At 45.5% G+C, this 70362-nt stretch overlaps 1 long non-coding RNA gene across 1 annotated transcript; it reads left to right on the top strand.

The window, feature by feature from the left end:
* The first annotated feature begins 17647 nt into the window (after nt 1–17647).
* LOC149852028 (uncharacterized) lies at nt 17648–42276 on the top strand. The gene is made up of 4 exons (XR_016439328.1): nt 17648–18861; nt 36457–36589; nt 38356–38551; nt 39675–42276. It is a non-coding gene; the product is annotated as an uncharacterized LOC149852028 (long non-coding RNA).
* The last annotated feature ends 28086 nt before the right edge of the window (nt 42277–70362 follow it).

The raw sequence follows: 70362 nt of genomic DNA, 5'->3' as shown, positions 1-70362 counted from the left end.
GCTGTCACAACTAGAGCAATGGACTGACATTCAGGAGACCTATGCTCTGTTTCCAGCTTTCTCTCTGGCCAGCTGGGTTACCTTAAGTCACTTTACCACTCTGTGCCTCAGTTTCCTCATCTGTCACATGGGAATACTGTCCTAAAGCTCTTGTTCCCTATGGAGCTCTGAGATCTAGAGACGAAAAGTGCAGTGCAAGAGCTGGTGTTATCATCAGGTCATTAGACACCTTTGTCTAGATGATGTACTCATAAGATATTTTATGCAATGAACTGAACCTCCTAAAATGAAGGAGAGCTAGGTGTACAGTTGGTGACCATGATTCTCTCAGTCTCCATTCTCAATGGCCATGCTTTGGCAGTTCCCATCTATTTAAATGGCAAGGAGAAGGGTCCTGATGTGCAACGTTTGAGCCCTTACCCACCCTTCAAGTGCTAAGTCCCCTCCAGTTTCTCCCTATATTGTGTTAGCTAAGCATATTTGCCAGTGGAGGGCCTGTATCTCAGATTTGCTCCTGGAAAAGAAGTAATTACAAGCAAGTGAAAAACTCAAGATAAAAATGTGAGGAAGATCAGACAATATTTTCCAACTATCATAGTAATTAACCTTTTCATTATGATGGGAAACAACTTGCTTCCTTTTAAAATAATTGCATCTCTCTCCTTTTCCATTTGATTAGATGCCCTTGTAATTATATCCGATGTGATCTGACCTAAATTAATAAGCCAGGGCTTCCTGTCTTGCCAATCGCTTTATATATCAACACCTTTGCCATACCATGAAATTGAAATTCAGATTAAGACCTTTTCTTAGGAATGTGTGCTATTGTGTTACCCCTTACCATTGTTCAAATGTTGCCCATACCCCCTCTGACTTGGTGTCTTGCCTCAGCATTCCCTAATCCAGCAACCGAGTTTTAGCCAATTATGTTTACACAGGCCTCCCATAGTGGGACCGGGGATTGTACGGCCTGAGATGCCTATTAAACTTACTTCTACTTAGAGGTGTGTGTGTGTTGGGGGAGAGTCCTTTATAAATCCAGATTAGAACTGGTCTGATAAATGCTGAGCTGGGTGTGGGGGTTGATTAGCACTTGGAGCACAGCTTCCCCATCGTGCCGTGCTCCCCTGCTTCCCCGATCCCAGAATTCACTGCAGTCTCTGCTTCAGGCTTTCTGTTCTCCATCTCTCATGTAAACGAATGGTCATCTGGTCCCATCTCGGATGCAAATGAGACCTAGGGCAGTTGTTGCACTCTTGTCACCCTTATCCGGAGGGTTTTAGGTGTCTCTCACTGCATCTTAATCAGTTTCTGTTTAGGTAAAGGGCGGGGGGGGATTCTCTGTGAGTCAGACAGTCTGTGTCCTGTGTCAGGGTTCCCCAAGAACATGGAGCTGAGAGGTAACATTGAACTGTGTGTTAACCATGGTAGTGTGATAGTCTGTTCTGTAGAAAGGTATTTTCCAGTCGCTGTTTTACAGAAATTATCAATAGAAACTGCAATGCGTTATCCGGTAAAAGAAGTTAGCGAAGACTCTTTGGATAATGTGCACAGAAACTTTATCAACAAATCATCAAGAGTATAGTCCCACTATCTTTAAAGTACAGAAAGGCAATTTCCAGTTATAACAGCTATGTCAATACAATAGCTATTGCTTATCTGTGAATGCCCTCAAACAAACCGAAAGAGATAATTAAAAATTATATGCACCATACAATGAGAAACCCATCACTTGTGTGGCTGTCAGCACTGCCTAATAAAAAACAAGTGATGACATTTGTTCCATGAATCCAGCCCAGGTTCCCCATCAGAGCCTGAATATGTCTGTACTTCCTCTTTGAGCAGCATGCCAACTGCTTTACACTGCTAAATAACACTTTCTGGTGTAACAACTCATTGGGCTGGTTATATACATGTCCTGCTGCCTCTTTCCTCTGCTGTTCAGTGTAGAAGTTCTCTCTTTGGTCGCACATTATAATCACTGCAAAATTACTGCAAGTGCCATGGTGTGCTGATGGATATCTCTTTCCAGCTTCTTCCATGTACATGCTCAGGATCCTGCCACAGTGAATCTAAGCAATTTCCTCTTCTTTGGGTTGGGGAATCCCAAATATCCAAATCCCTACCCCATGATTTCTGACATACTAGCTGTCTCAATCATGTGTACCTCACTGCTTTGTCCCCACACACTTCCATCCCAGCACTACCCACCATAGACTCCCTGCTTATAAACAGGTGCCCGAATTATTCAAGACCTACCCAACTTTTACAGAGCAAATACTGCTTTCTTCCCCTTCAGGGAGCAGTGAGTGTGTTCTGATGGCTTAGAAGTATAGGATTGGAGTAGTCTCACCACACACAAGGGTACAATTAAATCTCTCTCCTTGTATAAAGTAATATGTGTCCTGATGCTTATCCCAGAACAGATGAGTCCTGCTAGCCAGCTGTCTTGGTCTTCATCCATAGCAGAACTCCACCCAGGGACTGAAGGGTACTGGGAGGCAAGAAAAAAACAAAACTGCAAGCTTCTGGTCTTTCTGTCTTGCTCTTCATAGGTCTTGACTCATCACAGCTGCCTCCAACCCCTGCTGAACAGATTGCAAGAGAAATGGTTCTTGCCAAGTATGGACGGAGAATAACTTTTACCCTGCTTACAGGAGAGGAGTTCTCGCAAATGCTAAAGTAACAAATGGGGGTCTCCTCAGGGATTTATGAGTTGGACCTCTTCTCCCACAACTCGTTGGGCTCCTAGAAGGGCTTTCTATGCCATTCAGAGACTGTTGCTTTGTAGAGCTGTGCTGCTAATGGTGGACAATATAGCTGCAAGGCTGGGGTTCTGGGGCCACTTCTTATTACAGCAATCCTGCCTCGCTGTTCTATGCTGTCCCCTAATCTGTCTGAATCCTGTTGCCTCTTTTCTTGCACTGTCTATTTTATGGCTGTCTTCCACAACTGGGTCTGCATCTTGGTTATGGCTCTAACATGGTACTTGTTTAAATAGATAATAATTATCACTAAAAGTATGAAGATGAGACAGAACTGCAACCAGACCATCCTTGCAGAAGAGAATGCCCAGCTTGTTGCACTGATTCACTTACAAGGGAGTAAGTTCTTTCACTTGTACATGCATGGAGACATGACCACAAACTACTAACCATGGGATGTTTTGTAGGAAGGCTGGATTCAAAGGCCATTGAAAGTCAACTTTCAGTGCATCCTGCTGTGAGTTGAATTTTTACCATTGATTTTAGGGAAGTTAAATGCAGTGATCTGAGAGTCGACATTTAACTTTGTGGACCTCTCTCTCTCCTTCAGACAAACATGGCTACTTGCCTCTAGGTGTTATGTAGAGTGAGGCCATCTGCTGGCTAAACTTCATACCTCAGCTGGAGAAACCTCAAATTAGGGACAGAAATTACACACAAGCTGGTATAAATGATCAGAAACTGGTTCAAATCTGCAAAACGAGAAATTAGTGCACGTAAACCACTTTCAAAATGGCCAAAACTGGTTTAAGATAACCTGGATGGATGTAATATCACACTTAACTGATTTAGATTAAATCAGTGTATTGAACTTCTGTCTCAGAAACCCGCCAGATTCAAGTCAACTCAGAGTCCCCTAGCATTCCAGGCTACTTTGCATCTCCCTTATAACCCCCCCGCCCAACAAAGGGTGGGTGGGCTAGTTTTGGCCCAAGCTGTCTGTTCCAGCCCAGTAGGGAGGTATGCTCTAGGGCCCCTTGGCTTCTGGCCTTGGCTACTGCAGGCACGTGGTTGCATTTCTGGAGTCAAAAGTGAATGTCTGTTTATTTGCTTATTGGTTCAATCTACACAGCTTAAATGAACCTGTGAAGATTGAACTGACTCATCCTTGGGTGTTTTGACTATCTGTACTTAGCCAAGGAGTTTAGTTACCAGAGCTCTTAATTTCTCAGCTTGGTATGTCGTAATTTTCATAGATACTGCTCACTAAAGGAAGTTCAGCGTTTTGGCAGACATGCAGGCATCTAAAATGAGAACTGCAAAGGAAAAAAAAAAGACAGGTTTCAATCCCAAAAAAGCACATGCTTAGTTGCTTAATTGTAACATTAAACATGTGAATGGTAGTGGCTGACATCAGTTGACCTGTTAATACTAGTACAGGTTAAAATAGTTTGAGGACTGGGGCCTTAATTAGAAAAACAGCACTGAATGAAATAGTCCTGGCAAGACTGTAAAAGGACTAGGACCCACTGCTTGCTAGGAGTGAAAACATGTGCCTTAGACAATGTATGCTGCTCACCTGGTATTTCATGTGGTCAATTCTTTCCCTTTGCAGCACTTGCTGTTTTGGAAGCAACTTTCAGTTTCTGAAAAACATCATAATTCCTTGAGTGGATGAGGCAGGACAAGGAGCAGACCTTTTCCCCTTCCTGCAAACCATCATTGAGCTCGGCTGTGAAGATTCTGCATTTGCTGGATGCCTTGGGGAAACATTAGCCTTTGTGCAGAGGACATTCACTTGAAGGCAAAAGACCAGGGCCAAGAGGGGTATCTTGAACCCGGCAGCTGCAGTTCTGAAATCTGTAAGCGATTTCTCTTAATGACTCTGTTCAGTATTTCTGAAGCTATAATGGCTCCCTCTGGTGGCTAATTTAATGAGAGAAAATTAAGTTAAAAGTTACTGTTGCCTGGTAGAACAAACTTAGACTAAATCATAATGTGTACTTATAATGCACAGTGTATATTTATACACTATCTTTCATCCCAGACACGTTTAAAGTGCATTGAAACTACATACAAATGGTGTACAGAGCCAGTGAAATGCAGCCAGCTCTTGAGTGGAAGGCTATGCTCAACCTGCTCCCAACTTATTGCAAAACAGGGGAGAGAGAAGGAACTTGAGCCAAAGACATTGGGACAAAGATCCTATTGATACTATTATTAGTAATAATTAATAATTTGTGTATTTTGTACCATCCCATCAAGTACTCTGTCCAAAGCATTGACAAACCCAAATATTGGTCTACATCAAAAACCAAATCTATATTCATAGTATGTCTTTATAGGACCTGCCTTGTATCAAACACTTTGTGTGCAAATACACAGGTGCTGAGGTAGCAGGTGGGGAGTCACCAGGGACATAGAGTACACTTCATGGGAGGTTGTCTCATTCTGGTTGTATTCCATAGTGTCCTCCTGCCCTACCGCAGTGCAGCTGTTGATAGGGAAAACCAGGAGCTGCAGCAGCGCCAGATTTAGGCACGGGCTAAGCAAACTATAGCTTAGGGCCTTATATTACGAGGGACCTCTAAGCATTGGCTGCCAGACCAGAAGTGATTGCGGACCAGCAAACCGCAGTCCTGCACAGCTGGGCAGAGAGGCCGCAACTCTTCCCACAAGGCCCACGGTTGCGGTTTAGCCTACCCCCTGCCCAGGGGTGGAAGTACCTTTACCTGTGTTCTGGCCAGAAATTCCAGCCACGGGGCTCTGCGCGGTAGTCCATAATTTGCCAGGCTGCAGCTGCGGCTGCTTCCAGTCCACAGTTTGCTGGGCTGAGGCATGGGAAGGTTGGAAGCCCCTAGTTCAGGGCCGCATCCTGTTATAATCTGGCCCTGAGCTGCAGCTTGGCCAGTTTACTAAGACATCCCTGTGCAATTCCGCAGTGCCCCTGCCCTTGCTTCAGCGAGAGCTCTTAGAGTTGTGAGCACTGGCTGTGTTACCTAATAAGTCGCCCATCTGCTGGCTGTAGGGTATTCTCCACTTTTCTTGACTTTCCCAGGTCTCTGAATCAGGAAGAATGTGGTATATGACAATATCAAGGTTTTACTGGCACTTGTGAGTGACTTGGATAAGCCACTCACAAGTGATTTATTATTAGTGACCTGCTGGAAGCCACAACCACAACCAGGAGGAGACAGGTAGGGGATGAATCATTCTGTGTAAATGTTTTCCACCTTTAGCAGCCACTCTACCACTGAGAAGATACCAAGCCAAATGGGCCTGTGGTCTGACCCAGTGTGGCACCTCTTACGTTCCTACTCCAGCAGTGCCAGGGTCAAACCCTAACCCAGTGGTTCTCAACCTTTTTAAGTCTCAAGCCACCCCTTCATAATTTTTTTTTCCGAATTTAGAGGCACCCTTGCTGAAAACCACTGAGCCAGACTGTAGCTTGTTTTAGGCAAGGTGGGGGTTGAGGCAGGCCTTCAACCCACTATGCCTTGCTGTTTCCACCATCTGCCTCCTCCCAGCCTATACCTGTACCTGTACCTGAGGGGGCACACAGTGGTGTTTCACTGGGGACTTGAATGCTGACAACCAGAGCCATGTATACCCATGGCCCCTCCTGCTAGCCCCAGGAGCATGAGAGGAGGGGAGGAGGAATGGGGGATGGTATGGGCTGAAAGTGCAGTCCTCCTGTCCCATAAGAGCATAGGAAAGCAGGGCTGGAAGAGACCTAATAAGGTCATCTAGTCCAGCCCCCTGCTTAAGGCAGGATCATCTGTGACTGAACCACCCCAGGCACGTGGCTTTCTAACCTGCTTTTGAAGGTTTCCAAGCATGGAGAATCCACAGCTTCCAGTGCCTGAGCACTCTCACAGTCAAAGTTCCTCCTAATCTCCAGCCTAAACTTCCCCTGATGCAGCTTGAGGCCATTGCTCCTATTCCCTTGGCTACCTATTTGCTCATGCATGCGTGCATGCACAGCACAGAACACTGCTGGGAGCACTGGGGCTGGCATGAGAGCTGCCAGGGGGTAGGGAGAAGCCACAGGCACTGCTTGTCTGTGGGATGCCGGGTTGCCCAGCACTGGGAGAGAAGAGGAGTGATTGCTTGCCTCCTGGCACTGGGGCTGGCATCGCAACATCTTTGGAAGGATCCTGTGTCGCCCCAGGATCGCTGCCCTAAAAGTTTGTTGTAATGTGGCTGCCCCAAACCTCATTTAACTGTGGCTGTCCAAGACAGGTTGCTCCATTTTCATCTGTGTTGCTCAAAATTCTCTTGACATGTCCTTATCTCTGGATGTTGTCACTTGGCTTCTCCTGTAGAAGCCCCACTTTTTAAAATAAAGAGACTAGATGTTTATGTTACCACCAGGGAGCTGTCATTTTCCCCCTACTGTTTCATCTTGGAAAAATTTTATTAGCAGCAATTTTGGGAAGAAAAAAAAGTGCCAGAACCATGTCCAGGCTATAAATCCTCTTCATGTAAGTTCTTTTATTGGTGAGTTACAAGCAAGTAAAATATTTAGCCAGTGGAATCTCTCCAAAACCGCCCTGTGACTGCAATAAAATATATGCTGGAAGGTAGATTATATGATTGGTTTCCTGCAGGGTATTGTGAAGTTGGGGATTGGTTTCCATTGTAGGCTAGTCCAGGAGCTGCCTGTCTGTCACTCAGGCAGGATATGTGCACCTTGCAGTCATTTAAAAATCTAGGTGCTGCTGGGTACAGCCATACCAAGGCGACTGCTGTACGTGCATGTCTGCAAGTAAGCGTGTGCTGCTGCCTGAAGCCACTGAGCTCTCCTTGGCTTGTTCACTGCTGTTCTTTTTCTTAGTACCTTTTGTTGTAAATGTTTGGTCTTCAGCCAGGCACCTAGAGTTGGAGGCACCCAAATTACTGCCTGTTGTATTACTTGGGGCCTTTACTATTCAGTGACTGGGTAGAACCAAGCGTTGCTTATGACCTCCAGTTCTAATCATTAGCCAGCATTTCTGTAACGGAGTGGTCTGTCCCCTTAAGGAGCAGCCAGCCATGGGTCTTCTGAAAAACTGGGAGAAGACACTCCCTCATTAAAGACCTCAGAGGAAAAGGCTGAGGAAGAAGACTGTGAAGGGGCAGGTTGAGAGGAGGAAGCAAGCAGTGACTATAGCTGCATGTTAAACAAGTGGCCTGGGTTGTTGCGCTAGGAGCCTCAAGTGCCCAGGATAAGGCAGAAGGGTTTGGTTTTGTTGGCTTATTCCTTTATTTGCTTATTACCCAAGGACTATGTCACTTATGAGGACTGGCTGAGGGACTCATAAGGGAGGACAGTTGCCTGCTGAAGCTAGCAGGCTAGGAAACCCATGTACAATTCCCCTCCTGAATCATGGTACCAGCACTAACCACTAAGTCACACTCCCCCCTTAACCTCACTGGGACCTTTTCTGTCTCTGCAATTTCCTTCTGATTAAGCAGCCCCAAGAATAGCATCCAAGCCTTCCAAATGTGTGGCCTCAGCCTCTGCTTTGAGATGCTTCCAAAAACCCCACTTGTAATTACGCCTTTGAACAAGAGCAAGAGACCAAGAGCACTGCTGTAATTGTATCCCGAGTACCATTTGTGTGTGTGTCACAAAATTACCACTGTTGCATCACGCTTTCTCTTCTGGGAGGTTTTTCACCTAGAGCTCAGCTGTGCCTGTTTCCTGGATCTGCCTGTAAGCAAAAAAACAGACATTCTGGAAGCAATTTGCATGATGATGTCTTGTTTCAGGATAAATTGCGTTGCTTTGACTTGAAGCCCTTGGAGGAGTATAGGTGTTAATTTAGAGAAGATGTTCTGAATCATTAGTTGTGGCTGAGTACTTTCTGATAGAAGAAATGGGTGTTTTGTAAATGTGAGAGATGCATTTTACTGCCTATAAAGGGAAGTGTGGAGGGAAGAATCCAAAAACCCTTGTGAGAGTTCATTCCTATGTAAAGGCTTGTACAGACCCTATTGCTCAAATGATGCATGGCAGATTCACATACCAGGTACTGATTCCTTTAGATCAAGAAGTAACAGTAGCTTTGAACTCTTGCCATTTGAGGCTGACTTGAATTTTGGATGATACCCCCTTAAGTAATGAGCTGTGATGACCCATTCATCTGAGCTGATTATAGCTGCCTGAGAATAAATGAAGTTGGTTACTTCTTGTGTATGAATTGAGATCCCAAAGGTGAGGAAGAAATCCATAGCTGTAAAGCTCAGTTTGTGCTCATTTGGAAAGTCCTAAACCATCATGAAAGCTAATGGTCAGATAATAATTTAAACCCATCCACAACTTCAAGTATCTTTACTGTATCTCCACCACACCTTTTTTTAAGCTAAAAGGCTTAGGGACAGTCACATGAATTCAAAGTCAGATCTGTCCATCTTGGAGAGCTGGACTGTAATGATTGGGGTAAGATGCTGGCCAATTTGCTGAGTATGTCATAGAGTCACAGAATCACTGAGTCGGGAGGGACCTAGACAGATCATCGAGTCTGACCCCTCACCATGGGCAGGAAGGAGCACTGGGGGTGGAGGGGTCATAAGACCCCAGCCAGGTGCCTGTCCAGTCTCCTCTTGAAGATCCCCAGGGAAGGTGAGAGCACCACCTCTCTGGGAAGCCTGTTCCAGGCTCTGGCCACCCTGACAGTGAAGTCGTTCTTCCTAATATCTAACCTAAACCTCGCCTCCCTCAGCTTGTGGCCATTGTTCCTGGTGACTCCAAGGGGGGCCCTGGGGAACAGACTTTCCCCGAGTCCCTGCTGGTCCCTGATAAGGTTGTAGGCAGCCATAAGATCCCCCTCAGTCTCCTCTTGCAGAGACTAAGGAGATTCAGGTCTCTCAGCCTCTCCTCATAGGGCTGGCCACGGAGGCCCTCAACCATGTGGGTGTCCTCCTCTGGACCCTCTCCAGGTTCCCCACATCCCTCTTGAAGTGCGGCGCCCAGAACTGGACACAGGACTCCAGCCGCGGCCTGACCAGCACCGCACAGAGGGGCAGCAAGACCTCTCTGGACCTGTCAGTGATGCCCCTGTTGATGCAGGACAGGCTGCGGTTGGCTCTGCCTATTGCTTCATCGCATTGGCGACTCATATTCATCCTGGAGTCAATCCTGACTCCCAGATCCCTCTCTGCCTCTGTGCTGCCGAGAGGGGCAGCCCCTAACCTATAACCATAGTGCTGGTTCCCTCTCCCCAGGTGCAGCACCCTGCACTTTGTCCTTGTTGAACTGCATCCTGTTCAGATCCGCCCACTTCTCCAACCTATCCAGGTCTGCCTGGATGTGGTCCCTGCCTGCCAGTGTAGTCACTTTACCCTACAGCTTGGTGTCATCAGCGAACTTGAACAGGGTGCTGTGAACTTGAACAGGGTGCTCTCCACACCCTCGTCCAGGTCTCTAATGAAGATGTTGAACGGCACCGGCCCAAGGACTGAGCCCTGGGGGACTCCGCTGCCCACACCCCCCCAGGTCGACATCCATGCTGGTTACCCCTCAACATCCCTTCCCCTGCAGGGCTCTCACAAATGTGGCCCTTGATAATTTTTTCAAAGACCTTCCCCAGGATAGAAGTGAGGCTGACTGGCCTGTAGTTGCCAGGCTCTTCCTTCTTCCCCTTCTTGAAAATAGGGACCACCTTGGCCCTTTCCCAGTCCTCAGGGACTTGGCCCAAGCACCAGGAGTCCTCGAACAGCCGTGCCAACGGCTCCGCAATGACACCAGCCAGTTCCCTCAGCACCCGTGGATGAAGGTCATCTGGGCCCGCCGACTTGGACACATCTAAGCCCTCCAGGTAATCCTTAACTAGGTCTGAACCAACAGTCGGGGGATTCGCATCCTTCCCAGGCCTCTCTACACTGTCACCCGAGAGCGCCCCATTGCCAGTGGACAGGAACACGAAGGCAAAGAACTTGTTGAAGAGTTCTGCCTTCTCTCGCGCCTCCGTCACCTGCTGCCCTGCCCTGCGTCGTAGGGGTCCAACGTTACCCCGAGACTTCTTCTTGCTCCCTATATACTTGAACAAGGACATTTTGTTATCCTTAATCCCAGAAGCTAATCTAAGCTCTAGTGCTGCTTTCGCCTTCCTCACCAAATCCCTACAAGCTCGGGTCAGGGAGGTGTACTCCTCCTTTGTCCCTGCCCCCTGCTTCCACCACCAGTACGCTTTTTTTCTTTGCCCTCAGGCCAGCCTGGATATCTGCGCTCAGCCATGAAGGTTTCTTGGACCCTTTTCCTGCCTTCCTGCACAGAGGAATTGCATCCTGCTGTGCCCCAAGGATAGCCTCCTTGAGGAGGGACCACCTTTCCTGGACCCCCAGACTAGCTACCCCTTGGGCTCCAAGTGCTTCCTTGACTGCTGCCCTGAGCACATCGAAGTTGGCTTTCCTAAAGTCAAGCATTTGCGCTGTGCTTGTTACCCTCCCCACCTTTCTCTGAATAGCAAACTGGATCATTTCATGATCACTGTCCCCCAGCCTCCCTTGTACTAGCACCTCCCCCACCAGGTCGTCCCCAGAGGCTAACACCAGATCCGGTATGGCGTTTTCCCTAGTGGGGACGAGTACCTCCTGCGTGAGGTGTAGGTCCTGGATGCACGTCAGGAAACTTCGTGAGTGGCTAGACCTGGCCAACTGCTCCTCCCAGTTCATGTCAGGGTAATTCATATCACCCATGACCACAGCATCCCTTGCACGCCCGGCCTACCCCAGCTGCCTGGAAAAATCCAGATCTAGCTCTTCCTCCTGATGTGGTGGCCTGTAGTAAACCCCTACCGCCAGATCCCTCTCCCCCAGCCCTCCTTGAAGTTTGACCTGCAGGGTCTCAGTTAAGCCTTCCTCTGGTCCCCTCTGGAAGGTAGAACTGGTATACTGCTCCCTAACATAGAGCGCAACCCCCCACCTTTTTTCACCTTCCTATTTCTTCTAAACAACCTATAGCCCTCTATGTCTACTGCCCAGTCAAAAGTTTCATCTCACCCTGTCTCCACTAGGCCAACCAGGTCGATTTTACTACTTGCAAGCAGGAGAGCAAGCTCCTCCTGCTTGTTCCCCATGCTTCTTGCATTAGTGAAGAGACACCTTAATCCCCCCGAGAGAGCCCTGGGCACCCCCCCTTCCTGAGAAACAGCTGGTCCCTTGGTATATACCTGAGCTCTTACCTGGGCAGGTCCTACACCTGTCAGCTGTTCTTTCTGCTTACCTTTTGTTACATTGAACATTCAAGGGCTGCATTTTCAAAGAGGCTCCTAAATTGTACTGGCACAACAACAAGCTTTCCTGCATTCAGAGAGGGATATGATTTTCTTGTGACTTCAGTGGTGGGGCTCCCTATGTCTTTTAGTATTTTGCATGGCGGCACTGATATTTTTAAGTGGCACAAGTCTGTTATGGGGTTCTGAAAATCGCACAGTTGCAAATTGTATAGCACATGCTATCTAGGGGCAAGTAATAAACATACTAAAAGCTTGTATCTAAAAATCTAATTTGACTTACCTTCCTGCAGAAGGTTTAACACTAGGGCTTGCCCTGCATTTGACATGAACATTGAAAAGCTGCTGCAGCAGCCCACAGCTGACTGGAATGCACTTCTGTTGAGACCTAATTCCATCCTCTGCCATCATCTGTTTGTAATCATAGAGGATTAGTTTCTAAAGCCTGGAAATAAGAGAAGATGAAGTGTCTTGATGGCTACAAAATACAGAGAATGGCTTTGGATGTTTTCCCATTGCTAATTATAAGTGTGATAAAAAGAGCCCTGCTAGGAAGATTTGCTTGGGTGTGCCAAGGCTCCCTCCCTAACAGCAGCAACTGTAATGAATAGAATTATATCCTAATCATGAATAGTATAGTACAGGCAGTCCTCGCACTTACGGCGGGTTATGTTCCTAGAAAAGGCGCTGTGAGTTGAAACGATGCAAGTTGAATCTGATTGTGCCATAGAAAAAATATTGTAATAGGGCATTGAATTCCTGACCAATGGCCTGATGCCCAACTTTTTATAGAAATTACCATAATCATGGTATTTAAATCAACTAGTTAATCTGCTATAAATGATATACACTGTACAGTACAAAGCTTTCTAAAGTGTGCTGTATATAAATCGATTAAGCAGGGCAATACAGTAACTAATCACATAAAATTGTATTTAATCAGAAGGTGAAGGAACACATTCATTAGGGTCATGGAATTCAGAAGGGCTCCTTTGGGGAGACTTAGGGCCACTTGATGGCTTTTTGAGAAACTGATCCAGGGTTGTTTGCTGCCCTCTTTTTCTCATTGTAAATTTCCCTGTAGTGCCGTAAGTGCGAGGATCCAGCACCATAAGTAATACCATGGGTGTAAATGGCAGAGAGCAGCAAGTGCAAATTGCTGTAAGTCGAAATGCCATAAGTTGAGGACTACCTGTATTAATTCCTGGAGGCCTGTGAACATCATATAGAAAACGACCTATATAAGAAAACAAGGACAGTGATTTATAATTGGTATAAGACACCTGGCATTGACAGAACTGACTCCTGTCACCCATATAAAATACAGATTCTTCAGTGAAGAATCTTTACTGTACCATAAAGTTAATCAAAACTGCGGAGTTTGTGCTGGTGGCAGGAATGTTTAAAGGGCCATTTCAAAATACATAAGCAGGCAAGGTTCTTTGGGTAGATGTGATATCTTGTATTAGACCAACTAAATAGTTGGGAAAAGGTTCTTTGTAAGCTTTTGGGCACAAACACCCTTCTTTAGGCACTGGGAAACTCTGCTGCTGTTATGAGTTTTCCAAGGTAGAAAAGAAGCTGGAGTAAACAAGAGGTCTGAAGATGCAGTGAGTGGAAATTTGGAAGACAAAGAGTAGCAATGGGGGGCAGGAGGGAAAAGTGTGAAGGAGTGCCAGTGGTAAGCTTAAGGCAGGTACTTGGTGTGTCAGATGTCAGGCAAGTTGTAATGTATCCTAAATCCATTGTCTATGTTGAGTTCATTATTTTTGTATCCAGTAGATTTATGACGTAAAGTTCATAGGCTCACCTACGAAAGGTGTTTTGTAAGTTCCCTGTGAGGATTAGAACAGAGATCGGAGAGGGAGTGATTGTCTTATGAGAAGTGTGCACCCACAGGTAATTGGATATTTTTGTCTTTGATGGATTTTCAGTGTGCGTGCATTCTGGTATGCAGTTGTTGTTTGGTTTCTCCTATTTCAAAGTACATCACACTTGACAACTTATGTGCTGTGTCCTGTTCTCATCTGCCATGTAGGATGACATGCAACCCTCCTACATGGAAGTAACGGCAACAGTCAGAAACTGCGCTGGGAAGTTCAGTGAGCAGGGCAGATATACTTTAAGGATTAAAGACGATGAGCTCAATCCTACTCCTTTTAAAGTTGCTTTCAGGTTCCCTGGATTGGGAGCAATGCTAGGTCCATACAGACTGGTCGATTTTATTCCATTAAGAGGTAATACTGGATCATGTCAAAAACAGTGGACTGGGAATTGGGAGACCTGGCTTCCAACCCCGAGTCTGCTTTCTCATTGTCAGACCTCTGTAGTTATTAACTTCTCATTCTCTAGAGCACTTTGAGAAACTCAGGTCAATGATGCTACCCTGCATACCATTAAGTGGGAAGTATTTTTATTTAATTTGCTAATCTTTAGTAGTTTGCCAACAGAGACCTACAGCCAAACATGTCTTGCCTTCTTCATTAGCAATCTGCATTGTTTTGGGAGAAAACCAGCAGAATTAATTTTTGGAAGCAAAGATCTTTAGCCATCCTAGGGGAGATGTCAGTGGGAGAGGAGACTGTTTTATCCTTGACAGCAGAAGGCAGCTCCAATATGCTAATTCTTTTCAGTGTTTAAGATCTGAAAGTGGAGATGGGACTTCAAAGCTGCATGTCTGCATATTAGGCAAGTTATTGAACTGCACAGAGAAAGTAGAAGTGAATAGTCTTTTTACCTATTCTTTCACAGAGAGGGTGTATCTACATGTTCATTAATGCACTGTAATTATGGCGCATAAAGTTTAGTACCTGTAATAACAGATACTATATTTAATGTGCTGTAATTGGTGCTACTGTGCATTAGCACAGATGAATGCTTTTTAGGTGACGTCAATGTGCATTAGATTAAATCTATTGTGCATTAGCACAGTTTTTGCCAGCCATGCCAATGCACAGTAGAATTAGTCTTCTGTGCATTAAGCATCTTGTGTAGACATACCCAGTGTGAATGTTACATGGCAGATTGACTAGTTGGATGGTTTTGTAACTAATCTGAAAAAATGCAGTTGGTTTCATATTGATTTGATGCTAAATTTCATAGATATGGACTTGAATTACAGGCCACTTCCATTAGTGATGTCTTGAACAACCTATAGGACCCAATTCTGCAAGGTATTTAAGAACATGCTTTATTTTCAGTACACGCTTTTGTTCATTTTTGGATGTACTTAATTCCCACTACAAACCATAATTATTTCCAAGTCAGTGGAACTTAGCTATATGCCTAAAGTTAAGCATGAACTTCAGTGTTTTGCTTGATTGGAGTCCTAATTGCTGTTTTAGGGGCTGATCCAAAACTCACCCAGCTCAGCAAAATGTCTGTAGCAAACTGAATTTTGGTTTGGATTCAGTCCTTAGAGACCTGCCATTTAATGTCTTGAAGGGTTAAAACTTCTTAATTCTCTTTTCTATTTGTAAGGCAGCGAAAGCAAGAAATAATGGAAATAACTCACTGAAATGTTGGTGCGAATTGGAGAAAGCACTCATTAAAATACAACAGATCTGAGCTGAAATTATAAATTTCAGAAAAGCATGAAGAGTGGTAATTAGAGCTGTTATAAAATTCCTGTCCTAAGTTCCTCCAGATGTTTGCACTGAGAAGATTATGCTGTGCAACTTGTAGTGTGTATTGATCTCTTGAATATCCATGGGTGCAGTTCATATCTTCTCCTCTTTCTTCACAGCTACCTTGGGGATTTCTTTACAGTATTATTTCTTATGGAATCACACTCATAAATCTTTCCATGTTTGATTTCTAGAGGTGTTGAACATGAGAAATGACTAGTAAAAACTTCTTGTAAGTTCTGTTTTCCTAGCATACCTCTGAACAGAGTTGAAGAATTACAACGGTTTTGTGTTCTGTGGCTCAGAATCCCCTTTTATGGCCTGGGCCTAATATAACTTTTATGTGCGTTCACATCAGCAATGGGAAATGTTACATCACCCCCAATTCCTAAGGTTGGAGGCAAATAGGTAAAGCGGAATTGCCGTCTGTTTCCCTGTGTATTACAAGTATTCTTTGACTGTTTTAATAGACTGAGGGCATTAGATTGCTGGCTCTCTATAAATTATTTTTAGGGCATGGACAGATGTGTCTCTTCCCCAGTGCAATTGCCATTGATTTCATGCATGGATGTAAAGTGCACTGGGATTAGGAGTTACAGATGTGCAGCTATCCAGAGGTAGCTCATGCAGTTGTTGGTATCTATAGCACTGACCAGTACGAGATGGGGGATCAGATTGTGACAGCTGAAAATTATGTCTGTGTGATAAAGGTGCTTGTTGAAGGCTCTATGAAGATTAGACCAAGTGTTTTTCTGTAATTTGTTCAGATATTAAGCTATATGTTGTTGCTAAGAGCCTAATTAAAGTCAAAGATATAGTAAGGCCTAGGTAATTTAGCAAAGCCTTATAGAAGTGATGGTAGTCCCTGTGGCATAGTTAAAATTAACCTTATCAGAAGAATGCAAGGCTTGTACTGTTATTGGTCAGTCTAAGAACAGTTGAAGTAAAAAGAATCTGAATGGCTGTAAATTATCAGCATAGCTCAGAAGTTATAAATTGGTGGGCACATCCAGAAATCATTTAGAAGGAAAATGCAGCTTTGTGAAAGGGACCAATTAGCTGTTGACCTGAATCAGTGGGCCTGCGGGTCTCGAGGAGCCCAAGGACTGAATACCAGGGTCCTTCCCGGTATCTCTTGGACAGCGCTGATCAGGGGTGCCTGACTTCGCTGAGCTTTGCAGAAGAGAAACTTGTTGTACATCAGGCATCAAGATGGGACTGCCAATTAAGTTGCCAACACAGATTATCATTATCTGTCTTAGCATAATACATGTAGTTGTGTTTTTGTTAAGTCAATAAACCTTTCTTACCTTTGTACCCCCGGTCATACTTTAGATCCTGAACCCTCCACTGGCAGCTGGGACAATTGCTTTTAGTAACCAGCTCTCCTGGAGCTGGAGATAGAACAGCACTAACTAAAATGGTGTAACTCACACTAATTAAGTTTTACATCCAATTCTTTCAGGTTTTTTGCGTTAACTCCTTTAGATTGGGATAATAGTGGTTGCTTGGGTGTAAATGTTGCATCTGTCCATGCTCTCCCTTTCTTATTTAGGCAGTTTACCCATAGTTTAACCTGAAATTAAACAACACTAAGCCTGCAGGTTTCTCACAAAAAAAAAAATTCAATCCAATGCACTGAGCTTTGACCATTTTCGAGGTGTGGAGCCCACTATGTTTTGTGCAACTGCTTTCCTTGTATTCTCTTGTTCCTTTTCTGTAAAATGGAGATAAAAATATAGTGCTCTCTGCTTCAAAAAAGGAGTTGTGAGGCTTAAGTGTTTGGTGCTTACACGGAGACAAAAATGCTTTACAGTGTGTTATTTGAGGCAGGGGCCCTCCTTTAATTCTGTGTTTGTACAGCTCCAAGCAAAATGCAAGGGGCTTATCCATAATTTTGAAGCTTTAGGGTATTATTGCAATAAAAATCAATATTTCTCCTACTACTTACAACAATGATAATGATATATGGAGCAATAGAAGATCAGTACCAAAATGGGAAATGCTCTTTATTTTCAAAGGTTTTGTAATCTATTGGTATGCACATGTGTACACACACACACACGATTGTATGCATGCGCATACATGCACAATCAAAACCTGTAACCTGTAAAATTAAACTCATCTAATGACTAGGATTGCTATGCAACAGGTCTCCAAGCTGGTTACCTGGGTTTGTGATATGAATTTAGCTCTATTTAGGTCAGTGAGGATTTGGGGCATTATGAAACTAATGTTTTCTCTCTCTCAGATCCAAAGGGACTTCGCATATTGCTTAATCCCTCCTCTTATAGTGGCTTTTCTTGGAACTGATGCTTCTGAAGAGCAGCTGGCCTTAGTGGACGTTATGTTTATGACAGAGCAACACAGCTGGAATGTGTGAGAGCGGATGAGTTTATATCACACGGAGAAAAAAGTATTGGTATGAAAAGACAACAGAGGCAGCTTGCACATTAAAAACCCAACCAGAAGCAGCCTCAACTTCCCCTTCTGAAAATGGGAACAAGGATACTTGAGCTCAAAGCACTTTGACATCTACTGATGAATGTGCAGTAGAAGATTTAAGTGCTATTGTAATTGATTGCTAGGCACATGAGGGCGGATCTAAAATTCATAAGAACCTGTGGGCTGTGGCTCAGGGAGTGGATCCTCTTACTGTGGTGTGAGCAGCTTAATTTGGTCTAGTTAAACCTGTTCCAAAATAACTACCTACAGCTCCTCGTAGTTGCCTCTAGTTCTGCTCTTAGCTCCTAGCCCTGCCCCTGCTCACCAGGCCGGTAGTGGCAAGTCACAGCTGTACAGGTTGGGGACAGTCAGAGAAGGTTTCTAGACTAAGGGTGTGACTGCTCCAAACTCCGGGCTAGCACTAACACTGATCAACATTTCTGTGGCTCACAGTGTAATGTGTAACAAGGCTCTTCTTTGCTAACATTAACCCCCGGCCCCTCCCCTCAAAACTCTCACTTCTTTTCCTGTACAAAAGGCCAAGAAGAATGTGAATTATAATGGTAGATGAAATACTCCAAATTAAATAAGCTGAACCAACTAGACATTTGAAAGAAAGATACATTCTTAACTAAACCTTTCAGCTATGCCAAAAACACAAATTCCAGAATATATTTGTAATAATAATAATGCTACAGGCCCCAAACATGCCAAATTTCCAGTCCTGTGGCTATAAACTGAATGCAGTGTGCATTTTTCTTTCAGGTTTCATCTCTCTTCTGAAGAGGATATATCGGTGAGGAATAGCCTGAAAGAAGAGATGAGGACCAGAAGGATTGATCAGGGATCATAATTGACATCCAAACAGTGAGTTGCGTTTAGGTTTCTTAACAGGCAGATTTTTAAGTGCGCATCATTTTTAAATTCTTTTTTTAAAGATAATTATATGAAACAAACAGTAGGATACAAGAGGTAATTAATTTAGCCTTTTCTATTGCCAGGAGGGAAAATATGACTAAAGGAAAGGATCTTTGTGGGCGATTTCTTTTACTGGATCGACTGCATGGTTTTGTCTTAAAAGGTTTTAAAGGAACATTTCTATAGCAAAATGAAGATTCCAGAACATAAGTAGTTTGACTGATAGACCAGGTTCAAAATAGAAAGATAATTGTAAGTTATCATTTTTGTGCGAAAATTGACTGCATTGATCATAAGCTATTTGAGCTTAATTTTAAATTTTGCTGATTGATGAATTTTGAGAGAGTAGTTGTTGAGAGAACCTGAGCGATTTCATTATTTTCATAGGATTTTTGTTCAGACGGTTCCCAAACTGATGACACAATGTCATGTCAAGACCAAGTTTCCACCTGTATCACCCCAGACATTTTATAATTTTGGGGAGGGGGCACAGAGTTACAGTCTTAGTGGAAGGCAAAATACAGGATATTAAAAAAATTGCTGAGTCAAGTGGGACTTCTCCAAGATGAGGAGGCTAGCTAAAGATGACCTCATTTGAACCTGATTGGACCAAGTTTCATTCCTCCATGACAGGCCTTGCACTTGTTTTGTCCAGAGGACTTGGAAGGTGGTCCTTCCTGGCAGAGTAAGCATAGTCTGCACAACATAATACCGGAAACAAGGCCAAGAAGCCTCACTTATGGTATTAAAAAGGCAGTTGAGAGAAGACTGGTGTTTTCAACCCCCAGGACTGATCATCTTGGGCAGAGGAAGCCACAGCATTCGTAGCTAAGTCCCTAGAACCAGTCTCTCAAGAAGCGTGCTTGCAAGAAGCACTGTGCCTGTCTCTGCCGGATGCTTTCACTGCAGTTCTCGCTTCTATTCTTTGAGAGACTGTCAGAGCTGAAGAGTTCACAAGCTTCCCGGGTATCTTAACTATCTAATTTTCCCTTTTTGTTTTGCTTTCATCTTTGGTTTTTGTTAGCTGGGAGTTGTCTTCAGTGGCTGAATAAACTAAGACAACTGAAAGAGAATTTACCTGTGTTTAAACAGCCCTAAGTACTGTTTCATGCAACTCCTCACTGGGGTGTGTTCTGAGTCCTAAGTTTACAATGCCCTAAGAAATTTGAGATAAGAACCTGGAATACCTGGCAAATTTCAGTTTATAGAGAGTTTTGCTCAAGTCTGAGGAAGGTGGAAGAAAAGGTTACACACCACACAAAAAACAGATTGAAAGAGGAAACCCTGCAATTGTCTCTGGGGCTGTGGCTCAGACATGAGAGAGAACTTTGATTTCAGTATTAAAATATTTAGTCAGTTCCAAGTTATACATTTGGTTGTCTTGAGGGAAATTCTCTAGTTGGGACTTATAACCAAACAGCCACTTATACCTATTCTAAGGAAAGAATGTTTTTAGTATTACTCTGATTTAGTGCATTTGATGACTTAACACCAATCCCATATTAAGACTAGCATGTTGATTTGACCTGGATTTGATAGATGTGTTGCTTAATTTTTAGTTTATGTTAGTATTACTGGAGTTAATTGCTATGAATTCAATAAAAGGAGTAATTAAGCCTTCCTATGTGGTAGAGACAGTTTCAGACAATGATGGGGCTTCCTAAGGCATGTGCCAGGTCAAGGAGATTCCCTAACTGTAAATGCAGGAGCTATCCTGCTTGGCTTTGCTGCCTGTGAGCATCAGAGGCAGAAAGCTCAGCAAAGCTGCTCTGAGATGCTAAGAGGACACACAGCTGAGCTATTTGGACACAGAGCTTCCTGGAATGGAAGACGTGGGGATCTCTGAACCAGGAAACTATCTGGTGTTGTTTGTTTCAATTGCACTTAAGGGAACGGGACTTTCTGATCATTTGGAAAGGACTAAAGTTGCATCAGAGACTCGCACCATTGATATTTCCTATCCAAATGGAAGCAACCTTTTGAGGCCCCGAAGAAGAGTTAAACACCAGGCCAAATGAGCAACACTACTGCATAACCTCATGGTGGCGGGTGTTGTGAAGCTAAATTCATCAATGTTTCTGAAGCACATACTACAGTGAGGAGTGACCCATGAGGAAATTAATCATTCTGTATTCAGTGCGGGGATTAAATTATGTACAGTAAATCAGACCAAAGGCCACATAGTGACTTATGAGGACAATAAGAAAAAATCAAATAGCTGCTCATTAAGGTCTGTCCATCCTGCACATCAAATGAAAGTAGGGACTTTGGCAGAAACTGTTTTATAATCATGCACTCAAAAGCTCAGGAGAGGCTGAATTACTGTTGTACAGACACTTAATTCAGGGATGTCCTAACTTGCCAGTGCAGGTTATAGTCTTAACTTAAGTGCTTTACTCTCTTTTGTTTTTACTTTTTAATGTAAATAAGTAGTTAAATTACCTAAAAGTGTCTGGTACTTTAAGATATGCTTTTGCGAATACAGTTCCTTGTCTTAGACGCAAAGGCAGCTCTTTAGTTTGAGCAGGAAAAGACACCTTGTACCTTAAAACAATCATCTTACTCCTTGCAGGGAAAAGCTCATAGTTAACATCTTCCTTCAACTCTGCTCATAAAACTCTGGCCATCAGTCAAAGACCAACAAATCTCCTAAAATGAACAGGCGCCCCAAAGAAAACTGAATATCCTCCAAAGCAATTGTATCTATGGAGTGACATCACTACCCAAACATCTTAATCTTGGCTTTTCCAACAACCTTCAGTCAGTTATTAGCAGTAGAGCCAGTACTTGCAAACTTTTTATTATTGCTCCCTTGTGAACATGCTTTTTTAAAACACATACTTAAAGTGGGTAGGTTGAAAAATGAAGTGACTTGGACATATGTCCCACATGGGAGGGCTTTCTTTCGGGTCCTTGCTGTGTCTTTGTCCTTCAGCCAGCTCTGCTGTGCTGCTTAACAGACGGATAAAGAGGAGGCCTGTGGCAAGAAAAGTCTGCCACTCTGGAGCTGCTGGCTTGATGCCTGTGAAGACAGCTTGGTCCACTGGTTCTCTTTCTGGCTCTGCTATTCAGCTTGCTCTGAAATGATGGGCACCTTGGTGCCTCAGTCTCCCTATCTGTAACCCAGGAGTGATAAGAGGGATCTCCATTGGAAGGTACTTTAAGGTCTGCTGATGAACAGTGAGATTCAGAAGCAAAATATTATTAGCATTCTCTATTGGCACTTATACTCTTCTTGGGTGCCTGTATACACCCTGAGTTTTAATCCTCATTAAATTTTAAATAGGTTTATAAACTTTAAACTTGTTAATTTTGGAGCGCTGCATTTGTGTTTACATGCACTAGGGGCCTTTGTACACACCACAAAATTGACCTTTAAAGTGGCTTAAATGCCCTTTTGCACCATTTTAATGGCATTACTGTTTGCAAGTTCAGCAGCGTATTCCACTTTAATGGCATTGCTGTTTGCATGCTCAGTGGTGTGTTCCACTTGAAATGGCTTTGGTATGTAGCAAGATAAAACACCTTTTGAGGATGGGTTTCAATATGGACAAGTGCAAGGTGTTGCACCTGGGGAGGAAGAACCAGCAGCATACCTATGGGCTGGGGACCTTCCTTCTCATCAGCACAGAGGAAGAGAAGGATCTTGGAATCACTATGGATTCCAAGATGAACATGGGCCACCAACGTGGGGATGTGCTCAGGAAGGCTAACCGTACTTTGTCTTGCAGCCATAGATGCATGACAAGCAGGTCAAGGAGGTGATCCTCCCTCTCTGTGACACATTGGTCAGGCCACAGTTGGAGTACTGCATCCAGTTCTGGGTGCCACACTTCAGGAGGGATGTGGACAACATGGAGAGGGTCCAGAGGAGGGCCACCCGCATGATTAGGGGGCAGCAGGGTAGGCCCTATGAGGAGAGGCTATGGGACCTGAACCTGTTCAGCCTCCACAAAAGAAGGCTGAGAGGGGATCTGGTGGCCGCCTATAAACTTGTTAAGGGGGACCAGCAGGCAATGGGAGAGTCCCTGATCGCCCCGAGCACTACCGGGGGTAACCAGGAACAATGGCCATAAGTTGACTGAGAGTAGATTCAGGCTAGATATCAGGAGGTGCTACTTCACTGTCAGGGTGGCCAGGAGCTGGAACCAACTTCCAAGGGAAGTGACATTCACCCCTACTCCGGGGGTCTTCAAAAGGAGGTTAGACAGCCACCTAGCTGGGGTCATTTGACCCCAGCATCCTTTCCTGCCCATGGTAGGGGGTTGGACTAGATGCTCTGCTTAGGTCCCCTTCTGACCCTACCAACTATGAAACTATGAAAGTGCAACGGTGCACAGGGTGCTGGAAGCCAATGTGCTTGGGGCTTGGTAAGCCCTGCACAGCCCAGGGACTGTGGGACCTGGTAGCAGCCTGTACAGGCAGGTTCACTAAAAAAAAAAAAAAAAAAAAGAAAAAAAGTGTTGAGCCAGATCTTTTTTTTCCTCCCCGGAGCCTGCCTGCCTGAGCTGTGTGGGTGCTTCCCTCCATGACTGCGGCATGCCCCTGGGACTGCCTGGGTCAGGTACCAGCAGGTGGGTGCTACCTGGGGAGCCACTGTGCAGCTCAGGGAACACTCATTCCACCAGCGGCTTGCTCCTCCCTGCCACCAAGGAGGTAGGTAAGGATCGAGCCCCCACCCTTGGGTACATGCCATAGGGCTTTAATTCAGTTTAATTCTGCCTAAATTGAAGTGGTGTTTTTAAAAACCCACCATTTCAATTTAGGGAGAACTAAACCAATTTAAACTCCCATGGTGTGTACAAGCAGCCTACGTTTTCAAATGAATTAAGACTTGGAGCGTTGCATCTGTGTTTATACACATTAGATTTTCAAATGAATGAAGCTGGGCCCTGGCCAGCGCCACAGGAGAGTGGGATGGTCCAGCACTACCCACCTGGCTCGGGGGCCCCCCCAATCACCCTGTGCCTTGCCACACAGCTGTGGAAGCAGGAAAAAAACAGAAAAAGCCACATGAGGAAGGAAAAAAGTGGAAGCAATTTGGAAGTGAAAGCGATTTGAAGATGTTGAACTACTAAAAGGTGCAGTGCCATCTGGTGGACAAAGAGGCTCATTACATGTCTTTGAGTGCCTTTGTGTTTGCACACAACGAATTCGTGGATGTGACACTTTAATTTCTGGCAAGTCAAACTAAACTACTCCAAGGAGTTTTAGTTTAATGGACAAGAAAGACCTTTAAATCATCGGGAAATCCTGCTCATGCAAACAGACATGCAGCTGCAGCCCATGAAAGGGCAATAATCGTGGTGTGTACATGAGCCCCTCATGATTCTGGTATATTAGCACCTGATAAGTCTGTAAGTATATGAATTCTCATAGCACCCAATTTCCAGATAAGAAATCTGGGGCATAGGCATAAGGAGTTAATGCAGCTGAGATGGGATTAGAACTTGTGCTCCAGATATTATGTATGGGAATCTTACAACTCTCCCTTCCTGGGTGGTGTTTCTTGAAGGTAGAAGTCTTCTTTGTACATCTCTGCATTACAGTTATATTTTGAATCTGCCATCTCCCTTTCTGAAGTGGTTTTCATTTCACTGCTTTCATTAGAGAACTTTAACCTTTTGAATGATCATGTTCAGCTACATATAGTTTCAAATCCCTACAAAAACAAATGCCCTTGCATTTATACAGTGTAGCAAAATGTACCTTTAAGAAAACTTCACTGTGCCTATTCAACTTTATTGGCTATTAGAAGCCTTATAGTGTGTGGCTTGCATTTTAGAACTCTGATTGCAAGCTTAATGTGGTCAGGAAATATAAAAATACATTTATTTATGTCATCTACTAAAAATCTCAGCCTATTTTACAACTAGTCTAATGCAATCTGTGTTTATGTTGGAGATGAATGATCAGTCTGTAGGTGTCTGTATTTCTAGCCAGGCTGAATGGAATGATTCTGCAGCAGTACTGGGTTTTTTGTTTTTTTTTAAATTTTATTTACTGCATGTGGCAGCTATTTCCTTCCTCCCAGAACCCACTGCATAGCTCCCAAGGGCATTAGCTGTTGGACTGCCATATGATTTTTTTAAACTTTGCATGGTCAATACCTATACCTGATTACAGTTGCAAACTTGGCCTAGCTTAATTTCTCAGACTCATTAAAGGCACTGCCAGCTGACACTTGTGCACACTTTGTTTGGGCTTAGCCTTTTGTATATAATGACTAGTAAAATCATTTCTCCTTGTGCACTTGGGGCAGCAAGAGCATAAGACAGGATGTGAGATACAGTTCTGCCTTTAGCAGCCACTGGCCAAATTGACACTGAATTAAGAAAGAGAAAGGTCAGAGCTGAGACGTTTTCCAGGCAGGCACAGACTTTTAAGGTCCTTATTTTCAAAGGTGCTAGGCAGTCCCGGTTCCTCCCTGAAATCACCTTACGCTCATGTGCTTTGCACCTTTGAAAGAGACTCCCTATGCCTGAAGAAGGGTGACTGTGCCCGCAAGCTTGCCAAGAACTTTTTTCCAACTGCTCCGTTGGTCTAATAAAAGATATCACATCTACTCAAAAAACCTTGCCTGCCTATGTCCTTAGACCAACACGGCTGCAACCAAAAAACCCAGCTCTTAACTTTCACTCATTTTTGACTGCAGAAAAATACTAGAGCAATTCATCTGTTGCAGAGAATTCAGAAAGCCCACAACCGGTCAGAATATATTAGACAGTATGAATTCTGATTTGAAATCTCTGGATTTGTCCTGTGAGTCATGTGTATGTGTTTGAACACCTAACAGTGCTAGTATTGCATGGCACCCCACAGCATTTTAGGGTGAATCACTGCTCTACTGAATCTGCATTATCATCTTTCCAGGATACAACAAATGGGAAGAATAACATTCTTCTCTAGTCAACAGCAATAAAACAACTGAAATAATAAATAGGAGCTGACTAATAGGAATGTTGTATCATGTCTGCTCCTCTGTACAGATCTCAAGAGGGTTTGCTCTTGTTCCAGCCCTCTTTTAGCTCTCTATCTTTATATTGGTATAATCTGGCAACCACATCTCTGCTTTATTCCAAGCGTCTGATCCTAAGTCCACCAGAAGTATTTCCAGTGATTTCAAGAGGCTTTGGACCAGGCCTGTAGGCCACAGGACAATTCTGAAGAAGAAAGCTCTGACACCTTGCAGCGACAGGAAGTAGCTGGTTACTGACTGAAAGCCCTTCATATTAGCAGGTGATTTTCCTGTTGGAAAGTGGTAGGTCAAGGCAACTGGAGTCAAGTGACCCCAGAGAGGTGACTGTCCAGTCTCGTTCTGAAGATTTCCAGGGTAGGTGACTGCACCACCACTGGAGGGAATCTATTTCACAGTCTGGATACCCTGACTGTGAAGGAGTTTTGCCTGGAATTGAGCCCGAAGCGGCCTTCCAGGAGTTTGTATCCATTGGTCCTGGTCTTCCCCAGGGGTGCCCTGCTGAACAGCTGTTCACTGAGTTCTTGATGTACTCCCTGAAGTAGTGGTAAGCAGCTACCAAGTCCCCTCTCAGCCTTCTCTTCTGTAGGCTGAAGAGTCCAAGTCCCTCAGCCTCTCCTTGTATGGCTTGATCATACGGGTGGCTCTTCTCTGGACCCTCTCAAGCTTTTCCACGTCCTTGTTGAAGTGTGGTGCCCAGAACTGGGTGCAGTTCTCCAGCTGTGGTCTCACCAGTGCAGTGTACAGTGGGAATATCACTTCCTTAGTTTTGCATGAGATGCAACAGTTGATGCATACCAGCGTGTTGTTTGCCCTGCTGGCCACAGCATCGCACTGCCGGTTCACAATCATGCAATGGTCGATTGCTATCCCTATGTCCCTTTTGGTCGTGGTGCAAGTTATATTGTTGACACCGAGCCTGTAGGTATGTTGGGGATTGTTTGCCCCCAGATGGGGCACCTTACACTTCTGAGTGTTGAACTTGATCTGGTTCCGGTTCGCCCAGCTCTCCAGCCTGTCCAGCTTTCCCCTTATCTGCAACCTATCTTCTAGCATGGCCACGCTTCCCCATAACATGATGTCATCTGCAAACTTGGCCAGCGTGCTTTTCATCCCCACATCCAAATCATGGATATAGATGTTGAAAAGCACCAGTCCAAGCATGGACCCCTGAGGGACACCACTGTCCCATGGGGCCCCATATTTCCATTTGTTTTCCTTCTGCTCCCTACATACCTAAAGAAGAACTTCTTATTGTCCTTGACTCCCTTGGCTAACTTAAACTCAGTTGCTGCCTCAGCTTTTCTAATCATTTCCCTACAGGTGCGGACCACTGTTGTATAGTCCTCCTTGAGCACTGTCCTTAGCTTCCACTGTGCATACACCTTTTGTTTTCTTTTTCAAGAGGACTGCAATGTCCCTTTTGAGCTGGGGGGTTTGCCAGCCCTTCTGCTACCTTTCCTCTTCATGGGAACGGTCTTCCTTCATGCTTCAAGGATCATGCCCTTGAGGAACAACCACTCTTTGTGCACAGCATTCACCTTCCAACTCTGGTTCCACATTGCCTCCCTTACTAACGCCCTGTGCCTGTTGACATCTGCATTTTTGAAGCCCAGGGCTTCATTTCTGCTACTTAATTTGTCAACCTTGTGGCAGACAATGAACCTGGTGAGCTCATGGTTGCTCAGGCTACCCTCAATGTTCAAGCCAAACACCAGATCATCTCTTTTGGCTAAGACCAAGTCTTGGAGAGCGGTACCTCTGGTTGACCCTTGCACTTCCTGCATCAGAAGGAGCTTCTCGATTTTACTGTTAAGAAGCTACATGACCGAGCTGACCTAGCCTAGTGTTCCTCCCAAGCTATGTCCAGGTAATTAAAGTTGCCCTTGACAACCAAGTCCCTTGCATGCACAGCCTCTGTCAATTCGTGAGAGAACTCCAGATCAAGCTCCTCCCCTTGGTTCGGTGGCCTGTAGTAAACGCTCACAGTTAGGTCCCTCCCACCTGAGTTATGTTGACTCAGGGCTGCAGAGGGAATATTTCTAGAAAGAAGACTCAGAGGAAGACCTGATTGTTTTTGGGAGGGGCTCTGGGAAGAGGCTTGTGTTTAAATTTGTGCTGTTTTATTCTGAGGTTCTTTTCCTAAACAAAATCAACCATTTGGATGAAAAGTAAGTCTTAAACTTCTACAGCTTGTATGGATTTTGCATAGCGCAGGTCAGGGGAGCCAACTACTTCCATCTGGCGGGGCATGCATATAAGTATATTTCTAAAATATATGCCAGTTTACATAATCATCTGTATTATAGCTAATTCATAGTCTGAGACCACTGACCTCCTTGTGCACAAGAATGAGGGCATCTCTTAACCAAAAAGTTAAGAAATACTTTTTAAGTAATTCTTCCTCTTTCTTCTCCCACAGGAGTCCTGCCTGAACTCTATTCAGTTCCATTCTTTTGGTTCAAACCAAAATGTTGCCCACCTTTCCACTGGAGATGAGTTAACTGGTTAAGTTGAAAAGTCTAAGGTGGCCAGTACTTTCAGCTACAGCTCCCATATACCCAGAGGGAATTTTCTTGAGCTTGATTTTTCTAGTAAACAATTAGCCTTCTCACCTGCCCCTGAGTTTCTGTTTCCAGCTGGCATGAGAAGCAGACTAGCCCAACCCGGTGCAATTCTGGTGTGAATCTGCAGTTGCAGGTGGTGGTTAGACTATGTCACACACCTTTTGATAATCTGTATCACAGTGGGAAGAGTACCCACTTTCTAAAAACCAACCCTGCAGTTGGCATAAATTCATGCGTTTGGGGGTTAGAAGAGACTCCCGTGGTCATCTAGTCAGACCTCTTGCCAAGCACAGGTGTGGGACTTCATCTAGTGAGTCTTGAGTAGAGGGGTTGATGGTTTTTTGTCCCTGTTTAATTAATGTGGCAAAGCCCAGTTCCTCATAGGTGAATTGGAGCATGTACTAGAAAGCTGTTCAGATTCAGTGGCATTCACCTTCCTGGCAGACTCACCACAGATGCGGACAGGGGCCATGGAAGCTGATATACCCTTTCATCCTTAGTGCCACTTTTCTCAAGCACATTGGCAACTCAGTCTGGGGGAAGCCTGCACACACAGTTGTCTGTGTTTTTCCTCCATTGTGGATTAAGAGCTTAAGCTTGTTCCCAAGGCCATTGTGGTCAATGGGAATCTTTTCACAAACTTGGGAAAGACAGCGGACTTCAGTCTGAAGGGTGCCCCTTTTCCCAGTGCTGAATTAAACACCCTGATCAATAAGCACCATATATTTTTATTTCTGTGGGCATGAAGGACTCTTGCATACCTTGCCTGGCAAGTGATAGACACTTTGCTATATGGCATTTCTCTGCTTAACTAAAGTGACACATTTGAATACAGCTAACTTTTTGCAGCCCCACTGCTCTTTCAGTATCCATTCACTCATGCTTTCATTTTGCCTATGGTATCCTTGGTCTGTTTTGGGATGAAAACTGAGCTTCTTTAACTAGATAAAACAGGTGTAATTCCCTAAAGCTTGCAGAATGCTGTGGGCTTCTACACCCCCCACCTTTAATTTCCTGGAATGGGTACTGTTGAGAAAATCCAAGAGACACTTTCATTGCTGAGGTGGTCTCAGCAACGAGCCAAGCCCTTTTGGCACAAACACACTTAACCTTCGTTGCTGCTTATTTCACATCCTGTGTAGGTGGACAACAAATACTAATGTAATGCAAATTATTTCCTTTCAGAGTGAAGGAGCCATGATTAAAAACATACCGTCCACAAACTTAGGGGCTGGTCGAACCCCCCCCTGAACTCGGTGCCAGTATGGGTGTTGAGTTTAAGGGCAGTAAGATCACACTCTTATTTCCAAAAAGGCTTTCACAAGCAGCTGGAAGGCTTTTTAAAAGGACAAGGGCTGGTTATAAAATCAGCAGTGGAGGTATGTATCATGCTGTACAGAACGACTGTGATGCTTCCTCCAGGAAAACAGTCACCGAGAAGGGGAAATGCGCACTATACATCTCTGAATAGGAGAATACATTAGGGAGTTAGAAATGTGTCAGAAGAAGGGAGGAGTGGGCCCAGGGGAATCCTACCCTGTCAGTTGAGTTGTTTTTCCTGTGGGTGCATCTTTTACTTCTGCGAGCAATGAAAGTGAATACAGTTAGTATCTGTGATGTGAGCACAGCTCAGCTAGAGATGTGGTATGGGGCAGTGGGTCGTGCATTGTGTAGGGAGGCCATGAAATCTGGGTTTTTGTCCCAGTTTTGTGACCGATGTTGGACAGTTCACTTAGTCTCCCTTGTCCCTTTAGAATAGATGATCCAAACTAAAGGTCATCAACATATGGCCCGTAGAGCTGGGGAGTTGGTAGCATTTCAGTAGGGGGGGGACGAGAGGGGGACTTCAGCAGCTTTCTGACACTGGGGCAATTCACCCAGGCTGCAGGAGGTGCCAGGGTGGTTGCATGGACCAGGTCGGAAGTGCTGGCCTGGCTCTGACCCAAACCAGGCGCTTTTTTCCTGTGTGTTTTGTACAATAATAGGAATCTTTCTTAGTCTGTATGGCATTTTCTACTAACATGTAATATTAGTTTTATGGTTTAGATAGGCCTTAAATCACAAGAAAGGATCATGCTTGGAAGCCCTGCAGTGAGGGAGATGCATAAAATGGCTTGCTGAGTAAAGGCTTTGTCAAAGGACATGCTCTAGATACCATGCCATCATGATTTACTTCTCTGTGTGAATAATCCTCACTAGATGGCAGTACTACATTCTTCTTATTTTTAGACAATATAGAAATACTAGTTTCTGAAATGAAAATCCCATGTGCTATTGAAGTACTGTTTTTTCACTGAGTAATCATATGACAACACTATGTAATAATGTGTATTCACCAACAAATTGTGTCTTAGGAAAAACTCAATCAGTCAGTCACACATCAGCCTTCCTAAATGATCCCCCTGCCACTACAAGCTAAAACTGACAGCTGTAGTGTCTTTTGCTGGGAAAGCAAAAACCTATTGCTAATATAGTGTAGGATATAGTCCTTGGCAATAAGGTACTTTAAAATGTTTCAGAAAAGGACCTAGACATAAGGCTCAGTGTCTTTCCAAATGTGGGTTTTGTCTCAATAGAAGGGCAGGGAAACCAGTTTATTAGTCTATGGGAGATTGTCTGGTTGTGGAAACAGGGATCCTTAATCAGACAAGATTTTAAACTTCTAGAGTGCTGTCTTGTTTATGGGTATTGCAACAGTACTCAGAAGTAGGGCTGTGCAAAGTGGGCCTTATTTGATTCAGATTTGAACTCGGCCTGAATCAGGGACAGTGATTTGATTAGTTGATTTGGATCACTGTCCCTGATTCGATCAGCTGAATCCAAATCTGAAGATTCGATGGTGATTCCGACATAGCTTTAAAAAAAATTTTCTACATACCTTGAGGTAGCAGGCACGGCTTGTGATAGCTGCAATGCTGGGGTGCATGGAGCATCCCACAGGAGTGTTGGGGGGGCCCTCCACATGCTCAGCAGTGAACCTGGAAGTGGACTGGAAGTACATACCTCCAATCTACTTCTGGGTCTGCCAGGGAGCACACTGGGGGCCCCCTTGCGCCTCCCCGACTCAGCAGTCAGCCGCGGGGGGCAGACCTGGAAGAGGGCTGAAAGTGCTTCTGGTTCACTTCCGCGTCTGCTGCCGAGGGTGCTGGGGAGCCCCACGTGCTTCTGTGGGACACTCCATGCGCCCCAGCATTGCAGCATTCACGAGCCCCTGCTAACTAGAGGTATGTAGAAAAAACATTTAAAGCCATGTCTATGCCTGAATCTTTCCAAATCTCTCTGAATTGATTTGGAGGGTTCCAATTCGATTTGGAGAGATTAAAGGGTCCTCTGATTCTATTTGGATTCGGAGATTCGGCCACTGAATTGAGCTGAATCTCTGCCGAATCAAATCAGGGACCGAAGCTTCACACAGCCCTATTTAAGAGCCCTCACAAGGAATCAAGGCTGTATTTTAATACTTGCTGTGCAATTATAGTATGACATGGTATAACTGAACCATGTTCCAGGGATGGTCATGACCCTGGCGGGCCCATAACTCATGCCCCACTCTGCCTCTAAGGTACTCTCTTCTCCGTCTCGCTCACCAGACCTTGATGTAATTATTGGATTGAAGGGGAGGCTGTTTTGAGAGTCCTAGAGCGAGCCTTTCTCTGTCCACTAGCCAATAGGTCCCTCCTGAACACTGTTGGTCTTGCTCTTGCCCTTGAGCTACATGGGTACTCTCCACCTGTCGTTGCCTCAGGGCACTGATAAGCGTTAAGTGCTAGTTATGTGGCTCCATCCACCTCTACACCACGTCCCATGCCTCGCAGGTGTCACTGTACCGTCATTCTCCTGTTGGGGCTTTGGCCTTCTCAGCCTCCACCCCATTTCTGTAGCTGGGCCTTTTAGCCCAGGCCCACTGTATTGGACCTGGCTTCTAGGCACCAGCTCTAGTCTCTGTCCCTCTCAGGCTCTGGGCTCTGCAGCCCTACACCAGGAGGGCTCAAGGCAACCACATCTCACTAGGGCAACAATGGGAACTCCTAAGACTATCCCTCACAGTCCCAACATAAACTGCTGCTCTGAACTATAACCAAGGGATAAGCCCCATAACTATAACACAGACTCTCCCTCCTGCCTCCCCACCCCCTGCCCCAATCAAAGAAGGGGAGACAGCACACTGCCACTTTAAAATGGAGAGCCTTCCTCCACCTCAGGGTAGGCAAACAAACACTCATGGCAGTGCTCACTGGGTACATACATAAACCCCAGCTCTGAGTTATATACCCTATTAGCTCCCCGGGTCTCGCTAGTAATCCCAAGGCAGCTCAGCAGTCCACCAGACACTCCCTTGCAGCTTTCCTAGTCAGGGGCTCCTCCCCTTACAGCTTGCAAGGCTAGACTCCCTGCCCTACCTCTGGCTTGTATTTCTCCCAGGCCCTGCCCCTTTCCAGTCGGGTGACTCTACAGTGTTGGCTGCAGGTGCCCTCAATTTAGAGTCACTGCCTAGTCTTTACTGCAGCCCACCGGGAGCAGTGCCTACTGTCCCCTGCACAGCTCCAGCCCACAGTCCTACTGCGGAGCAGCTAGCACTGCAATAGTTTTCCTACCACGAATGTCCTATTTCGCATCTGCAAAGCACGTAACTCTGCAGTAAGCAGAGCAATTGTAAGCAATGGTTGGTGTTTTCCTGGGCCAGCTCTCCTTCACCTTTCTCCCTTGCAATTTATCCCTGCTTGGGGCTCTCCCTTAACATACCAGAGAGTCCCAGGCTCTCTGTTACACAAGGCTTTCTTAATCATGCATAAACCTGCCTTTCCTTTCTCTGAACCCTTGTGAGAATTCATGGCCTCAAATTATGCCAGCCAATAGGTGGTTTTAATGGTTTTTAAGGCAAGGTACATCTGGATATGCACTACTTGAATTAGCTGTGGCTGGTTAACAGATTATCTATTTGACACATAGAAAATGGAGTTATTTACTTCCTAATGCACCCACAGATATTATGGTTATTTATTCTGAGTTCTGCTGCTGAAGTTCTTATAGTTCTTTATTGTTAATGAAGTCAAGTATGTGGTGGGAGCCACTTTTCCTGATATGGCTGCCTCTTAGTATTTGGATCTGTTGAAGTCAGCACTAAATAAATCATTATGCATGTGTCTTCTTTCAGAAGCACAGGCATTTAGTCAGTCATTCCATTAGAGAGGTTTATTTACACGTGTCATCTCTTAGGACAGGCATTGAAGTCTTGGCTGATGGCAGTTGTCAAGATGATAGTCTGAACATCAATCCCATATCCTAAGGGATGATCCCTGGAAGAGAAATAAAGCTTTATATAACAGGAGGGAGGACAGTCTAACTGGCCCTGACATGAACAGTGCATTCATCTGGGGCTGGTTATAGTGTAGGCCAAGGTAGGAGTCAGTCAAAGAACAGACTGCAATTAACTGTCTATAAGACTAAGATGAAAACCAGGCTCCATAAAAGTCAGCAAGTGTCTTTGAGAGGGGCAGCAGGGATTGTTGTGTGAGGGAGAACAGGGGTTGCTTTGCAAAAGAGGGCTATATCTCTGGGCCTCTGGAAAGCAAATGCTGTCATGTATTTGCCGAGGTTTTCAGGGTCCAGTCTTCTGAAATTCAAACATGTACAGTCTGACTAAATCAATGGGACTTCTTTCCAAGGACTATGGGGTGGCATTTTTCAAAGACATTTAAATGTCTGAAGATGCAGTTGGCCCCTTCCATTATTTGGTTGATTAAACCAATGGGAATTATATCCCATTAAACTAATGAGAATAACCTATGTACCTAGCCTGCTTAGGAACTTCAGAAAATCTCACTGTGAGCCTATCTGCATCTTTAGGCACATGAATGCCCAGGAAAATCTGGTTCTCTGAGCCTAATGTACTGAAATAATGAAAAGCCCTATTTGCATCCCTGAGTAAGGATTTCATGACTATTAGGCCCCCTCTACACATTATATTTATGCCACAATTTGCATGATGTATACTACAGAACATATAACGTTTACATAACATGGAAAGTATAATGTAGATAATTTTTATAGTTCATCTGTATGGTACCTTAAATCGAAGGTCCAGAGCTGTACCACCTGACTGCCAGCCCCAGCCCTGGCCCTATACCTATGGGTACCCAGCTTTCCACTTGCTGATACAGGGGGAGCTTTGGATTGTGATCCTGGACTCCCCAGGAACTTGCAAGTAGAAAAAGTGTGATTGGGATCTGATCCCCAATCCCAAAATTGATTGGGATGCGATTGCTGGGATCAGGGGATCAGATTTCATGATGACTTTAAATGAACGCGTGCCAAGGGCCTCAGAAACAATGTTCATAAAAACTAAAGGGACAAATATAATACTTCATATAATTAAGCTTTGCAAAATACATTTCAGAAATGTAGAAATGCTTAATTATTTTTGCCAATGATATCTCATTCTAAATAAATACTACTTTCGATCAGAAAAGTATCGCACAGTCCTAAGCATCAGATTATTGAGTTCTGTTAAGATAGTGTACTTCTAGAATCACTGGGGATTTTTTTTCCTTTTAAAAAGCATTATATACTACTAGGGTGTAGGTTATATACTACTAAGAATTTGGGGGCTGGACTAGATGACCTCTGGAGGTCCCTTCCAACTCTAATTTTCTATTTTTTATGATTCTAAGATGGTGGTAAGAATATTTCATAGATTTCATAGACATTAGGTTTGGAAGGGACCGGAAGATCGTCGAGTCCAGCCCCCTGCCCAAAGGGCAGGAAGTCAGCTGGGGTCATAGGATCCCAGCAAGATAAGCATCCAATTTTACTCTTGAAGGTGTTCAATGTAGGTGCTTGAACCACCTCTGATGGCAGGCTGTTCCAGACCTTGGGGGCTCGGACAGTAAAGAAATTCTTCCTTACGTCCAGCCTGAAACAGTCTTGCAATAGTTTATGACCGTTTGACCTTGTCATCCCTTGGGGCGCTCTGGTGAACAGATGTTCCCCCAGATCCTGGTGATCACACCTGATAAACTTATAGGTGGCCATCAGATCACCCCTGAGCCTACGCTTTTTCAGGTTAAAAAGCCCCATGGCTCTCAGCCTGTTGTCGTAAGGTCTGTTTTCCTGACCTCTGATCATGCGTGTGGCTCTTCTCTGGACTCTCTCAAGCTTCTCCACATCATTTTTGAATCGTGAAGCCCAAAACTGGGCGTAGTATTCCAGCTGCGGCCTCACCAAGGCTGAGCACAAGGGGTGAATGATGTCCTGGGATTTGCTTGAGAAACATCTATGGATGCAAGCCAGTGTTTGGTCGCTTTACTAGCTGCAACATCACATTGCAGGCTCATGTTCATCTCCTGCCCTTGATAATTATTAAGTACAATTAATATATTAATGAAACTTCCTTTAATTAAGGGGTTTTAACTAGTCCTGTCAACACTTATCTAGTCCCATTGTGATAACAGGATCATTAAAGTGTGTCATGATGCCCACATGTGCAAATGGTTACAAGAGTGGAGATTTAGATGTCTTCAGCAATCCCCCGCAGTTGAGGATGACTGTCTTCCATGATTGTCTTATATATGTCTCCAAATATGGCTGATGAGGCCTATCTGGAATCGACAGACTCTACTGCAACTTGGACATGTGGGGTTAGTGGGCTGGATTCTTGATTCTGTCTGCGATGTCCTGTTTCTCCCACTCCTGCTTTTCCATCTCCCATTGTTTTCTTGAGGTTTCAACTACTGAGATCCCTGCAACAGACTCTTCCTCCATGTGGGGCAGTACTGGGTGATAGTGTCCCATGAGTTGACATCAATGTTGCAATTTTTTAAGTTGGCCTTAAGGACGTCCCTGAAGTGCTTTTTCTGCCCCGCTTGAGCATATGCTTTGGCTGAGCCAGGAGAATAAAACTTGCTTTGGAAGTCTGAAATTGGACAACGAGATGACATGGACTGCCCAATGATGTTGATGTTGGATGATTATCACTTCTATACTCATGGTATTTGCTTGCAGGAGGACGCTAACATTGGTGCATCTCTCTTCCCACTGGATTTGGAGGATCTTCTGCAAGCAGTGTTGATGGTATTTCTCCAACAACTTCAGGTGTCTCCTGTAAGTTGTTCATGTCTCAGCTCTGTACAGCAAGGTGGGTATCATGACTGCTTGATAAACCATTAGGTTGGTTTCAGATCTGATGTCGCATTCTTTGAACACCCATTTCTTCAGGTGTCCAAAGTCTGCACTTGCACATTTAAGGCGATGTTAGATTTTTTTTGTTTATGTTAACCTTCGGTGAGAGATGGCTTCTGAGGTACAGAAAATACTCAGTGTTCTCCAGAGTCTTACCAAAGCTGGGGGTTGTTCATTAGGAACTTGTTGGTATTGGATCTTACTCTTGTTGGTAGAGGACCTCACTCTTCTGAATGAGAAGAGGGCCACTCGCATGATTAGTGGCCTCCATGGAAGACCCTACGACGGGAGGTTGAGAGATCTGAATCTGCAGCCTTTACAAAAGAGGGCTGGGGGGTGACTTTGTAGCCGCCTGTAAGTTTATCAGGGGAGGACAGCAGGAAATTGGTGATGCACTGTTTACCAGAGCACCCCAGGGCGTAACTAGGAATAATGTGTGCAAACTAGTGGGGAGTAGATTCAGGTTGAACATTAGGAAGAAATTTTTTACAGTAAGCATGGCCAGTCTGGAATGGGCTTCTGAAAGAGGTGGTACTATCACCTAACTTGGAGGTCTTCAAGAGGAGGCTTGACAATCACCTGGCTGGGGTCGTCTGACCTTGGTCCTTTTTCCAGCCAGGGACAGGGGGTTGGACATGATGATCCATTGGGTCCCTTCCAACTCTAATCTATGAATCTCTGTTAAGCGTCAGTCCCATTTTCTTGTCTGCCTCAGTAAAGACATTGACAATTGCCTGAAGGCCTGCTTCCAAGTGAGCACATGCTACAGCATCATCAGTGTACTGGTGCTCAGTGGTTGAGGTCAAGGTGGTCTTGGTTTTGGTTTGGAGTTGGCTGAGGTTAGACAGATGTAATAAGGAACTGGCTCACTTGTCACTGGCATGCAGCTAGCTCTGGGGGTGGTAGGGTCAGTCGTTTAGCAGCACCCGGCAGAACAAGACAACAGAGGTGCAGTCATACGTGTGTTTAGCTTCCCATTCCATCCTCCAAACATGAAAAGATGTCAGCCCAAATAATTCAAAACTGTTTGGATATTCCTGAAAACAAAACAGCCCATAATGCACATCCACCCAGAATTTTTGTTTAAGAAGGTAAATATAGTATAGGTAATACAGGGACCCAATGTTATAAAAATGGAGGCCTCATGCATTTTAACTCTGAATAAAAAGATCTCTCTGGACAATACATTTTTTTAAAAGTGTTTCTGTTTGCAAGGATTCCCATGCAGCTTGACTGAACAGTAACCCAGGTCTCTTTGGTTACTTTGCCTTGTCTTGCCACAGTAATGTTGCCTGAACTGCACTGGCTTGGGAAAGCGGCTATATGGGAGAGCGGGGGAACAAGGCTCCTTTTGTAACTAATAACTTCCTTTAATTGGTAATTTTGCTGCCTGCTACTTATAAATGTCAATAAAGGTCAAAATATTTAGAAGCAGAATCATTTTAGTGGTGTTCCCTGCCTCATTGCGCAAGCTGCTTTTATGGACCACACACGTGCATATGTAAAGATGGTTAAAGATTTCAGTGTCCTAATCTTCTCCCCAAATTCTTATATAAACTGGCCCACAAGGGGAGAGAGCGGCTTTAGTCAACAGTCGGAAGGATGTGAACCAATCCTACGGGGTGAGCATTCCACACAGTTTGCGAGACCACCATAGGCACGGGGGTCTAATTAGACAAGTGCCTGGCCAGATGGTGTGTTCATCTATTTTTTTTATTCAAGGAAACAGAGTCACACATCTGATCCACGTGCAAAATGACTCAAGGAGATGGAGAGAGAAACTGCTCGGTAACATTAAATACAAACCAAACTTTAATATGAGAGTGCAGTGTATTGGGCTAAGTTCTGCTTTGGTGTCACGCCTGAGTGTCTCCACGTGACAGATGAACAGATGGAGCGCTTTGTTTCGAGTCTTCAGGTAAAATTAATATGTGAAAATGATTTCTGAGCCGAGACCCATTTTTCATGAACTTTAATTGCCTCTCTCCTATGTATGGGTCAGGTTCTCCCCCATTGAGATGAATAGGGGTTGCAACATAGTGAGGAGAACAGAACAGGTTTAAAGAATGCAGTCAGTGTATTCTCAGGTAGGGTCTTGATCCTGCATCGGTATTTCACAGACGCACTCTTTGGAGTATATACCAAGGGCTCAGGTCTTTTGGGTTTTGTGGTTTAAAAACTCCAGAAATTAGATTTTTGCATTGCCCTTTTATACGGCAGCCTCTTGGGAGTATTTTTTTTTTCAGAAAGAAACACAGCCCTCCACCAACCCAAGGCAGAATAAAAGAATCTAGCATGTGTCTGCCAGATGGGAGGGGTAAAAGGCTCTGCATAGCCTTGTCCCCTCAGAAAGCAGTAAGGCCCAGATATTTTTGTGGAAGCAAGAGGCCCCCCAGCAGGTCCAGGAATCGGAGTCCATGGAGCTCTCTTCATTGCCTTGCTCTGGTCAGGGGAGGAGCCATCTGTGGAGTTTTGTCTGATCTTCTGCTTGGCCAGGTGAAGAGTGACCAGCTTGCCAGCCAGGTAGAGCAGGGAGTGGGAGAACAACTCTCCTCTTATCTTGCTTGGCCTAGGATGGAATCAGAGTCAGCAGGAAGGTTGCAGATGATATGCTACCACTTCCCGTCTCCAGCTGGTGTCACCAAACCAGGTGGCTTTGTGGATGAACAACCTGGCACCTGAAAACTGCCTAAAATGAACAACATAATGCTGACAAAATGTACCCACATTCATGCTGCTGCGTAGCTTTGCACTGGATCTGTCCACCCTGGGCAGGGATCACTAGTATTAGAAGTAAAAATTCCATATATTCTTGTGTGTAAATAGTGCCAGCCAAGTTAGGTCTCCTGTTCATAATATGCTTTTTCTGCATTTGCATGCTCCATTGCTTGATGTGTGCTATCAGTTAACATGCTGCTGGATTTAATTATATTTGTGTCATAAAAATATCAAAAAATGGAAATCACATGAGTCAGTCCTGCTAAACTGGAAGCTAGCTTTCTTGCTTGCTCTGTTTCTGACACCTTTTTTTTCCCCTACAGATTTTTGGAAGGGGCTGTGAACAGCAGTATTGCCAAACCCAACTGAAAATACTCAGAAATCAAGAGAGTCTGACTCCTCCCCACCTAGATCAAGAGTAGCTCAAATCTCAGGAGGCTTAAAAAAAAAGTTGGGTTGTATTTGCCTTTCTGTTGCACTTGCCTCAGGTTTTCAAACTTTTTTTTCTGCAACCACAAGGGCTGAAAACATATTTTTAAAAGTGAAATCTGAAATTCTTAGGTAATCACTGGATCTCAGATTCTGGGACTTTAAGAAAAACACCAAATACCACAGGATGCATCACTGCAGCACAATATCTTATGACTCTGGACAAGGACATCAGAACTGTTTGACAGTTCAGGGTTTTTCACCTGTATTCTGGAAGTCCATATATACAGCTCATGGTGTTCTCCAGATTGGAGAATCTGCAATGACCAGAGATCAGTTTTTGAAAAAATTGTCATTTTAAATATTTAAATGAGTAATGAAATCCTTGTAGGATCCCCTGCATTTTTCAGTTTCATATTAAGTTTAGTTTGCTTGTGTTCATGTGTTCAAATTTCTGAGCATGGCAGAATTTTGGATTGAAAAAGAATAATTATCGTGGAGGAGTTCTTAGGGAGAAGATGGAAGTCTTGGCAGTTATATAGGTGGATTTGGGATTTTTGCCAGCTGGGAAAGTGAGGGAGGGTTTGTAAGAAAAGCACAGTGGCTATTTATTAAAATAATCATCAGTGAAATAGTTAACAAGGTTGACCATTAGATTTGGATGCCATTGACCTGAATGAGGAAATGTACACCTCTTGGAGCTATTATTTCAGGCTGTCTGCAAACTCGGCAATCATTGCTGTATTGTTTTGCATGTGATTCACCTTTTAGGAAGGTTTTCTTTGCAACAAAGAGGTCTAGCATTTAGATAAACTTGGATTTAGAAGCACACTTCTGTGGTAAGGAATGGATCTACTTCAAATTTCTATGGCCATCAGATTAAAGAACCTGCTTTTAAGGAAATCTTATTGCATTGCTTCTTATGTGCTTGCTATATAAGCTAATGCTTTGCATTGGAGAGCTCTGGGGAATAGTGTAAACTGATAGTGTTAAAACTAAATACTGAGATTTCAGTCCTCAGTGGTTGTTAGTCTCATTGGTTTCTAGATTCATAGTGAACCTGAGTCTTCAACCAACCAAGTTTTTGTGTGCATGCATGTTTCTGACAGCCATATTTATAAAAGTTAAGCGTGTGTGTGTGTTTCCAAATAACGTATGTTACAATTTCCATTTCTTGTTATGTGACAGTCAAGGTTCTCAACACTGGTGTTAAGTATCACGTGAAACTGAACAAGAAAAATGCAGCTTTGCATCAGATAGTCAGGGATAGTTTATTTCCAGTGACAGTTTTGCTTGGGCAAACCACCCAACCTGCTAGCTCAGTTCCTTTCAACCAACAGATTTATCGGGTGCAAATTACTTGAGGAGGAGCAAAGGAGAGCGGTGACTTATTTCTTACATCTCAATCGTATTTCCACCTATGTTTCCTCAGGGGGAGGAAGGTAAGAGGGTGGCAGAAGACAGGGGAAAAGAGATGCAGAAAGATGAAGAGGGGAGAGAGAAAAAGGAGAGAAGGGAAAAGGAACCTACATTTGAAAGTTCAGTTCACTGTGCAGTAGGAACTGTTACAAAAGTTTGTATAAAATCAGTGTTTGTCTGTCTGTAGCTTGTGTGTGTATATGTGCGTGCACTTGTATAAAGATGTCATGAAGATCACTATCTAGTGCCATGCAAAAATAACAGCGATTGTTGTATTGCTTGTAAGTTTGTAGATTCAGTAAAATTATTATTAGGCATTGTGTATGGTGCCATGTGCACAACTAAGAGGCCTATAGCAGAGTTTAAGTGGAGAATAAAAGAAATGAAGAAGGAGGGAAAGTATTGAAGAGGATGAAGTCCTCTGCACATCCATGGGGAATCACTAGCATCCAGTATCAGTTACCCAACTGTCTGTCCATCTGCCTTTCCCTGTAGGAGGGTTTAGATGAACAGCAGCAAAGAGGCAAAAATACTGCTGTCTATCTGACTAGCAGACGGGAATCCCACTAATAATAGTATGAGTTCTCCCCTCTGCCTTGTCTGAACTGATCCTCATGTCTTGCAGTAAGTTATTGTTTTGCTTCGGCTGTGGAAATACTTGTGATCACTCCTTAGGAATTCTTTCCACAATTCCTTTCCTTTCTAATTCACATGAACTGTAAATCACCACTGTCAATTATATAACACTCCACATTGGCCGTGCTGTTTAGCTCTTCCATAACACTGAACAGTGACAGCTACAGTCAACCAGCAAATGGTGCTGCACATTTTCCTATACAGTTTACCAGCACTGAGCGCATGATTTAGATTCCTAGACTCCAAAGTACTCCAGTGGGTCTCCTTTAATATTGCATTATATTACTCCTGATGCATAGTCGATTCTACTGGTTCCAGTTACTTTAGCAATGATAAATGTCAGAAATGGTATGAGAAGTTTATAAATTTTAAGTGCTTTGCAGGCAACTGTTACTCTGAGAAATTTTCATACTCTTCATTACTGGCAAAGTGTAAAGGTCATGGAGAAATGGCTTCCAGAGGCTTAGTTAATAAACTCTGAAATAAAGTAAATTGCATGAATTGTTTATGACTATGTAAGATATTAGTGTCAGTATTTTCCTCTCTGTGCTAAACAATTCTGCACAGTTACCATTTAAAAGGGTTACAAGAATTTAACCAAAAAACTTGCAACTCAGCTTTTCTCAATATGACATTTTCAGGATGAAGTGTCATGTTCCTAAAAACACTTTCTGTTCAAAAGCAGGAGTTGGCAGCATTGCACTGTTGGGCTTGAGTGTCCTGACTTTGATGATGTCCATACCTAATGTAACTATTTAGACAGTTGGAGGGAAACCACACTCTGGTCAAGCTGGTGTTAATACAAGTCTGCATGGTACTCATTACTTGCATTCACAGTATAGCAGCATGGAATGAGTAGGAGGCTGTGTAGTGTGGTCTTGGCAGCGCCTTCTTCGCAGGGGATTGAACTGGCCAAGCCATGTGTTGTTGGTCCCTCTGGCTGTTTGCTGGCCATAGATTAGCTGCATTGTAGTATGTAAATGCATCTATTGGCTAAATGCATCTATTGGCTTGCTATCTCAGCTGCTGAAAATATTAGGCAGCAGCTCACAGGGGAGGGAGGAGAAAGAGAAAATTCAGAAAACATTAAGCAGGATGCCAATGGAAGAAAGGTTTGCAAAAGGATAATGGTCTCTTAGTTTTGCATAGACACTGCGGCAAAAGGAGCCAAGCATGGTGAGGGAGCTTGAGATGTTAAATATTATAGCCCCAAAGATCCCAATCCCGTGACCGTGGACTGCTGGCTGGCAGTATCCATTATTATGATTTTATTGTGGAATCTCTAGAAGTCCCATGCAATAGCAGGGCCCCGTTGTGCTGAGCCCTATATAGACACAGAGGTGGCCTCAAAAAATGTGCAGTGTAAGAAGCCACTGTAAAGTGAGGGTGTGCCTGGATATAAGTGCCATGACACTCGAAGAAGACAGCATATCTGCAGTCAAGAATAGAATCGGGGCAAAAGCATTTCTCTTTTTGCAGCAACTTTTGTTGCTGTTGAACCACATTCCTGCTGTTGATTTGGCTATTTTATGAGACGATTTGGAGTGACAAAGAAATAATTACGAAGAAATAATTGTTAATCAGTTGCATTTTCACTGTCTGAAGCTATTGGCTGTATCTTTATGCTGACCCCCACCTTCACAGAAGTATTTAGCACAGGAGCAGGCAATTATTTTGGGCAGAGGGCTGCTTACTGAGTTTTGGCAAGCCATCGAGGGCCACATGACAGGCAGCCAGAGGCAGATAAATATTAATTTTCTAAATTTTTTAGGTGCCCCACAGGCCGGCTGGCATGGCCTGGTGGGGTGCATCCGGCCCCTGGGCCACATTTTGCCCACCCCTGATTTAGCAGGACTGTGAACTACTTACTCAGATGCGTAAGGCAAGTAGGGTCTCCTCTAAGAGGAATATTCCCTAACCCATTAGGTGACTCCCTTTTCTTTATGAGACATTGCAGCTTGATACACATCTGACACTTGGATGTTTGTAACTGTGTCTGAGTCTATGAATGACTGTCCACCATTCAGCCTGGCGTTGCAACGCAACAACAGACCAATTTGACTGGGAGCTTCTGAACATTGCAATAAACCATTTCCCCGCATGATGGCAGCATGGGAACAGCTGCCCTTTGCCCACCATTTGCTCTTTCAGGTTTATGGAATTAGCAACTCTATGCAGGGGAGCACAAGTTATTTTGTCAGGGCTATGAGGAAAAAAAATCTTTGCATAAAAAATACAAAAGGCCACTGTGCAAAATAATCTGTCGCCCATGCTCTTTTGCTGCAAGTTCTCAGGAGGTCAGCATTATTTTAAATGGACTTTAACATTCCCTTTTCACTTTTGTGGCTTCTTGCTTCCCCTTTTCCCTCGCTGCCAAGAATGTGGGGAGGGGAGGGGAGGGGACGCTGGTAGGATGAGGTGGAAGCCAAAGTGGTAAAAAATGACATGAATGAGAAGATCACAATTAGCAAGCATTAATCTATAATGGGACAGATTCAGACCTACTGAAAGCCAGTACAGAACTGTATAAAGTTTACCTGTGTTTCTGTGTCCATAAAAATATGCAGTGAGAAGTCAGACTGCATTTGGCTCTGCATTCAGAGTTGTAGCTTGCCAAGCGCCTGAGCAGTAGGCAACATGGAGGACCTCTGAAAGAATACAAAGTAATGTCACTGGAGATAACATACCAGCATTAGCTTCATAGTTTCTAGGGTCGGAAGGGACCTGAGCAGATCATCTAGTCCGACCCCCTGCCATGGCAGGAAAGAGTACTGGGGTCAAACGACCCCAGCAAGGTGTTCATCCAACCTCCTCTTAAACACCCCCAGGGTAGGAGCCAGCACCACTTCTCTTGGAAGCTGGTTCCAGACCCTAGCTGCCCGGACTGTAAAGTCGCGCCTCCTGATGTCTAAGCTAAACCTACCCTCTGCCAGCTTGTGACCGTAATTCCTGGTCACTCCTGGCGGTGCTCGGGGGAACAGGGACTCCCCCAGTGCCTGCTGGTCCCCCCGACTAGTTTGTAACAGGCCACTAGATCCCCCTCGGCCTTCTCTTGTGGAGGCTGAACAGGTTCAGGTCCTGTCGCCTCTCCTCGTAGGGCCTGCCCTGCTGTCCCCTGATCATGCGAATGGCCTCCTCTGGACCCTCTCCATGCTGTCCACATCCCTCCTGAAGTGCGGCGCCCAGAACTGGACGCAATACTCCAGCTGCGGCCTGACCAGTGCCGCATACAGGGGGAGGATCACCTCCTTGGACCTGCTCGAGATGCATCTGTGGATGCAGGACAAGGCGCGGTTGGCCTTCCTGACCGTGTCTCCACACTGCCGGCCCATGTTCATCTTGGAGTCAATGATGACCCCCAGATCCCTTTCCGCCTCCGCGCTGACAAGAGGGGAGTTCCCCAGCCTGTAGGTATGGTGCCGGTTGTTCCTCCCCAGGTGCATCACCTTGCACTTGTCTGTGTTGAATCCCATCCTATTCTCGTCTGCCCACCCTTGTAACCTGTCTAGGTCTGATTGTAGCCTGTTGCATCCTTCCAGTGTGCCCACGTCTCCCCACATCTTAGTGTCATCAGCATATTTGAACAGGTGCTTTTTACCCCCTCGTCCAAATCACTGATGAAGATGTTGAACAGTGCGGGCCCGAGGACCGAGCCCTGGGGGACCCCACTGCCCACGTCTTTCCACGTTGAGAAGGACCCATCCACTACCACCCTCTGGGTGTGGCCCTCCAGCCAGCTGGCGACCCATTTGACTGTGTGGGTGTCTACACCACAGCCCCCCAGTTTCTTAATGAAAACGGAGTGAGAGACAGTGTCAAAAGCCTTCCGGAAGTCCAGGAAGACTATATCCACTGCTCCCCCTGCATCTAATGATCTGGTAATCTGATCGTAAAAGGCCACCAGGTTGGTATGACAGGACCTGCCACTGATGAACCCGTGTTGGTTGCCCCTAAGCATGCAGTCCCCTGCTGGCCCCTCCTGGATGCTAACCACAGGCCCATTTGGTTTCATAGGGTAGCTGCACAAAAATATCAAACAAAGCTTTCTATCCCTTGCAAATCATACTTAAAACACATGCATTGTCCTCATTGTGCATTGTAGAATACTGCCCCTTTCATAAGCCACGATCTTATGGCTTTCATTTGTTCATAGACCTCCCACTAGGTGACTGCTGATTGAAAACCTTCATATTTTTTTTTCCAGGTTTAACAAAATGATGAGGGTATACTCGTTTCCTTTGATCTGAATGGAACGAACATTTTCATTGAAAGAGGCAGATGAGTCATTCTATATTTGCTGTGCAGCTATCCTGGAAAAGCTTGCTCGCTCTCTGCCTTTTCAAGCCCTTCCTCTTTTTTATATTCTTTGCACGTGGCTATAAATATTTTGCTCTGTGAAAAGCATGGCTCCATAAAGCTCTTTTTTTGGAAATGAAAGAGCCCTATTCCAAATAGGAAAAACACACTTAGCTAAGGTTTGTGCAGTGCATATTTAGTGGTGGAAGGTGCTGTGTTGGCCCTGCCTTGCTTTTCAATACAATATCCTGCAGTGTGAAATGAATGGTCGTATTTAGAGGTATCTGGAAGTGATGACTGATGTTTGGAGAAGTTACAAGGCTTTTCCTTTTCCACATGAACTCTCCAACCTAGCATTTCCACAGCACTGAAATACTTCTGGGGCTGAGATCATCTGATTATTATTTCCTGTGTCATGTGCTGAATGTATTATTTTTTGAATATTGCAAATATATGCTTAAGCTGCTTGAGTTTTGGATTCTTCGGCAAAGTTTACTGGCATGACAAGGATATTAGACTTGGAGAAATCATTTTTTTTTCTCCTCGGGGATTATTTAGGTATGATTACTGACTGAAACGCAGGGGGGAAAAAAGGTCTCAGTAAAAAGTTTCTTTGATACTCTGCCAATATGCAGCATATATTAGATAGTCTGTGCTGCAACATTTTTACTTTTCTGCTAAAAGCAGTTAAAATCTAGGAATCCAGAAATGTTATTTACCTCACTCTCTATTATTCCCTTCTCTGCTTCTTTGGAATATGGTGAACACGTACGTACTAATCTGGGAGTGTTGCTGGTCACAGCTTTGTATTGTTTGTGGTAATTGACTGATATTTGATTATTTGCAATAGAAATATTTTCCTATAGATTCCATGTAACTGTTATACTGCAGAAAAACAAGGCAACATCAGGAAACCAAAATTTGATATTTATATGTCTGCATGTGCACATGAATGCACATATACATGATACAAAATGTGTATACGCCTTCACACACACAGAGAAGACAAGATGTATACACTTATTCAGAATACAGGGCTTCCAAATACACATGAATTTCACATCAGGCACTTGGCACGGTCTCTCTTTACAGAGCATGTCGTAGGCGCTGATGAGTTCTTTGACAGCTGCGCGGGTGACAGGCCCAGCTACAGTTAGGGCACACCCGTGCAGCAGCAATGCTCTGAATCCCAGCAGCAGATTCGTTCCTCCTCTGAGGCTATTCATCACAAAATTTGATCCAGTCTGCCTCGCAGCACCTCATCTGCAAGCTGACTCTGCCAGCCAGAGCAGCATTCTGCACTCCTTTCCCAATCATCCACAAAGATTTCAAAGGATGCTAAGTTGTCTTTGCAAGCACCCTGAAATCATGCCGTGGTCTACCTCTCTTTCTAGACCCTTCAAGAGCTTTAGAGTATAGCACATTCTTTAGGATCCTGATCCGGCATTTGCTTGACATGACCAAGCCACTTGAGTCTTTTCTCACTAATCAATGTTCCCATGAATGATATACCAGCATGATTTAACACTTCCACATTTGTCACTGTCTTGCCATCTTATTTGAAGAATTTTACACAGGTATCTGATATGAAAGCTGTTTAGTCAGATTCTTGGGCAAAGGATAGATTAGTTGGCTATGACAAGGGTTTCCTAGCTTAGGTAAAACTTTCATTTTCTTTAAGAAACTATTATTCTCTCTCTAAGAGCCAGATTTAAATGCCATTTGAATTACTTGCAGTTTATTCCATTGACTTGTGTGGAATTTGGATCAGGCCTGTGGTTTAATTTGATCAGTTTACAAGCAGCATACCCCCCGACCCCGTTGTAAGAATATCTCAGAAAATAGATCTCTTTTCTGTGTGTAAGACCGACTGTGTTCCAGCCTCCCTTGTTTTGGACTGTAACATGGAATGCAGTTCTTCATTAAGGGATATTTTGTCCCTTGGCTTTTTCTGCACATGATTACACAGTAGCCATCCGTTCCCAACATCTGTGTTTATTAAAACCTTTCCAATAAATCTGTGCAGAAAGGAACTGTCCGCAGCTCCTCAGTATTCTGCTAAACTCATTGTTTTTGTTTGAGAATAAATATGTTTAAAAAGAAAGGGTAAAGATTAACCCAAGGGAAGGGTTTGGGTTTTACCTGGATTTTGTTAAGGATCTCTAACCTTGCTAGTTAAGTTTCTGCCCAAAAGGCTTCATTACTGCAGAGCTAAGGTTTCCTGGAAGGGCCTCATACCCACCCAGAACACTGATAATACCAGGATTGAAACCTTGGCAAAATCAAGATTTAGGCAAGGTACACACTTGCTCTGCCCTGCCCTGCCCCCTTTACTCTGCACCTCCCCTACCTACTTTAGGAGCTGGCAAGATTCACTGGGGATCTAGGCAAAGCTGAGGAACAGTGCAGGAAATGGTCCATTTGATGTGGTGGCACATTCTGTCATTTAGAAGCATTTTCTCTTGCTCTGCATGCACCCCCTGCCTCAAGTCTCTCTGTTAGCATGGGAGTACCGAGCAGTTAACATGGCCAGAGCTCGTGCCATAGTAAGAGCAGAGAGACTGACTTGCCTGGGCTGTGCAAGAAGAGCACGAATGGTCTATTTTTGTCAGGGGAATTCAGAGCAGTGGCAGTGCAGGACAGGGCCCAGGGAAGGGCAGAGAGTGTCCTTGGGATAGACCAGTATGTGAGAGATTCTCCCTACATACCCAAGTGCTGAGTCCCTCCGGTGTACCGTGTCCCTTGGATGGATAGGGTGGTATATTGTCTGTCAGGGTGGGGTAGGCCATCCCTCCAGGAAGGCAGTCAGGGCTGGTGGGCACTAGCAGTGAATTTTGTTCTCCTTCAGAGCCCTCTATGCTCCTGGTAGCTCTGTATGGGCCATGGGAAGGAGGAAGAGTGTTGGCCAATGAGGTGTGAGGAGCATATTTATGATCTGGAGGTGGCAAGTTGCTGCATCTGGATATTGTTTGGGTCCAATGGCAACAGCACATTTCCATGAGCCAGTCTATTCCTCTGGTCTCCAGCTGCCTGGTAGGGCTGTGCGAAGCTTCTGTCCCTGATTTGATTTGGTGGAGATTTGGCCCGCTTTGGTGGCTGAACCTCCGAATCCGAATTGAATCAGAACCCTTTAATCTCTCTGAATTGAATTGGAACCCTCCAAATTGATTTGGAGAGATTCGGAAAGATTTGGTGATTTGGACAGCTTTAAATGTTTTTTCTGCATACCTCTAGGCAGCCGGGGCTCATGACTGCTGCGATGCTGGGGTGCATGGAGGATCTCACAGGAGCACGGGGGGCTCCCTAGCTCATTCAGCAGCAGGGGACAGAAGCACTTCCGGTCCACTTCCGGGTCTGCCAGGCAGTACGCGGGGGGGGGGGTACCCTGTGCCCCCCCGGCTCAGTGACTGGTGCCTCCTAGATCCGGAGGGGCGCCTGGGGGCACCCCGTGGCTGATTGCTGAGCCAGGAAGTACTTCTGGTTCACTTCTGAGTTCACCACTGAGCATGTGGAGGGCCTGCCCCACGCTCCTGTGGGACTCTCCATACCCACCAGCATTGCAGCAATCACAAGCTGCGCTGGTACCTTGAGGTATGTAGAAAAAACATTTAAAGCTGCGTCAGTCTGTATTGATGATTTTCTGAATCAGCATTGAATTTTCAGATTTGGATTTGGCCAAATTGAATCCAGGAGAGTGATCCAAATCAATGAATCAAATTCGGGCCCTATCTGAATTGAATAGGGCCTGCTTTGCACACCCCTACTGCCTGGCTTGCAGCAGCATCCCGCTCCCAGTCTCTTATACCTGCAATGGGCTTTCCCTCAACTTGTTCACTTAACCCAAGTTGCATTGCAGATTCAGCTTTTACCCTGAATGACTTTTAATTGCTCCTCCTAAGAAACTGTTGGTGCTGGACATGAGCTAAGACCAGACTTTAGTGGATGGATATCAGCTGGAACAGGATCAGAGCTGTACTTTGAATCCCAGGTATATGCAAGAGTTAGATAGTCTTTGGAGGATATTTTTTAGGCAATTGTATCTTGGGAACTCTTTGATATAGTGTCCTCAGATTGGACCACGAACCCTACCTACCCTGGATCCCCTTGAGATATAAATTGAGACAATCCCCACAAGCACATGGATTTTAAAGCATCTAGAAGAACTGGCTTTAAAATAGCAAGTTAATTTCAACCATAAGTATAGCAGCGCTTCTGTCACAGTGTAATGTGGTGGAAGGGCTGCATCTACGGGGTATTTATTAATCATAGAAGTGGGGTTGGGAGGGACCTTGTAGATCTTCAAGTCCTACCCGTGGCCTGGGCAGGAGAAAAAAAACTGGACTCAAATGAGTCCAGCCAGGTAGTCATCAAGCCTCTTCTTAAAGCCCCCCAGGGTAGGAGCCAGCACCACTTCCCTTGGAAGTTGGTTCCAGCTCCTAGCCGCCCTGACCGTGAAGTAGTTCTTGTGGATGTCTAATCTAAACCTCCTCTCCAATAATTTGTGTCCATTGTTCCTTGTCATGTCAGGGGGCACGAGGGGAAACAGTGTCTCCCCCAAACCCTTCTGGTCCCCCCTAGTGAGTTTATAGACAGTCACCAGGTCCCCCCTCAGCCTTCTCTTGTGAAGGCTGAACAGGTTCAGGTCCCGCAGTCTTTCAATGTAGGGCCTGCCCTGTTGTCCCCGGATCATGCGGGTGGCCTCCTCTGGACCCTTTCTATGTTGTCCACATCCCTCCTGAAATGGGGCGCACAGAACTGGACACAGTACTCCAGCTGCGGCCTGACCAGCGTCGCGTAGAGGGGGAGGATCACCTCCTTGGCCCTGCTAGAGATGCACCTGTGGATGCACGACAAGGTGCGTGACCTCGCATTGTCGGCCCATGTTCATCTTGGAGTCAATAATGACTCCACGATCCCTTTCCGCCTCCGTGCTCTCAAGAAGGGAGTTTCCCATTCTATAAGCGTGCTGCTGGTTCCTACTGCCCACGTGCAGCACCCAGCACTTGTCAGTATTGAAACACATCCTGTTTATGTTAGTCCACCCCTGCAACCTATCCAGATCTCGCTGCAATCTTTCCCTCCCTACTAGCGTGCTCACCTCACCCCCAATTTTGGTGTCATCAGCGAATTTAAACAGGTTGCTTTTCACCCCGTCGTCCAAATCTCTGATAAAGAAATTGAACAGCGCAGGCCCCAGGACTGAGCCCTGGGGGACTCCACTGCCCACTTCCCCCAGGTCGAATATGACCCGTCCACCCCCCCCCCCCCCGAGTACGACCCTTCAGCCAATCTGCAATCCATCCGACTGTGTAGGCATCAATGCCACAGCTGCCTAGTTTTTTAATGAGGATGGGGTGGGAGACGGTGTCAAAGGCCTTGCTGAAGTCCAGAAAGACTACGTCCATGGCGACACCTGCAACCATTGCCTTTGTGACCTCATCATAAAAGGCAATCAGGTTGGTCTGACACGACCTGCCCCTAATGAAACCGTGCTGGCTGCCCTTGAGCATCATCTCTGAAGCCGGCCCATCACAGATGTGCTCCTTGAGGATCTTCTCAAAGAGTTTCCCTAGGATTGAGGTAAGATTGACAGGCCTATAGTTGCCCAGGTCCTCTCTCTTCCCTTTTTTGAAGATGGGGACCATGTTAACTATCTTCCAATCATCTGGCACCTGGCCCGAGCACCACGAGCGCTTGTAAAGCTATGCCAAGGGCCCTGCAATAACCCCTGCTAGCTCCCTCAACACCCTGGGGTGGAGAGCTTCTGGACCTGCTTACTTGAATGCATCCAGCCCCTCCAGAGGCTCTCTAACCCGGTCCTCCCCAACCTGAGGTCTGGAGGTGTTCCCCTTGAGTCTGTCTGGCATCACAGCGGGGAAGTCCCGGTGCCTGCACAAGAAAACGGAGGTGAAGAATTGGTTAAAGAGGTCCGCTTTCTCCTCTGGCGCAACCACCAGATTGCCCAGCATACTTTGCAGGGGTCCCACATTGCCCGGTGCCTTCTTCATCCTCCCTATATATTTGAAAAAGGACTTTTTATTATCCTTGATCTTGGACGTATGTTATTGTGTAACATACATTTACAACTGGATTCTGGTCAGTTTTGCCTATTGTAAGGAGAAGGTTTTATCATGTTTACTGTGTGCCTTTCATTCCAAGAGTTTCAGGAACAGAGTCCAGAGCTCATCAGTGATCTACTGCTTTTTTCCATTTAGAGAGTTTATATTTTTTTTAAACAAGAGATGTTTAATTTCCTGTTAAAAATTCCTTCTGCCTTAGAGTGACAGGCTTTGTCTTGTCTTGGCTTCCAAACGTTGTTTGTTTCTTGTCTTCCTTGGATTAGGTACAGCTGAGGTAGATCCTGTACCCAATGTCCAGCTCCGACACAATGGGAATGTGGACATCATTGTGGACCCGTGGGATCTCTGGTTTCTGGAATGGCCCTTGAAGCTGTTGACATTTAGCATAATATAGAGCAGCCTTTATGCCAGAGCATCTGAAAGGCACCTTTCTCCCTGCTTTCCAGTATTGTCATGAGAGCATGGTACGCAGACAGAAGATCCAACCTGAAAAAGCATGTCCGTATGTTGGGATCTAGCATGTTACCACTGGTCTGGCCCTGCTTAGCTTCTGAAAATGTTTCTAGGTTTTGCATTCAGGAATACATATACAGTAGTGGTTACTCTAATGTGAGATTAGGCCTTGGGTAATTTACCACAAACCTTGGTGCAGACAAAACTATCATCATTGCTGTGAGAGAGACAAACTGTTCCTCTGGGCCACTCAGGCATTACAAGGACAACTGCTGAATGAACATTTTTTTGACCCAGAATGGTACAATCAGGACTGTGAAAAAGGTTGGAAACCTTCTTTGACATAGAACATCACCTGAATAGCTCTGTAGTAGCAACTGTAGATAATGTGACTGGACAACTTGATCATGGGCAAAAGGTTTGTCTTGTGGGGAAGTCATTGGAATATGACTCAAGCAACCTGGCACCAGTTCTTGGCTCTTGCTTTGAAATCTCAGGCAAGTAACTTATTCTTTCCATGTCTCAATTTCTCATTTTATAATTTTTATGTGAATATTAAAAAACCCCAAACAAACAGGAACAAAAAGCCTGCTGCAGACAGAGCTGTGACCCTCAGAAATGCTAGGGATTCCCCAAAGTCCACTGGGGCCCATGCTATTGCTACCTAGGATACTTGGATACCCTGGTACTTCATGGCAGTGTAAAACGCTTAAATAGATAAAAGGGGATAACAGTATAGCCTTCTTCCAAATCTTTATCAATCTTGTGTATTTGGACTGCAAGCTCTTTGAGGCACTGATTGTGTTAGAATTTACAGGATTGGAAGAGACCGCAAATCCAGTTCCTTGCACTGAAGCTCTGATTATCCAGGCCAGTTAGCCCAAAATAATGTAAATATGTATTCCAAGAGTGTTAGACCTCCATTGAGCTGGGAACTATAAATGCCTCTTCACTAGTGTAATGGGTATCTGAGACTGCTGTCCTGCCTTGCATGGTGGTACAATGAGCGTCTACAGCTCGCAACCCAAAGGGAGTCAACAGTCTTCTAATACTCATTGGGCAGGTCTACATGTGCATTTAATGCAACTTAATAAACTCTGGTACAATCTGAACGTTTAAGTGCAATAATTTACTCTGTTGTCTGATAGTACCTGTGGCTGACAGGACTATCCTACTCTGGACTAAATTAATCTACTGTGCTGTAATTGCAGCGCACGTGTAGATGGTGATGCTTTACTCCACAGTAAATTAGTCTACTTTGCAGTAAAGCTCACGTGTAGACGCACCCATTTAAATTATTTTTGGCTAACTGGTCTGGATAATCAATGTTATGTTATATACACTGTAGCTTCAATTAGGTAGCTACTCTGGATCCTCCAGTTCACATCCAATCCCAGTCAGATACCGTTTTTATGTGTATACTTGGATGTCATTTATTTCTTTTAAACTGGGTGAAAATTAGACCTGCTAGGTTTGAATATCAGCCTACTCATATCCCAGTTCCTAAAGCTTCTCATGGCCTCAAACAAGGATATTCTATTTAGTGCACTGTCATTTGAAAGGATTTGGCAAATAACGCATTTGGGATTGATCTACTCCATGGATTTCCATAGTCCTAGGATCAGGTCCTCTTCTTGGGAGATCATAGAATCATAGAAGTAGGGTTGGGAGGGACCTTGTAAATCTTCAAGTCCTACCCCCCGCCTGGGCGGGAGAAAAGACTGGACTCAAATGAGTCCAGCCAGGTAGTCATCAAGCCTCTTCTTAAAGATCCCCAGGGTAGGAGCCAGCACCACTTCCCTAGGAAGTTGGTTCCGGCTCCGAGCCGCCCTGACCGTGAAGTAGTTCTTGCGGATGTCTAATCTAAATCTACCCTCTAATAATTTGTGTCCATTGTTCCTTGTCATGCCAGAGGGAGATGAAATCAGGTAGTGTTATCAGTCCAGGTCTTACCATCTCCATTGCTGTGATTTTTAGAAAGTTGTTTTCCCCTTTTCCTCATGGTATTTTTTGGGTTCTTTTTTGTTTTGGTTTGTTTTTACATGCAAATCTTGGTATTTTGGTTTAGCCCACAAGCAACATAAAGCTAGTCTGAACACTTTTAATTTTGCTGCCTTTTGTAAACTAGGCTTTTCCCCCAACAGTCAATTATGTAGCAGGGATTGTGCATGTAAAACCACACCAGAAAGTTAGAAGCCTGTATACATATATTCTAAATTCTTATAGAAGACTGTATTTGTCAGTCCTTTGATCCCCTTGTTTCCCAGATGTTTGGTGACTGTATTGGGGGGTCATAGTAGTAAGCAACTGTCGGTTCTTTTGGATCATGGTGTATGTGTAAGAGGTCACCAGGACCTTCACTATAAATGCCTAGGCAAGAGCACGGAGCTGCCCAGACCTTCCACCCTGCATTTTAGACCAGTGAGAGAGAATCCAAAGGCCAGGCTGAATTTGGATGTTTGGTGCCTCAGTGGCTGTAGTTATATGCATGTCTGAGAATTGAACCTGGGTCTCGCACATGGTAGACAAGAAATCAGTCACCAAACCAGAACAGTGGAGGGGGGTATAGGACTTCCCCATTGTCCCATTATGACTTGCTACTACCGGGAGCTGCTGACAGTTCTGTGGTCTGACCTTGGTTCATGTCTGCATGCCCTTCATGGACACGTGCAATAGGATGGGCCAAATTCAGCCTGGCCTCAGACAGACACAGCTGTGAAGAGAGCGTCATCTGCTCACACCTCTGCTGAACCTGGGCTTTTGTGTTCAAAATGCACGTGTGAAATGGGCAGAAAGGTTCACTTGGAGTTGAAGAAGATATGGTTTGAGAGCAGTAGGCTGCACCACTGGGTCCTTATTAGGCAATCCAGTTAATACTCTGTGCACGTGTGTGTGTGTGTGCCCACACGTGATACCAAGAGAGTGGAGCAAGAATACATTGTACGCTATAACCGACACAGCTGAATCCAAAGTGTTTATAACCCTGAGGCAGCAGCCTTTTCCTTTGCACGTGGAACCAAAGCTCAGCTTTTTCAATCTGGAATTTGTGTAGTTTGGTGAAGAAGACCTGGGTGTGGGAATGGGGGCCAGGAACTCTTTAGCAGAGCTGGGAATTATGCCTTTATCTGACACTGTTCTCCTTGTCACAAAGGATTTGACAGAATTTGATTTTTACTGCTCCATTCCTTGTTTGTACAAATGCAGCAGTCGATTCTTAGGAACAGATTGCAGCCTTTGGGCTGCTCTCAAGCGACTTGCTTTGAGTCTTCCCCTGTTTGTTTATGGTAACCAGCTGGTTACTTGAGCCACAGGATGGTGATCACACTCGCAGATCGGATGACTGGAATTTTAGAAGCAGAAGAGTCAAATTAGGGATTTCAAAGTGTTTATTCAAAAACTCCCCCACTGAACATTTGTATGGCCAGTAGCTCTGACAACCTACAGCATAAAAATATCACAAGTCAGTCTCAGAAAATCATCTTGGCATAAAAATAACAGATCCTGAAAATAACAAAATGGAGAGTATTTTTGGTTCCTTTCCATTTTTGAGCCTTCAGGGTTCGTGAGTTCAAGCTTTTGTTTGCAACAAATGGGGGATAGAAGCTTATGCTTTGCGAGAGATGAAAATTGAGGTTCTAAATGAATCACTCAACTCCAAGAGCTGGGACTAAAAAAAAATCAAGTATGATATGATTTTCAGTATAATCAGAAGAGTTGGCAACACAGAAACACCATATGACATAGGTATTTGTGAAACGTAGGATCATAAGAAATAGGACTGGAAGGGACCTCATGAGGTCACCTAGTTTACCGTCTGCTCAAGGCAGGATCATTCCTGACTAAACCAACCCAACCAAGTGTCTGCCCAACCTGTTCCAAGGATGGAGCTTCCACAGCTTCTTCAGGTAGCTTGCTCTAGTGCTTAACCACCCTCCGAGTCAGAAAGTCCCTCCTAATCTTCAAACTAAATTTCCCCTGTTGCAGCTTGAGGCCATTGCTCCTCATCCTGACCCCTACAGCCCCAGAGAAAAGCCCATCCCCATCCTCTCTGTAATCACCCTTCAAGCATTTGAAGACTTATCAACCTCTCCCTCTCCCCTCAATTTTCTCTTCTCCAGATAACCCTAATTCTTTCAGACTTTCCTCATAAGTCTTGCTTCCCATACCCCTAATTATTTTTGTTGCTCTGTGCTGGATTCTCTCCAATCTGTCCACATTTGTCTTGACGTAAGGGGCCCAAAACTGGACACAATACTTTAAGCGAAGCCTCACAATACTTTAAGTGAAGCACTGAATAGATGGGAAGAATCATTTCCCTTGATTTGCAAGTGACATTCCAGTTGATACAACCCAAGATGCCATTGGCCTTTTTTTGCAACAAGAACAGACTGTTGGCTCATGTTCAGCTTATGGTCTACTGTAATCTGCAGCCCAGCCACTCATTCCCCAGTCTGCATTTATGCATGCAATGATTCCATCCCAAGTGCAAGACTTTGCACTAGTCCTGGTTGAATCTCATCTCATTGATTGTGGACCATTTTTCCAGCCTATTTAGGTCATTCTGGATCCTTGCCCTATTCTTTGGAGTATCTGCTACTCTACCCAGCTTGGCATCACCTACAAATTTGCTAAGTGTACACTTGATCCCACCCTCCAAATCATTAATGAAGATATTAAACAATACTGGACCCAGAACAGATCCCAGGGGAACCCTACTTGATACCTCCTCCCGACTAGATGCCGAGCCATTGGTGACTACTGACTGAGTATGATAAACCAACCAGTATTACGTTCACCTTAAAGTACTTTCATTTAGTCTGTATTTTCTTAGCATCTTAATGAGAATGTTGTGAGGGATAGGGTCAAAAGCCTTGCTGAAGTCAAGGTATATCACATATATTTGTGCTTCTCCCAGTGGATGCATCTACACGTGTACTTTGCCTCAGCCAGCCCTTCCACTGCCTGCCGCTGCCACTTGAAGCCCAGGACTGACAAATCCAACCCCCTGCTAGGCTAGGGATGCTTCACCCTGGCTCAAATAGCTGTGGTCCCAGGCGCATGTGAAGACTCCGTGTCCAGGTACAGCTGATTCCAGTGCAAACTATACTGAAGTTATTGCTCCTTGCAAATTGCATGTGTAGATGCATCCAGTCATTCTGAGGAGAAAGATGTAATGACTTCATAGATGGTTAGGTGCTGTAAGGGACCTTGTAGATCATTGGGTCCAGTCCCCCTGCACTAGGCAGGAAAAGACAACTGGGGTCAAGTGACCCCAGCGAGGTGACTGTCCAGTTTCCTTTTGAAGATTTGCAGGGTAAGTGACTGCACCACCACTGGAGGGAGTTTATTCCAGTCTGGATACCCTGACTGTGAAGGATTTTTTCCTGGAATTGAGCCCAAGCGGCATTCCAGGAATTTGTACCCGTTGGTCCTGGTCTTCCCCAGGGGTGCCCTGCTGAACAGCTGTTCACTGAGCTCCTGATATACTCTCCAATGTAGTGGTAAGCTGCTACCAAGTCCCCTCTCAGCCTTCTCTTCTGTAGGCTGCAGAGGCCCAAGTCCCTCAGCCTTTCCTCATATGGCTCGTCTTGCAAGTCCCTGATCATATGGGTGGCTCTTCTCTGGACCCTTTCAAGCTTTTCCACATCCTTGTTGAAGTGTGGTGCCCAGAACTGGGTGCAGTACTCCAGCTGTGGTCTCAGCTGTGAGCTCTTCCTTAGTTTTGCATGAGATGCAACGGTTGATGCATACCAGCGTATTGTTTGCCCGGCTCGCCAGAGCATTGCACTGCTGGCTCACAATCACACGATGGTCGATCACTATCCCTAGGTCCCTTTTGGTCATGGTGCAAGTTATATTATTGACACCGAGCCTGTAGGTATGTTGGGGATTGTTTGCCCCCAGATGGAGCACCTTACACTTCTGAGTGTTGAACTTCATCTGGTTCCAGTCCGCCCAGCTCTTCAGCCTGTCCAGCTTTGCCTGTATCTGCGACCTATCTTCTGGCATGGCCACGCTCCCCCATAACTTGGTGTAGTCCACAAACATGGCCAATGAGATTTTTCACCCCCACATCCAAATAATTGATAAAGATGTTGAAAAGCACCAGACCAAGCATGGACCTTTGAGGGACACCACTGGCCACTTCTCACCAGGATGACAGAGATCTGTTCATGAGAACTCTCTGGGTCTTACCATGCAGCCAGTTTTCCACCCAACAAACTCTTGAGCAGTTTAGCCCCAAATCTTCCATAAGGATATTGTGGGATACTAGATCAAAAGCCTTTTGGAAGTCTAGGTATATAATGTTGACCTTTTCTCCCATGTCCAGGTGGCGAGAGACCTGGTCGTAGAAAGAGATGAGACTGGTAGGACAAGACCTACCTGTGATGAAACCATGCTGGCTGCCGTTCAGAATCTGACCCTCAACGAGCGTATCGCACATAGATTCTTTAATGAGTTTTTCCAGGATTCTCCTTGGGATGGAGCTTAGGCTGATTGGCCTGTAGTTGCCTGGGTCCTCCCTCTTCCCCTTCTTGAAGATGGGCACAATGTTGGCCCTCTTCCAATCCTCAGGGATCTCCCCTGTACACCATCTCCCCTGTACACCATGATTTCTGAAAGAGTTTTGCCAGGGGTCCTGCGATGACCTCAGCCAGCTCCATCAGCACTCTTGGGTGAAGTCCATCTGGTCCTGCTGACTTATAAGTGTCTAGCTTTTCTAGTTGGTTTTGCACCAGCTCAGCATGCACAGTGGGAAGGCTATCATTCCCACCGTGGCCCATGTGATCCTTATCTCACTTGTCTTTCCTCTTGGTTCGGTGCAATAATGAAGCAAAGTGGGCATTCAGGAGTTCAGTTTTTTCCTGAGTGTCCATTGCCAGCTGTCCCAAGGTGTTAAGCAGGGGCCCAACATTTCCATTGTTTTCCTTCTGCTCCCTAAATACCTAAAGAAGGACTTCTTATTGTCCTTGACTCCCTTGGCTATCTTAAACTCAGTTGCCACCTTAGCTTTCCTAATCATTTCCCTACAAGTGCAGACCACTGTTGTATAGTCCTCCTTGAGCACTGTCCCTAGCTTCCACTGTGTGTACACCTCTTTTTTCTTTTTCAAGAGGACCCTGGTGTCTCTTTTGAGCCAGAAGGGTTTGAGAGAGATGAAATGTCTGCCACACCCCTAGTGGCCTCTTTTGGGTGCTTCAGGATGGGGTCTGAGAATCGAGGGACCCAAAATCACTAGAACTTGCTGGAAATCTTGACTGAAATATAACTGATTCCTGGGTTTTCCTCTACTGTTTTCATCTGCTCGGTTGTTTCTTACCACGTGTGATATTGCTATGGCACAATATGACCAGTGTTTGGAGAGCCATTTATGATAAAGAGTCCACACTGAGACCTTCAGACTTATTTGGAAATTCCCAGGCACAAATTAAAAGGATGGCACATGACATGGGAGGAAATCTGTGTTTTAATTTAGATGAATGTTCCTAATGCCCTTCTGCTGTATTTTTCTTCTTTCTACTTCTGAGTTGTAACTGTCACTGTCTTGTGTGACAAAAAATGGTATTTTTCTACAAAACAAGGAAAAGAACATTTAGAAACATCTCATGAAGATTTGGTCGCTAATGTTTTTATAATCTGACGTAATCTAAAATTACAATATATGATTTGTACCAGCATTGGTCTATTCAGCTATATACCTCTAGCTTTTCTGCATGCTTTGCTTTCTGAATGAAAAGAAATTCTTTACTGGTGTGTTGGTTGGGGCTGGGCTGCACAGTAGTCTGAGATTTGGGGGTTTCTAGGGTGGGTCACACACACTGCTTGCAAATAGCTATATATATATATAAATTTGTTATTTTCCTTCAGCAAAAAGGAGAAGTATGTCAAGGTTTAGCTGGAAAACGTGGCTGGAAAGCATCATGCATTCAGTTGGCACTGAAAAGATCAGAGGCAAAGCTATCAAAGAACAAAATGAAACAAGGATTGAGTTCACTTCCCTTTCAGAAAGTATTGTGTAATACTAAAGAATGAGAATAGCTCTGTCAGTTTTCACAGCACATTAAAGTAATTGTGTGAAATTGAACCTTTTCCTCTGCAGTTGCAAAATGTCAACTACTATAACACAGGACCCTAGGAGCATGTTGTCCACCTGCTACCCACCAAGCCTGATTAGAACTGAATTCTGAAACATGTAATTTCTCTCCATGTTTCCTGTAGGTTGGTGTCGCAACCTCCTCTCCCTCCCCACCAGCTCCCAAAACTGTTAAAGAGGGCTGTAGGAAGTTGTTTTTTTGTCCTTCAGCATTCTTATAATCCTGGTGAAATGACTAACAGAATATCAGAAATAACTTTAAAATGGATTTACGAGATATCTGGCATGCAAATTCAATTTTCCAGTTGGTGGTCACACACGTCTCAACCTAATGAGTGAACAGTGTGTCAGCCAGCCAAGGCAATCCTTAGTAGGAGAGTACTGAGCATTTTCACGTGTCCACCAGGAGCACTATTAGCATAATTTGCACCTCTCATTTTCTCTAGGCTCTGGAGAAAGAAGCTGTCAGACATGCTTCAGGGCTGAGAATGAAGTCTTCCAAAGCTTGGCAAAACAACAATTTCCCTTCTGTCTTGTGTTTCTCCTGTGCTCTTTCCTCCCATTTCTCTTCATCCTCTCTGTCATGAGCAATCACCGGCATTTTCTAAAACTGTTTCTTTCATGAAAGCTAACAGACTACCCTGGCATCCATGTTTGACAGCCTCTGCTTCAGCTCAGCTGCATAAAGGAGTACAGTCAGGTCTCCATCCATCCACTTGTTCTGGGGGAAGTAAGAGGATGCATTGTTTGGGGTAGATGTAAATCTCCTTTCTGGGGACTGTTTCACAGCCTAGGGGATTTTCCCTGATAATTTGAGTTTTCACTTGTGTATAATCTCATCCTATTATTCCTCGTGATCCACCATCCTGTACAATTCCTCTCTCCTGGACATTTACACTTCCATGCATACTCCTGTTATAGACTACCCAAGCTCAATTTGGAGTTTTTCTTTGTACATCCGTTCTGCTAGGCCACTAACTACTTTTGAAGCTACTCTCTAAACTCTCTTTACTGTATCTTCCTGGTAAGAAATTGCCCAAGTGTGAAGTTGGTATTACAGAGGTCTATACAGACAGGAGTCTACTCATTCTTTAACCCATGATGACACGTATGCATTCACAATGCTTGAAAGCACAGAGGCGGAATGGGATCTTGGAGTCATTATTGACTCCAAGATGAACATGAGCCGCCAATGCCAGACCGCAGCCAGCCAGGCCGGCCAGACCTTGTCATGCATCCAAAGGTGCATCTCAAGCCGGTCCAGAGAGGTGATCCTCCCCTTCTATGTGACTTTGGTCAGGCCACAATTGGAGTACTGCGTCCAGTACTGGGCAGCACACTTCAAAAGGGATGTGGCCAGCCTGGAGAGGGGTCAGAGGAGGCCACCCGCTTGGTGAGAGGGCAGCAGGACAGGCCCTATGAGAAGAGACTGAGGGACCTGAACCTGTTCAGCCTCAGCAAGAGGAGGCTGAGGGGGGACCTGGTGGCTGCCTACAAACTCCTCAGGGGAGATCAACAGCAAACAGGTAAAGCCCTTTTCTCCCCAGCACCACCCGGGGTGACGAGGAGCGATGGTAATAAGCTGATGGAGAACAGGTTTACGTTAGAGATCGGAAGGCAACATTTTACAGTTGCGGTGGCCAAATATGGAACCAAATTCCCAGGGAAGTGGTCCTCACCCCTACCTCGGGCAAATTCAAGAGGAGGTTGGATGGTCACCTGTCTGGGGTCTTGTGAACCCAGTATTCATTCCTGCCTGTGGCAGGGGGTCAGGCGAGATGATCTGTTCAGGTCCCTCCTGACCCTAGCTTCTATGAAACCAAGAAAGACACTGGCCTTTTTTTCCCCCAGATAATTTTTTGCTCACTATTACCCTCTACTCCTTACTGTGACCAAAAAATTCAGAAGGGATTAATGATTTTGGATGCCTCAATAGTTTGGTGTCTAAATTGAGACACTTTAAATCAGGGGCTTGATTTTTCAGAAGCTGAATAAGCAGCACTTTCTAATATGCTATAAACAGATGTCACATTTGAGGTGGTCCTGACTAGCTGGGACAAAGAGGAGTGGAACAACCCTTTATGCACCTACCACTTCCAAGCTGCATTGCTGCCCTTCTGACAGGCTTGCCCTGGAGTGGATGGAAACGAACTTGAATGAGCCCCAAATACTGGCAGTTTGCAGACTACACAGTATTTTCGGAGGAGTGTTAGCACATGTGGTACTTCACTGATACTTAAAGTGGGACAATGTGCTTGTATATCTGTAGGATCCTGGAATAAAAGGCTTTGTCCTGGGAGAGATGAGATGTCTGACCTCTTCTGGGTGCTTCAGGATGGGCTCTTAGAATGGAGGGACCCAAAATCACCACCACTTGCTGGAAATCTTGGTCAAATATGACTGATTCCCTGGGTTTTCCTCTGCTGTTTTAATCTGCTTGGTTGTTTCTTATGATATTGCTATGGCACGATTTGATGAATGCTTGGAGAGCCCTTTATAATAAAGATCCCACACTGAGACCTTCAGTGAAGTCTTATGAAGACCCCTTGTGTCTAGAAAATTGGGCTGGATGACTTTCTTGTGAGATTTTCAGACCTCTAGTCAAGCAAACAATTCTTCTTGAGTTCTGTTTCCGATTCTGGATAGCAAATCTGTTTTTGGTTCATTGGTTGGATCAGTTCTCAATGTACCTGAGCTGTATAGTCCATTCTTAATGAAGTACATAGCTGAGGCCTGAGTGTGATACTGCTGTAGCTGCAAAACTCCTGCTGACTGTCACGTTGGTAGCAGCGATGCCAGAAGAAGGCTTGTGAAGCAGAATGGCTGTTAAAAACCATTTTTTTCCTCAGCTTTTCCAAATGATTATAATTATTCTATTTTAAGGCAGAGTTGCCCAATGATATCCTGGTTTTTAAAAAAAGACCGGAAATGCTGACAGTGAGTCACCCTTTTGTCTTGGTGTTTTCCAAGGATTTTCAGAATGGCTTGTTTAAAAAAAGAAATCCTTGACATGACAGAAACAGAATAACTTGACAATGGAAGAAAGTGAGTGTTTGATTCTGAAACATTTCCTCAGTGTAAGGGGCTTTCTGACACCGTAAAAAATAACATATCTAGTGGGGCCTCTTCCTTTCCTCAATGGCTTTTACCTGCAAGGAAGCTGAATTTCGTTACTGGGCTGAAGGCAAACACAGCAGAGAGGTTGGGAGCATTGGTAAATGCACAGAAGTGTGTGAAAAGTCATATATGGCTTTGGGACCTATCTTGTGTTACTGTATACAGGGATTTATCACATGCTCACATCTGGAGTTTATATACAGGGTCTTGGCAAACAAATTAACAGTAGCTTCCATGGAGTGGTGTTTCAAGAGCAAGAAGGTAGACAGTGATGTAGGAAGTTGGAGAGGCTTCAAGAGAAAATAGGACTTCAGCATCCTGCAGGCACTGAAAGTTATGGGAGGTGCCATACAAAGCAGGCATATGCTGAAGTCTGAGTGGGGATTTGTGCAGTTCCTTTAGTCGCATAAAAGTAGACTTTACGAAGGTCGGTGTAGGTAGTGGCATGGAGGAGAATCTCTGCTACCCAAGTCAACAACATATTCATCTTGAAACAGCAAGTTACTTTCCTGGGCAGCTTCCCCTTGGCTTGCTGGTTAATAGCAGTTAATTCCCTGTCCCAGTTCCCTCCCCTTATATTTAAAGGTGAATGATTTGGTGGGAATCAAATATAAATTACTCCTTTCCTTGACCCAAAACTTCTATGTTTCCTTTTCTCATTTCCATAGTTATGGTCTTCCTAATCAACTGAAACCAGAGCATAACATAACCCTTGGGACAGGACTTGTGAGATTTGTGAGTGGCTTCTTGGGTAAGATAGAGCTGGCCTGTATTTATTAGGAAGTCCTCTCCCACATCATCTGCAGGAAAGACGTGAGCTAAAACAGGTCCATGGGTTCTGACACATCTGAGAGGCTGCCGGAGCAGAACTGCCAGCTCCAACCCCAAAGAATTCGAAGTCGGACCCCCCTCAATGGCAAGAATGGCTTAGAAATGACATTTAAAACTGGATAAATAAATTCTGTGTTCTTCCTTTTTTGGTTTCTGAACCTTTGGGGTACACTTGGCTCACGTTGTTAGCTTTTCTCCAAAGCCTGAGAGTCAGAAACAGACTTTACATAACTTAACATTTTTCAAGAAATCTCAGGTGCAGGGGCTGGGGGGAAATTGCCAGCTCGTGTGAGTCTCATGACAGAATGGCAGCAATGTAGACAGCAGCTTTCCTTTCAACCTGACGAGTTCAACCTGCTCCACGCTCCAGCACGGCAGTTTCTATCCTGGAGGCAAGGTGCAAAGGCACTGCCTCAGGTCTGGTGCAGAAGTGGTTAACTCCAACTCACCTGCCTTCTCCATTTGCACAGGGCTTGGAAGAGGCTCCAAAGCCCAGACCCTGCAGTGTGACTGGGCTGATCTGGGGAGAGGCTCACCCACAATTCCTAGTTTATGCAGGTGTTTCCCCCCACTTGGCAACTGGAAGCTGCTGTGCTCTCTGAGGAGGTGGATGCCCAGCCAAGCTGACCCCACCTTGCCATCAAGTAGGTCCCTAAGCAGCAGTTGCTGCTGTTCCCTCTCTGGCTCCATGTAGGATGGGAGAGATGATGGAGGTAGGAGGCCTATTCTCTTCTGCAAGCGTGCACTGGATTTGTCAGGGAAAGAGGTGGGTGTGGTGCAAGTGTGGAGGAGCAATAGTAGGTGGGATATGGGGGGCTGGAGTGGTGGGAGGGAGAAGGGAAGGCACTCCGACAGTGAAGTCGGAGTGTGAAAATGAAGGAGCTGGCTTTGTCTCTTTGTGTGCATGTGTGATTTGTTTCAGCATGAACAAATCTACTAGCTAACTTTGCTGCTGTATTAAAAGCACTAGCCCCTGAGGGAGGGACCTAGTGAACACAGCTGCCAGGCTGTCTCTATACTGGGTCATTTCACGATTCATCCTACCCATATAATTTACAAACAGCTGTATGATATCTAGTGGGGGGGGCATGGGGAGATTGAGCCTTGCTCAGCAGTTGGCAGGGAAGGGGTTAATGCTGGTCCTCTGGCTGGAGAAAGAATCCCAGAGACTTGCCCTGAGAAGAGGATCTGTAGGGCTGGGAAATAAATGATTGGTTTCCGCAGCTCAGCAGAGATGGAGAGCTGGGAGAGTCCAGCAAGTAGGGAGGAGGGATCTTAGGAAGGACTCAGGAGGTTACTTGGTGTGAAGAACATCTCAGCTATGACCTTGCACACAGGGCACAAGTTTAGTTTCAGCTGACACTGCCAAGAAGCAACCTGGGTTAAAGTTTTTCACTATTTATTTCACTGGCTGCCTGTTCTCTTGACTTTTTCTCTTGGTCTGATACAACGCACACTGAAAAAGGTGTCTCTCACCCTGTCCTCATCAAAAAGCTGGGAGACTGTGGTGTCGATGCCCACACAGTCAAATGGGTCGCTAACTGGTTGGAGGGCCGCACCCAGAGGGTGGTAGTGGATGGGTTCTTCTCGACCTGGAAGGACGTGGGCAGTGGGGTCCCCCAGGGCTCGGTCCTCGGGCCCGCACTGTTCAACATCTTCATCAGTGACTTGGATGAGGGGGTAGAAAGCACCCTGTTCAAGTTTGCTGATGACACGAAGATGTTTCATAGTTTCATAGTAGCTAGAGTCGGAAGGGACCTAGGTAGATCATCTAGTCCGACCCCCTGCCTTGGCAGGAAAGAGCACCGGGGTCAGATGACCCCGGCAAGGTGCTCATCTAACTTCCTTTTAAAAATCCCCAGGCTAGGAGCCTGCACCACTTCCCCTGGAAGCCAGTTCCAGGCCCTAGCCGCCCTGACTGTGAAGTAGCGCCTCCTAATATCTAATCTAGACTTACCCTCCGCCAGCTTGTGACCGTTATTCCTGGTCACTCCTGGCAGCGCACGGGGGAACAGGGACTCCCCCAATACCTGCTGATCCCCCCTGACCAGTTTGTAGCAGGCCACAAGGTCCCCCCTTAACCTTCTCTTGTGAAGGCTAAACAGGTTCAGGTCCCGTAGCCTCTCCTCATAAGGCCTGCCCTGCTGACCCCTGATCATACGAGTGGCCCTCCTCTGGACTCTTTCCATATTGTCCACGTCCCTCTTGAAGTGTGGCGCCCAGAACTGGACGCAGTACTCCAGCTGCGGCCTGACCAGTGCCGCATAGAGGGGGAGGATCACCTCCCTGGACCTGCTCGAGATGCATCTGTGGATGCATGACAGGGTACGGTTGGCCTTCTTGACTGCCTCCCCACACTGCCGGCCCATGTTCATCGTGGAGTCAATGACGACTCCAAGATCCTTTTCCGTCTCCGTGCTGGCAAGAGGGGAGTTCCCCAACCTGTAAGTGTGGTGCCGGTTCTTCCTCCCCATGTGCAACACCTTGCACTTATCAGTGTTAAACCCCATCCTATTCTCCTCCGCCCACCGTTGCAACCTGTCAAGGTCAGCTTGTAGCCTATTGCACCCTTCTAGTGCACCCACATCCCCCCACATCTTAGTGTCATCAGCAAACTTGAACAGGGTGCTTTCTACCCCCTCATCCAAGTCACTGATGAAGATGTTGAACAGTGCGGGCCCGAGGACCGAGCCCTGGGGGACCCCACTGCCCACGTCCTTCCAGGTCGAGAAGAACCCATCCACTACCACCCTCTGGGTGCGGCCCTCCAACCAGTTGGCGACCCATTTGACCGTGTGGGCATCGACACCACAGTCTCCCAGCTTTTTGATGAGGACAGGGTGAGGGACAGTGTCGAAAGCCTTCCGGAAGTCCAGAAAGACTATATCCACAGCAACCCCTGCGTCTAATGATTTGGTGACCTGATCGTAAAAGGCCACCAGGTTGGTCTGACAAGATCTGCCACTGATGAACCCATGTTGGTTGCCCCTGAGCATGCATTCCCCCGCAAGGCCCTCCTGGATGTGTGCCAGGATAATGTTTTCAAAGAGCTTACCCGGGATTGAGGTAAGACTAACTGGCCTGTAATTTCCCGGGTCCTCTTTTTTTCCCTTTTTGAAGATAGGGACCACATTGGCCCTCTTCCAGTCCTCCGGCACCTCGCCAGAGCACCACGAGTGCTCATAGAGCCGCGCCAGGGGTCCCACAATGACCTCGGCCAATTCCTGTAGAACCCTAGGGTGAAGATTGTCCGGACCAGCGGACTTGAACACGTCCAGCCTCTCCAGAAGTACCCTAACTAACTCCTCGCTAACCCCTGGCCCAGGCGTGTCTCTCCCGGGGCCCGAGGGGCGCCCAGCAGGGAGGTGGCTGAACTGGTCCCTACTTAGGAAGACAGAGGCAAAGAAATCGTTAAATATGTTAGCTTTGTCATCTGGCGTGACGACTAAGTTGCCCATCGTGTCCTGCAGGGGCCCCACATTACCCGGGACCCTCTTTTTACCCCCTATGTATTTGAAGAAGGACTTCTTATTGTCCTTAATCCGGGAAGCTAGTCCTATCTCCATCTCTGCCTTAGCCTTCCTGACTGCCCCCCTACATCCTCGGGCGACTGTAACATAGTCCTTCTTGGTGATGACCCCATCTCTCCATTGGGTATATGCCTCCCTTTTAGCAAGGAGACATTCCCGGATGCTCTTAGTGAGCCATGGGGGTTTATGTGCCCTCCTGCTCCCTTTGATCCTTGTTGGGATTACCTTCCTTTGGTCATGGAGGATCGTCTCCTTAAGGAGCAACCACTCACCTTCGACATCTGATTCCCTTCCCCTCTGGGTCCTCAGTGCTTCCCCAACGATCCTCCTTAGCTTGTTGAAGTCAGCCCTCCTAAAGTCTAGGGCTGTTGCCTTGCTGCAGCCCTTTGCCACCTTACGCTGGATGGTGAATTCAGCTGGATGTGGGGGGATGTGGGTGTGAATACGCTGGATGTGGGGGGATGTGGGTGCACTAGAAGGGTGCAATAGGCTACAAGCTGACCTTGACAGGTTGCAACGGTGGGCGGATGAGAATAGGATGGGGTTTAACACTGATAAGTGCAAGGTGTTGCACATGGGGAGGAAGAACCGGCACCACACTTACAGGTTGGGGAACTCCCCTCTTGCCAGCACGGAGACGGAAAAGGATCTTGGAGTCGTCATTGACTCCACGATGAACATGGGCCGGCAGTGTGGGGAGGCAGTCAAGAAGGCCAACCGTACCCTGTCATGCATCCACAGATGCATCTCGAGCAGGTCCAGGGAGGTGATCCTCCCCCTCTATGCGGCACTGGTCAGGCCGCAGCTGGAGTACTGCGTCCAGTTCTGGGCGCCACACTTCAAGAGGGACGTGGACGATATGGAAAGAGTCCAGAGGAGGGCCACTCGTATGATCAGGGGTCAGCAGGGCAGGCCTTATGAGGAGAGGCTACGGGACCTGAACCTGTTTAGCCTCCACAAGAGAAGGTTAAGGGGGGACCTTGTGGCCTGCTACAAACTGGTCAGGGGGGATCAGCAGGTATTGGGGGAGTCCCTGTTCCCCCGTGCGCTGCCAGGAGTGACCAGGAATAACGGTCACAAGCTGGCAGAGGGTAGGTTTAGATTAGATATTAGGAGGCGCTACTTCACAGTCAGGGCGGCTAGGGCCTGGAACAGGCTTCCAGGGGAAGTGGTGCAGGCTCCTAGCCTGGGGATTTTTAAAAGGAAGTTAGATGAGCACCTTGCCGGGGTCATCTGACCCCGGTGCTCTTTCCTGCCAAGGCAGGGGGTCGGACTAGATGATCTACCTAGGTCCCTTCCGACTCTAGCTACTATGAAACTATGAAACATTTCATTGATTGCCAGCAAATGTTGCTCAAGGACATGTAGCACTCTTCTGAGATGAGCAGACCTCACCAAGAGTGTCTATGGTTGTGCTCTTATCAATAACCACTGCGAAAGGTGGGCATAGCTATTTCCATTCAGATAGAGGAGCAGCTCACATTGGTTTTGATGTCCCAGAGGAAAATGGGGGAAAGAACCCCAAAAAATAAATGAGGACCCCTGGGGCAGGGAGCACACAACAGAAAGGAAAAAGATATTGTGCCCATCTGGCCTCGAACAGCCGGTCACGTGCTGCGCGGCCCCGGATGTTTGGAGGTGTTTGCCTGTCCATCCCTGCTGTCCCACCGAGTGGATGGCTCTCCCGAGTAGTCTCTCCCTGGTCTTGCCTGCCATGACTTTGTATCTTATTCCAGTGGTGGGGTGTCTGACTACTGGGGTTCTCTCGAGTATGGGACAGCTGGATGATGATCTTCTGCGAGGCTCCACCTCCCCTCTACCTCGCCGTCCCACCCTGCCTTGACGGGTTCACGATGTCCTTCGGCTGGTTTCTCTGACTGTTGGGGTTCTGCAGATGCTCACCGGGGATGGTTGTATCAGCCCGTGGGACTTAACCCTACCTCCTACCACAGTGCCTTACTACTGCCTGGCCTCCCAGGGGATAGCGACCCCTCCTGGTCTTAAGCAACACCTGGTCCCTAGATACCTTGCACCACAACCCCTCCAAAGGTCGGAAACAAAAGAAACGTTATCAACAACAAAGAAAATATGAAGATGTGCACAAAAAGGGGAAGGTCTCTGCCCT

The sequence above is a fragment of the Crocodylus siamensis genome, chromosome 15, assembly GCF_052110815.1.
Source record: "Crocodylus siamensis isolate JL-2025a chromosome 15, ASM5211081v1, whole genome shotgun sequence".
Classification (NCBI taxonomy): domain Eukaryota; kingdom Metazoa; phylum Chordata; order Crocodylia; family Crocodylidae; genus Crocodylus; species Crocodylus siamensis.
Note: the sequence above shows the minus strand (reverse complement) of the source record. Positions and strands in the feature narration are given on the sequence as shown.